This window comes from Pseudophryne corroboree, chromosome 10 (genome assembly GCF_028390025.1).
Source record: "Pseudophryne corroboree isolate aPseCor3 chromosome 10, aPseCor3.hap2, whole genome shotgun sequence".
Taxonomy (NCBI): domain Eukaryota; kingdom Metazoa; phylum Chordata; class Amphibia; order Anura; family Myobatrachidae; genus Pseudophryne; species Pseudophryne corroboree.
This window is the reverse complement of record NC_086453.1, coordinates 176,072,802-176,144,890: the sequence shown is the minus strand read 5'-3', so window position 1 is coordinate 176,144,890 and position 72,089 is coordinate 176,072,802. Positions and strand designations below refer to the sequence as shown.

The 72,089-nt window shown below is 48.6% G+C and overlaps 1 protein-coding gene across 1 annotated transcript; it reads right to left on the bottom strand.

Annotated features, from left to right (window-relative positions):
* Nucleotides 1-22,092: 22,092 nt before the first annotated feature.
* On the bottom strand, nucleotides 22,093-66,728 carry YBX1 (Y-box binding protein 1). Its single transcript, XM_063942952.1, has 8 exons — nucleotides 66,436-66,728; nucleotides 65,842-65,905; nucleotides 65,457-65,490; nucleotides 63,911-64,000; nucleotides 44,570-44,875; nucleotides 29,031-29,113; nucleotides 22,710-22,975; nucleotides 22,093-22,434 (listed from the first exon to the last, which is right to left on the bottom strand). Exons 1-7 carry the CDS (start codon nucleotides 66,530-66,532, stop codon nucleotides 22,741-22,743), a joined length of 909 nt encoding a protein of 302 aa, XP_063799022.1. The 5' UTR covers nucleotides 66,533-66,728; the 3' UTR covers nucleotides 22,093-22,434; nucleotides 22,710-22,740.
* Between the last annotated feature and the right edge of the window lie 5,361 nt (nucleotides 66,729-72,089).

Below are 72,089 nucleotides of genomic sequence, written 5' to 3'. Positions count from 1 at the left end.
GTCATATTTAACATAAGCTCTGGCTGCAGTTATTATGTATTAATATCTTATTATTAATAACTTATATAGATAATATAGATATATATAGACTCAACAGCCTATTACTTGTAGCATTTGGCAGCTGCAGCCACGCAGTAATCTGCCAGATCCCCCACTCCCTCCCCCTTCCCTGTACTCCCTGTAGCGCTGTGTCTCAGCGGGGAGCCGGGAAGCTTATTGCAGGGAGGCGAAGGACCCAGAGCAGCAGTGATCGGCTGGCCGGAGCGCGGCGTCGCTAGGCAAGCTGCGCGGCCTTTTTGTCCGTCTTACTGAACACACGGATTGAAGTTCTGTGCGGCGGGTCTCCCTGTGTGAGTACCGCTGGCGGCCGTGGCGGGCGGCGTGCGGGAGGAAGAAGCGCCTGTTGGGGGACGGAGCGTGGAGCGTCTGAGCGGCAGACAGGGCATTACAGCGTCGCTTTACTCACGTACCCCACACAGCGGGACGGCAGCCTGCGCTGACCGTCCCGTTCCCCAGCATACCTTTTGTAGAAAGGTCTGCGACACTTCCTTCATGCTGCGACGGGCTTCTGTCTGAAAGCTCTGTCCAGCTTTTCAGATCATGGCTGCGACGGGGCTTCTATGTGTAAGCTCCGTCCAGCTGTTCAGATGATGGCTGCGACGGGGCTTCTATTTGTAAGCTCCGTCCAGCTCTTCAGTCATCTCCAGTCATGGCTGCGACGGGGCTTCTATGTGTAAGCTCCGTCCAGCTCTTCAGTCATCTCCAGTCATGTCTATCTGCAAGCTCCGTCCAGCTTGCAGGAGACAGTGGGCTGCCTGTGGCTGTGAGGGTGCTCTTTGTGAGGACCGACACGCCATGCGCTGCCTTGCAGCGGCACCATCCCGGACCCATGTTTTTATAGAAACTGGGAAGGGAAGTGTAAAAATTAAAAATGAAAAAGTAAAAATGAAAAATTAATAAAAATCTTCCACAAGTGTGGGAACTCCCACAAGCCGTTGTTAGTGCTTTGAGCACGGAAAAAACACTGAGGTCGTACACTGAGGTACTCTGGGATATGGAGGGGTGGAGAGTTCTAAATTTAAATATTCAGTGCCTTTGTTTCTGCTAAGCCGTCTATATCCCAAGAGTACTCCAGTGACCCCTAGTGGATGAAAAAGAAAAGTGCCCCCCCTCTCTGTTTTACCCTGTTTCTGTAGTGCAGTGCAGGGGAGAGTCCGGGGAGCCTTCCTCACAGCGGAGCTGAGCAGGAAAATGGCGGTGTGCTGAGGAGAATAAGCCCCGCCCCCTATTTCGGCAGGCTCTTCTCCGGAGTTTGTGAGATCTGGCAGGGGTTAAATACATCCATATAGCCTCAAGGGCTATATGTGATGTATTTTTTAGCTATAAAAAGGTATTATACATTGCTGCCCAGGGCGCCCCCCCAGCGCCCTGCACCCTCCGTGACCGCTGTGTGAAGTGTGCTGACAACAATGGCGCACAGCTGCAGTGCTGTGCGCTACCTCAGGAAGACTGAAAAGTCTTCTGCCGCCTGCTTCTGGACCTCTTCCTTCTTCGGCATCTGCAAGGGGGGTCGGCGGCGCGGCTCCGGGACCGGACTCCATGGCTGGGCCTGTGTTCGATCCCTCTGGAGCTAATGGTGTCCAGTAGCCTAAGAAGCCAATCCATCCTGCACGCAGGTGAGTTGACTTCTCTCCCCTAAGTCCCTCGATGCAGTGAGCCTGTTGCCAGCAGGACTCACTGAAAATAAAAAGCCTAAAAACTTTTTCTAAGCAGCTCTTTAGGAGAGCCACCTAGATTGCACCCTGCTCGGACGGGCACAAAAACCTAACTGGGGCTTGGAGGAGGGTCATAGGGGGAGGAGCCAGTGCACACCACCTGATCCTAAAGCTTTATTTTTGTGCCCCGTCTCCTGCGGAGCCGCTAATCCCCATGGTCCTGACGGAGTCCCCAGCATCCACTAGGACGTTAGAGAAACTACAGGCAGTTTTTTCTCACCAAACATAATACCCTTTTTAGTGGTACTTGTATTATCAGAGATATGCAATACATTTTTCATTGCTTAAATCATGTAACGTGTGGCCCTAGTGGAAGTCACGTTTGTCTCCTCATCATCGACACTGGAGTCAGTATCCGTGTCTGTGTCTGCCATTTGAGGTAACGGGCGTTTTAAAGCCCCTGATGGCGTTTGAGACCCCTGGACAGGCACAAGCTGAGTAGCCGGCTGTCTCATGTCGTCAACTGTCAGTCGTAAAGAGCTGACACTGTCACGCAATTCCTTCCATAAGCTCATCCACTCAGGTGTCGACTCCCTAGGGGGTGACAACTCTATAATAGGCAATTGCTCCGCCTCCATCTCATTTTCCTCCTCAAACATGTCGACACAATCGTACCAACACACCGCACACACACAGGGAATGCTCTGATAGAGGACAGGACCCCACTAGCCCTTTGGGGAGACAGAGGGAGAGTATGCCAGCACACACCAGAGCGCTATATATAGACAGGAATACCACTATAAAATGTGCTTTTCCCTTTATAGCTGCTGTTAGTATTAAAACTGCGCCAAATTAGTGCCCCCCTCTCTTTTTTACCCTTTTCTGTAGTGCAGGACTGCAGGGGAGAGTCAGGGAGACGTCCTTCCAGCAGAGCTGTGATGGAAAATGGCGCCCGTGTGCTGAGGCGATAGGCTCCGCCCCCTTCTCGGCAGCCTTTTCTCCCGCTTTTTGGTGAGTTTTGGCAGGGGTTAAAATACATCCATATAGCCCTGGGGGTTATATGTGGTGTATTTATGCCAGCCAAGGTGTTTACATTGCTGCTCAGGGCGCCCCCCCCCTAGCGCCCTGCACCCTCAGTGACCGAAGTGTGAAGTGTGCCTGAGTAACAATGGCGCACAGCTGCAGTGCTGTGCGCTACCTTGTTGAAGACTGATGTCTTCTGCCGCCGATTTTTCCGGACCTCTTCTTGCTTCTGGCTCTGTAAGGGGGCCGGCGGCGCGGCTCTGGGACCGAGCTCCGAGGCTGGGCCTGTGTTCGGTCCCTCTGGAGCTAATGGTGTCCAGTAGCCTAAGAAGCCCAAGCTGGCTGCAAGCAGGCAGGTTCGCTTCTTCTCCCCTTAGTCCCTCGATGCAGTGAGCCTGTTGCCAGCAGGTCTCACTGAAAATAAAAAACCTAAAACTAAACTTTCACTAAGAAGCTCAGGAGAGCCCCTAGTGTGCACCCTTCTCGGCCGGGCACAAAAATCTAACTGAGGCTTGGAGGAGGGTCATAGGGGGAGGAGCCAGTGCACACCAGGTAGTCCTAAAGCTTTACTTTTGTGCCCAGTCTCCTGCGGAGCCGCTATTCCCCATGGTCCTTACGGAGTTCCCAGCATCCACTAGGACGTCAGAGAAAGTATGATTAAAATGGCCTCCAGCCATGTGCTTATAGTCAAAGAACATATAGCCTATTTCCTTACATGACCATATATACATACTGTATTTTACATACATTTTCTATGGTATAACATTGTCTATGGTATAACAAGTGCTACACGAATGCATATATAATAAGAATTTACTTACCGATAATTCTATTTCTCGTAGTCCGTAGTGGATGCTGGGGACTCAGTCAGGACCATGGGGAATAGCGGCTCCGCAGGAGCAGGGCACAAAAATAAAGCTTTAGGATTAGGTGGTGTGTACTGGCTCCTCCCCCTATGACCCTCCTCCAAGCCTCAGTTAGGATACTGTGCCCGGACGAGCGTACACAATAAGGAAGGATATAGAATCCCGGGTAAGATTCATACCAGCCACACCAATCACACCGTATAACTTGTGATCTGAACCCAGTTAACAGTATGACAAACGTAGGAGCCTCTGAACAGACGGCTCACAACAATAACAACCCGAATTTGTTTGTAACAATAACTATGTACAAGTATTGCAGACAATCCGCACTTGGGATGGGCGCCCAGCATCCACTACGGACTACGAGAAATAGAATTATCGGTAAGTAAATTCTTATTTTCTCTAACGTCCTAAGTGGATGCTGGGGACTCCGTCAGGACCATGGGGATTATACCAAAGCTCCCAAACGGGCGGGAGAGTGCGGATGACTCTGCGGCACCGAATGAGAGAACTCAAGGTCCTCCTCAGCCAGGGTATCAAATTTGTAGAATTTTGCAAACGTGTTTGCCCCTGACCAAGTAGCAGCTCGGCAGAGTTGTAATGCCGAGACCCCCCGGGCAGCCGCCCAGGATGAGCCCACTTTCCTTGTGGAATGGGCCTTGACAGATTTAGGTTGTGGCAAGCCTGCCACAGAATGTGCAAGTTGAATTGTGCTACAAATCCAACGAGCAATCGTCTGCTTAGAAGCAGGAGCACCCATCTTGTTGGGTGCATACAATATAAACAGTGAGTCAGACTTTCTGACTCCCGCCGTTCTTGAAATATATATTTTCAATGCCCGGACCACGTCCAACAACTTGGAATCCTGCAAATCGTTAGTAGCCGCAGGCACCACAATAGGCTGGTTCAGGTGAAACGCTGACACCACCTTAGGCAGAAAATGAGGACGCGTCCGCAGTTCTGCCCTGTCCGTATGGAAAATCAGATATTGTCTCTTATATGATAAAGCCGCCAATTCTGATACTCTCCTGGCTGAAGCCAGGGCCAGTAGCATGGTTACTTTCCATGTAAGATACTTCAACTCCACCGATTTGAGCGGCTCAAACCAATGGGATTTGAGAAAATCCAAGACTACATTAAGATCCCACGGTGCCACTGGGGGCACAACCGGGGGCTGTATATGTAGTACTCCTTTTACAAAAGTCTGGACTTCAGGAACTGAAGCCAATTCTTTCTGGAAGAAAATCGACAGGGCCGAAATTTGAACCTTAATGGACCCCAATTTGAGGCCCATAGACAATCCTGTTTGCAGGAAATGTAGGAATCGACCCAGTTGAAATTCCTCCGTGGGGGCCTTCCTGGCCTCACACCACGCAACATATTTCCTCCAAATGCGGTGATAATGTTGTGCAGTCACCTCCTTCCTGGCTTTTACCAGTGTAGGAATGACCTCTTCCGGAATGCCTTTTTCCCTTAGAATTCGGCGTTCAACCGCCATGCCGTCAAACGCAGCCGCGGTAAGTCTTGGAATAGACACGGTCCCTGCTGAAGCAGGTCCCGTCTTAGAGGTAGAGGCCACGGATCCTCCGTGAGCATCTCTTGAAGTTCCGGGTACCAAGTTCTTCTTGGCCAATCCGGAGCCACTAGTATCGTTCTTACTCCCTTTTGCCGTATAATTCTCAGTACTTTTGGTATGAGAGGCAGAGGAGGGAACACATACACTTACTGGAACACCCACAGTGTTACCAGAGCGTCCACAGCTATTGCCTGAGGGTCTCTTGACCTGGCGCAATACCTGTCCAGTTTTTTGTTGAGGCGGGACGCCATCATATCCACCATTGGTTTTTCCCAACGGTTCACAATCATGTGGAAGACTTCTGGATGAAGTCCCCACTCTCCCGGGTGTAGATCGTGTCTGCTGAGGAAGTCTGCTTCCCAGTTGTCCACTCCCGGAATGAATACTGCTGACAGTGCTATCACATGATCTTCCGCCCAGCGAAGAATCCTTGCAGCTTCTGCCATTGCTGTCCTGCTTCTTGTGCCGCCCTGTCTGTTTACGTGGGCGACTGCCGTGATGTTGTCCGACTGGATCAACACCGGCTGACCCTGAAGCAGGGGTTTTGCCAGACTTAGAGCATTGTAAATCGCTCTTAGCTCCAGTATATTTATGTGAAGAGACATCTCCAGGCTTGACCATACTCCCTGGAAGTTTCTTCCCTGTGTGACCGCTCCCCAGCCTCTCAGACTGGCATCCGTGGTCACCAGGACCCAGTCCTGTATGCCGAATCTGCGGCCCTCTAACAGATGAGCACTCTGCAACCACCACAGAAGAGACACCCTTGTCCGTGGCGATAAGGTTATCCGCTGATGCATCTGCAGATGTGATCCGGACCATTTGTCCAGCAGATCCCACTGAAAAGTTCGTGCGTGGAATCTGCCGAATGGAATCGCTTCGTAAGAAGCCACATCTTTCCCAGGACTCTTGTGCATTGATGCACAGACACTTTCCCTGGTTTTAGGAGGTTCCTGACAAGTTCGGATAACTCCCTGGCTTTCTCCTCCGGAAGAAACACCTTTTTCTGAACCGTGTCCAGAATCATTCCCAGGAACAGCAGACGTGTCGTCGGGGTCAACTGAGATTTTGGAAAATTCAGAATCCACCCGTGTTGTTGCAGCACTAGTCGGGTTAGTGCTACTCCGTCCTCCAGCTGTTCTCTGGACCTTGCCCTTATCAGGAGATCGTCCAAGTAAGGGATAATTAATACGCCTCTTCTTCGCAGAAGAATCATCATTTCGGCCATTACCTTGGTAAAGACCCGAGGTGCCGTGGACAATCCAAACGGCAGCGTCTGAAACTGATAATGACAGTTTTGCACCACGAACCTGAGGTACCCTTGATGTGAAGGGCAAATTGGGACATGCAGGTAAGCATCCTTTATGTCCAGGGACACCATAAAGTCCCCTTCTTCCAGATTCGCTATCACTGCTCTGAATGACTCCATCTTGAACTTGAATTTTTGTATGTACAGGTTCAAAGATTTCAGATTTAGAATAGGTCTTACCGAGCCGTCCGGCTTCGGTACCACAAATAGCGTGGAGTAATACCCCTTTCCCTGTTGTAGGAGGGGTACCTTGACTATCACCTGCTGAGAAAACAGCTTGTGAATGGCTTCCAATACCGTCGCCCTGTCTGAGGGAGACGTTGGCAAAGCAGACTTTAGGAACCTGCGAGGGGGAGACTTCTCGAATTCCAACCTGTAACCCTGAGATACTACCTGCAGGATCCAGGGGTCCACCTGTGAGCAAGCCCACTGTGCGCTGAAATTCTTGAGTCGACCCCCCACCGCTCCTGAGTCCGCTTGTAAGGCCCCAGCGTCATGCTGAGGGCTTTGCAGAACCCTGAGAGGGCTTCTGTTCCTGGGCAGGGGCTGCTTGCTGCCCTCTCTTACCCCTTCCTCTGCCCCGAGGCAGATATGACTGTCCTTTTGTCCGCTTGTTCTTATAGGACCGAAAGGACTGCGGCTGAAAAGACGGTGTCTTTTTCTGTTGGGAGGGGGTCTGAGGTAAAAAGGTGGATTTTCCGGCACTTGCCGTGGCCACCAGATCCGATAGACCGACGCCAAATAATTCCTCCCCTTTATACGGCAATACTTCCATATGTCGTTTGGAATCCGCATCACCTGACCACTGTCGCGTCCATAAACTCCTTCTGGCAGATATGGACATCGCATTTACTCTCGATGCCAGAGTGCAAATATCTCTCTGAGCATCTCGCATATAAAGGAAAGCATCCTTTAATTGCTCTATAGTCAATAAAATACTGTCCCTATCCAGGGTATCAATATTTTCAGTCAGGGAATCCAACCAGACGACCCCAGCACTGCACATCCAGGCTGAGGCGATGGCTGGTCGCAGTATAACACCAGTATGTGTGTATATACTTTTTAGGGTAGTTTCCAGTCTCCTATCAGCTGGATCCCTGAGGGCGGCCGTATCAGGAGACGGTAACGCCACTTGTTTTGATAAGCGTGTGAGCGCCTTATCCACCCTAGGGGGTGTTTCCCAGCGCGCCCTAACCTCTGGCGGGAAAGGGTATAATGCTAATAACTTTTTTGAAATTAGCACTTTTCTATCTGGGTTAACCCACGCTTCATCACATACATCATTTAATTCCTCTGATTCAGAAAAAAATAAGAATTTACTTACCGATAATTCTATTTCTCGTAGTCCGTAGTGGATGCTGGGGACTCCGTCAGGACCATGGGGTTTAGCGGCTCCGCAGGAGACAGGGCACAATAATAAACGCTTTAGGATCAGGTGGTGTGCACTGGCTCCTCCCCCCATGACCCTCCTCCAAGCCTCAGTTAGGATACTGTGCCCGGACGAGCGTGCATAATAAGGAAGGATATTGAATCCCGGGTAAGACTCATACCAGCCACACCAATCACACCGTACAACCTGTGATCTGAACCCAGTTAACAGTATGATAACAACGAAGGAGCCTCTGAAAAGATGGCTCACAACAAGAATAACCCGATTTTTGTAACAATAACTATGTACAAGTATTGCAGACAATCCGCACTTGGGATGGGCGCCCAGCATCCACTACGGACTACGAGAAATAGAATTATCGGTAAGTAAATTCTTATTTTCTCTAACGTCCTAAGTGGATGCTGGGGACTCCGTCAGGACCATGGGGATTATACCAAAGCTCCCAAACGGGCGGGAGAGTGCGGATGACTCTGCAGCACCGAATGAGAGAACTCCAGGTCCTCCTCAGTCAGGGTGTACCCCTGACCAAGTAGCAGCTCGGCAAAGTTGTAAAGCCGAGACCCCTCGGGCAGCCGCCCAAGATGAGCCCACTTCCTTGTGGAATGGGCTTTTACTGATTTTGGCTGTGGCAAGCCTGCCACAGAATGTGCAAGCTGAATTGTACTACAAATCCAGCGAGCAATCGTCTGCTTAGAAGCAGGAACACCCATCTTGTTGGGTGCATACAGGCTAAACAGCGAGTCAGATTTTCTGACTCCAGTCGTCCTGGAAACATATATTTTCAGGGCCCTGACAACATCAAGTAACTTGGAGTCCTCCAAGTCCCTAGTAGCCGCAGGTACCACAATAGGTTGGTTCATGTGAAAAACAGAAAACACCTTAAGGAGAAATTGAGGACGAGTCCTTAATTCTGCCCTGTCAGAATGAAAAATTAAGTAAGGGCTTTTATATGATAAAGCCGCCCATTCTGACACACGCCTGGCTGAAGCCAGGGCTAATAGAATCTTCACCTTCCATGTGAAATATTTTAATTCCACAGTGGTGAGTGGATCAAACCAATGTGACTTTAGGAAACTCAAAACAACATTGAGATCCCAAGGTGCCACTGGGGGCACAAAAGGAGGCTGTATATGCAGTACCCCTTTTACAAACGTCTGAACTTCAGGCACTGAAGCCAGTTCTTTCTGGAAGAAATTCGACAGGGTCGAAATTTGAACCTTAATGGACCCTAATTTTAGGCCCATAGACAGTCCTGTTTTCAGGAAATGTAGGAAACGACCCAGTTGGAATTCCTCTGTAGGGACCTTCTTGGCCTCACACCACGCAACCTATTTTCGCCAAATGCGGTGAAAATGTTTTGCGGTTACATCCTTCCTGGCTTCGACCAGGGTAGGGATGACTTCATCTGGAATGCCCTTTCAGGATCCGGCGTTTAACTGCCATGCCGTCAAACGCAGCCGCGGTAAGTCTTGGAACAGACAAGGCCCCTGCTGGAGCAGGTCCTCTCTTAAAGGTAGAGGCCACGGTTCTTCCGTGAGCATCTCTTGAAGTTCCGGGTACCAAGTCCTTCTTGACCCATCCGGAACCACGAGTATCGTTCTTACTCATCTCCTTCTTATGATTCTCAGTACTTTTGGTATGAGATGCATAGGAGGGAACACATACCCTGACTGGTACACCCACAGTGTTACCAGAGCGTCCACCGCTATTGCCTGAGGGTCCCTTGACCTGGCGCAATATCAGTCTAGTTTTTTGTTCAGGCGGGACGCCATCATGTCCACCTTTGGTTTTTCCCAACGGTTTACAATCATGTGGAAGACTTCCCGCTGAAGTCCCCACTCTCCCGGGTGGAGGTTATGCCTGCTGAGGAAGTCTGCTTCCCAGTTTTCCACTCCCGGAATTAACACTGCTGAGAGTGTTATCACATGATTTTTCGCCCAGCGAAGAATCCTTGCAGTTTCTGCCATTTCCCTCCTGCTTCATGTGCCGCCCTGTCTGTTTACGTGGGCGACTGCCGTGATGTTGTCCCACTGGATCAATACCGGCTGACCTTGAAGCAGAGGTCTTGCTAAGCTTAGAGCCTTGTAAATTGCCCTTAGCTCCAGTATATTTATGTGGAGAGAAGTCTCCAGACTTGATCACACTCCCTGGAAATTTTTTCCTTGTGTGACTGCTCCCCAGCCACTCAGGCTGGCATCCGTGGTCACCAGGACCCAGTCCTGAATGTCGAATCTGCGGCCCTTTCATAGATGAGCACTCTGCAGCCACCGCAGAAGAAAACACCCTTGTCCTTGGAGACAGGGTTATCCGCTGATGCATCTGAAGATGCGATCCGGACCATTTTCCCAGCAGATTCCACTGAAAGGTTCTTGCGTGAAATCTACCGAATGGGATCGCTTTGTAAGAAACCACCATTTTTCACAGGACCCTTGTGCAATGATGCACTGATACTTTTCCTGGTTTTAGGAGGTTCCTGACTAGCTCGGATAACTCCCTGGCCTTCTTCTCCGGGAGAAAACATCCTTTTCTGGACTGCGTCCAGAATCATTCCTAGGAACATTAGACGTGTCGTCGGAAAAAGCTGCGATTTTGGAATATTTAGAATCCACTCGTGCTGTCGTAGAACTACTTAAGATAGTGCTACTCCGACCGCCAACTGTTCTCTGGACCTTGCCCTTATCAGGAAAGCGTCCATATTTCTTTTAGGAAGATCATCATTTCGGCCATTACCATGGTAAAGACCCGGGGTGCCGTGGACAATCCAAACGGCAGCGTCTGAACTGATAGTGACAGTTCTGTACCACGAACCTGAGATACCCTTGGTGAGAAGGGCAAAATTTGGACATGTAGGTAAGCGTCCCTGATATCCAGTGACACCATATCGTCCTGGTTCGCTATCACTGCTCTGAGTGACTCCATCTTGATTTGAACCCTTGTATGTAATTGTTCAAATCTTTTAGATCTCACCGAGCCGTTTGGCTTCAGTACCACAATATAGTGTGGAATAATACCCCTTCCCTTGTTGTAGGAGGGGTACTTTGATTATCACCTGCTGGGAATACAGCCTGTGAATTTTTTCCCAATACTGCCTCCCTGTCGGAGGGAGACGTTGGTAAAGCAGACTTCAGGAACTTGTGAGGGGAAGACGTCTCGAATTTCCAATGTACACCTGGGATACTACGTGTAGGATCCAGGAGTCCACTTGCGAGTGAGCCCACTGCGTGCTGAAACTCTTGAGATGACCCCCCACCGCACCTGAGTCCGCTTGTATGGCCCCAGCGTCATGCTGCGGACTTGGCAGAAGCTGTGGAGGACTTCTGTTCCTGGGAATGGGCTGCCTGCTGCAGTCTTCTTCCCTTTCCTCTAACCCTGGGCAGATATGACTGGCCTTTTGCCCACCTGTCTTTATGGGTACGAAAGGACTGAGACTGAAAAGACTGTGTCCTTTTCTGCTGAGATGTGACTTGGGGTAACAAAAGTGGATTTTCCAGCTGTTGCCATGGCCACCAGGTCCGATGGACCGCCCCTTTATACGGCAATACTTCCATGTGCCGTCTGGAATCTGCATCACCTGACCACTGTCGTGTCTATAAACATCGTCTGGCAGATATGAACATCACATCTACTCTTGATGCCAGAATGCAAATATCCCTCTGCGCATCTCGCATATATAGAAATGCATCCTTAAAATGCTCTATAGTCAATAAAATATTGTTCCTGTCAAGGGTATCAATATTTTCAGTCAGGAAATCCGACCAAGCTCCCCCAGCGCTGCACATCCAGGCTGAGGCGATTGCTGGTCGTAGTATAACACCAGTATGTGTGTATATACTTTTTAGGATACTTTTCAGCTTCCTATCAGCTGGCTCCTTGAGGGCGGCCGTATCTGGAGACGGTAACGCCACTTGTTTTTATAAGCGTGTGAGCGCCTTATCCACCCTAAGGTGTGTTTCCCAACTCGCCCTCACTTCTGGCGGGAAAGGGTATACCTCCAATAATTTTCTATCGGAGGAAACCCACGTATCATCACACACTTTAATTTATCTGATTCAGGAAAAACTACAAGTAGATTATTCCCACCCTACATAATACCCTTATTTGTGGTACTTGTAGTATCAGAAATATGTAACACCTCCTTCATTGCCCTTAACATGTAACGTGTGGCCCTAAAGGAAAATACGTTTGTTTCTTCACCGTCGACACTGAAGTCAGTGTCCGTGTCTGTGTCGACCAACTGAGGTAAATGGGCGTTTTTACAAGCCCCTGACGGTGTCTGAGACGCCTGGACAGGTACTAATTTGTTTGCCGGCCGTCTCATGTCGTCAACCGACCTTGCATCGTGTTGACATTATCACGTAATTCCTAAATAAGCCATCCATTCCGGTGTCGACTCCCTAGAGAGTGACATCACCAATACAGGCAATTTGCTCCGCCTCCTCACCAACATCGTCCTCCTACATGTCGACACACACGTACCGACACAGCACACACACAGGGAATGCTCTGATAGAGGACAGGACCCCACTAGCCCTTTGGGGAGACAGAGGGAGAGTTTGCCAGCACACACCAAAAACGCTATAATTATACAGGGACAACCCCTTATACAAGTGTTTTCCCTTATAGCATTTTCACATATGTAATCATATCGCCAAATAAGTGCCCCCCCTCTCTGTTTTAACCCTGTTTCTGTAGTGCAGTGCAGGGGAGAGCCTGGGAGCCTTCCTCACAGCAGAGCTGAGCAGGAAAATGGCGCCGTGTGCTGAGGAGAATAGGCCCCGCCCCCTAAAACGGCGGGCTCTTCTCCCGGAGTTTGTGAGATCTGGCAGGGGTTAAATACATCCATATAGCCTCAAGGGCTATATGTGATGTATTTTAGCCATAAAAAAGGTATAATACATTGCTGCCCAGGGCGCCCCCCCCAGCGCCCTGCACCCTCAGTAACCGCTGGTATGAAGTGTGCTGACATCAATGGCGCACAGCTGCAGTGCTGTGCGCTACCTTATGAAGACTGAAAGTCTTCTGCCGCCTGTTTCTGGACCTCTTCAACTTCGGCATCTGCAAGGGGGGTCGGCGGCACGGCTCCGGGACGAACCCCAGGGTGAGACCTGTGTGCCGACTCCCTCTGGAGCTAATGGTGTCCAGTAGCCTAAGAAGCAAATCCATCCTGCACGCAGGTGAGTTTACTTCTCTCCCCTAAGTCCCTCGTAGCAGTGAGCCTGTTGCCAGCAGGACTCACTGAAAATAAAAAACCTAACTTAAACTTTTATTCTAAGCAGCTCAGGAGAGCCACCTAGATTGCACCCTTCTCGGCCGGGCACAAAAATCTAACTGAGGCTTGGAGGAGGGTCATGGGGGGAGGAGCCAGTGCACACCACCTGATCCTAAAGCTTTTATTATTGTGCCCTGTCTCCTGCGGAGCCGCTAAACCCCATGGTCCTGACGGAGTCCCCAGCATCCACTTAGGACGTTAGAGAAACTACAGGTAGTTTTTTCACCCCCCACATAATACCCCTTTTTGTGGTACTTGCAGTATCAGAGATATGCAAAGCCTCCTTCATTGCCGTGATCATATAACGTGTGGCCCTACTTGAAAATATACGTTTGTTTCATCACCGTCGACACTAGATTCAGTGTCTGTGTCTGGGTCTGTGTCGACCGACTGAGGTAAATGGCGCTTTACAGCCCCTGACGGTGTCTGAGACGCCTGGGCAGGTACTAACTGGTTTGCCGGCCGTCTCATGTCGTCAACTGATTTTTGTAATGTGCTGACATTATCACGTAATTCCATAAACAAAGCCATCCATTCCGGTGTCGACTCCCTGGGGGGTGACGTCACCATTATCGGCAATTGCTCTGCCTCCACACCAACATCGTCCTCCTACATGTCGACACACACGTACCGACACACAGCAGACACACAGGGAATGCTCTGATAGGACAGGACCCCACTAGCCCTTTGGGGAGAGAGGGAGAGTTTGCCAGCACACACCCAAGCGCTATAATATATATGGGAACAACCTTATATAAGTGTTGTTCCTTATAGCAGCTTAAATATATCAAAATATCGCCAAAAAATGCCCCCCCTCTCTGTTTTACCCTGTTTCTGTAGTGCAGTGCAGGGGAGAGTCCTGGGAGCCTTCCTCACAGCGGAGCTGAGCAGGAAAATGGCGCTGTGTGCTGAGGAGAATAAGCCCCGCCCCCTATTTCAGCGGGCTTTTCTCCTGGAGTTTTAGATATCTGGCATGGGTTAAATACATACATATAGCCTCAATGGCTATATGTGATGTATTCTTTTGCCATAAAGGTATTAAATATTGCTGCCCAGGGCGCCCCCAGCAGCGCCCTGCACCCTCCGTGACCGCTTGGTGTGAAGTGTGTGACAACAATGGTGCACAGCTGCAGTGCTGTGCGCTACCTTCATGAAGACTGAAGAGCCTTCTGCCGCCTGTTTCCGGACCTTCAATCTTCAGCATCTGTAAGGGGGGTCGGCGGCGCGGCTCCGGGACGAACCCCAGGGTGAGACCTGTGTTCCGACTCCCTCTGGAGCTAATGGTGTCCAGTAGCCTAAGAATCCAATCCATCCTGCACGCAAGTGAGTTGAAATTCTCTCCCCTAAGTCCCTCGATGCAGTGAGCCTGTTGCCAGCAGGACTCACTGAAAATAAAAAACCTAAAAACTTTTTCTAAGCAGCTCTTTAGGAGAGCCACCTAGATTGCACCCTGCTCGGACGGGCACAAAAACCTAACTGAGGCTTGGAGGAGGGTCATAGGGGGAGGAGCCAGTACACCACCTAATCCTAAAGCTTTATTTTTGTGCCCTGTCTCCTGCAGAGCCGCTATTCCCCATGGTCCTGACGGAGTCCCCAGCATCCACTTAGGACGTTAGAGAAAACACAATGCAGCCCTTCTTTAGCATAGGCTGTCTATTGCTGCTGCTGTGGCATAATCTCTCCCCCCTGCAGCTGCGCTACAAGTAATAGGGACAGGGAAACTCCTGACTGCCCAGCATGAGCCCACTAGTTAGTAGAGGCTGTTTTACAGGGACAGACCGCGGCAGCAGTGTGCACTGTCCGCGGTCTGAGTGATCAGAGGCGCCTGCATCCTCCCCCCCCTTGCTACCCTTAGTGTGTGCAGGGAGCGCTGGCAGTGCTGAGCTGCCGGCCGTTATTGAGACAGACCGCGGCAGCAGTGAACGCTGTCCGCGGTCTGAGGGAGCAGTTCCTAAGCGACGGAGCCTCCGGCCGTTACAGGGACAGATCGCGGCAGCACTGAACGCTGTCCGCGGTCTGATTGCATTACAGGCAGGGAGCGCTGAGAACGGCGCTTGCAGCGGCCGTCCAGCGCGTCCCTCTGAGCGGCGCCAGGACTAGGGGAGCTGATAACAGCGGGGACGGAGCAGCGGCTCGGGCGACGCACATAGCAGTACCCCCACACAGCGGGGCGGCAGCGTGAGCCGACCGCCCCCGTCATAAATACCTGGGTTCCTGTGCTCTGACGGGGCTTCTACAGCAAGCTCCGTTCTGCATTCTCAGCTGAAGGTAGCTGATGTACTTGGACTCTGACGGGGCTTCTTCCAGCAAGCGCCGTCCAGTCCTTTCTGCAGTCTCAGCTGTTAGCTGAGCTGCTTGTGGCTGTGAGGGGGCTCCTTTGTGAGGCCCGACACGCCAAGAGCTACACGCAGCAGCTTCTATAATTCCCGTACCCAGAGCTTTTGTGTAAGCTTGGAAGGGATTGTAATGTATAAAAAAAGAAAACAAAAATGTTTAAAAGTAAAAATAAGAATTTACTTACCGATAATTCTATTTCTCGTAGTCCGTAGTGGATGCTGGGGACTCCGTCAGGACCATGGGGATTAGCGGGCTCCGCAGGAGACAGGGCACATCTAAAAAAGCTTTTAGGTCACATGGTGTGTACTGGCTCCTCCCCCTATGACCCTCCTCCAAGCCTCAGTTAGGTACTGTGCCCGGACGAGCGTACACAATAAGGAAGGATCTTGAATCCCGGGTAAGACTCATACCAGCCACACCAATCACACCGTACAACTTGTGATCTGAACCCAGTTAACAGTATGATAACAAAACGAAGTAGCCTCTGAAAAGATGGCTCACAACAATAGTAATAACCCGATTTTTGTAACAATAACTATGTACAAGCATTGCAGACAATCCGCACTTGGGATGGGCGCCCAGCATCCACTACGGACTACAAGAAATAGAATTATCGGTAAGTAAATTCTTATTTTCTCTAACGTCCTAGTGGATGCTGGGGACTCCGTCAGGACCATGGGGATTATACCAAAGCTCCCAAACGGGCGGGAGAGTGCGGATGACTCTGCAGCACCGAATGAGAGAACTCCAGGTCCTCCTTAGCCAGAGTATCAAATTTGTAAAATTTTACAAACGTGTTCTCCCCTGACCACGTAGCTGCTCGGCAAAGTTGTAATGCCGAGACTCCTCGGGCAGCCGCCCAGGATGAGCCCACCTTCCTTGTGGAATGGGCATCTACATATTTCGGCTGTGGCAGGCCTGCCACAGAATGTGCAAGCTGAATTGTACTACAAATCCAGCGTGCAATAGACTGCTTAGAAGCAGGAGCACCCAGCTTGTTGGGTGCATACAATATAAACAGCAAGTCAGACCTTCTGACTCCAGCCGTCCTAAATATAAATATATATATATATATAAATATAAATATATATATATATATATATATATATATATATATTTTTAGGGCCCTGACAACGTCTAGTAACTTGGAGTCCTCCAAGTCCCTAGTAGCCGCAGGCACCACAACAGGTTGTTTCAGGTGAAAACGCTGACACCCCTTTAGGAAGAAACTGGAGACGAGTCCCAGTTCTGCCCTGTTCAAATGGAAAATTTTAATATGGGCTTTTGTAAGACAAAGCCGCCCATTCTGACAATCGCCTGGCCGAGGCCAGGGCTAACACATGGTCACTTCCCATGTGAGATATTGGTCAACAGCATGGTCACTTTCCATGTGAGATATTTCAAATCCACAGATTTGAGCGGTTCAAACCAATATGATTTTAAGGAATCCCAACACTATGTTGAAACCTCACGGTGCCCCTAGAGGCACAAAAAAGCTGTATATGCAATACACCCTTTACAATCTGGACTTCAGGAACTGAAGTCAATTCTTTCTGGAAGAAAATCTACAGGGCCGAAATTTAAATGTTAATGAACCCCAATTTGGAGGCCCAAAACACTCCAGTTTTCAGGAAGTGTAGAAATCGACCTAGTTGAATTTCCGTCGTGGAGCCTTCCTGGCCTCACCCACGCAACATATTTTCACCACATGTGGTGATGACGTTGTGCGGTCACCTCCTTCCTGGCTTTGACCAGGGTAGGTATGACCTCTTATGGAATGCCTTTTCCCTTCAGGATCCGGCATTCAACCGCCATGCCGTCAAACGCAGCCGCGGTAAGTCTTGGAATAGACAAGGTACTTGCTGAAGCAAGTCCCTTCTTAGCTCCCCAGGCCCTTAGTCCTCTGTGAGCATTTCTTGAAGTTCCGGGTACCAAGTCCCTCTTGGCCAATCCGGAGCCACTAGTATAGTTCATACTCCTCTATGTCTTATAATTCTCAATACCTTGGTTATGAGAAACAGAGGAGGGAACACATACACTGACTGGTACACCCACGGTGTTACCAGAACATCCACAGCTATCGCCTGAAGGTCTCATGACCTGGCGGAATACCTGTCCCGTTTTTTGTTCGGGCGGGACGCCATCATGTCCACCTTTGGTCTTTGCCAACGGTCCACAATCATGTTGAAAAACTTCCCTATGAAGTTTCCACTCTCCCGGGTGGAGGTCATGCCTGCTGAGGAAGTCTGCTTCCCAGTCGTCCACTCCCGGAAAGAACACTGCTGACAGTGCTATCACATGATTTTCCGCCTAGCGAAAAATCCTTGCAGTTTTGTCACTGCCCTCCTGCTTCTTGTGCCGCCCTTTCTGTTTACGTGGGCGACTGCCGTGATGTTATCCCACTGGATCAATACCGGCTGACCTTGAAGCAGAGGTCTAGCTAAGTTTAGAGCATTATAAATTTGCTCTAAGCTTATTTATGCGGAGAGAATTCTCCAGACTTAATCACACTTCCCTGGAAATTTTTTCCCTGTGTGACTGTTCCCCAGCCTCTCAGGCTGGCCTCCGTGGTCACCGGCATCCAATCCTGAATGCCGAATCTGCGGCCCTCTAGAAGATGAGCACTCTGTAATCACCACAGGAGAGACACCCTTGTCCTTGGATATAGGGTTATCCGCTGATGCATCTGAGGATGCGATCCGGACCATTTGTCCAGCAGATCCCACTGAAGAGTTCTTGCGGGAAATCTGCCGAATGGAATTGCTTCGTAATAAGCCACCATTTTTACCAGGACTCTTGTGCAATGATGCACTGACACTTTTCCTGGTTTTAGGAGGATCCCGATTAGCTCGGATAACTCCCTGGCTTTCTCCACTGGGAGAAACACGTTTTTCTGGACTGTGTCCAGAATCATCCCTAGGAACAGTAGACGTGTCGTCGGAAAAAGCTGCGATTTTGGAATATTTAGAATCCCCTCGTGCTGTCGTAGAACTACTTAAGATAGTGCTACTCCGACCTCCAACTGTTCTCTGGACCTTGCCCTTATCAGGAAAGCGTCCATGTTTCTTTTAAGAAAAATCATCATTCCGGTCATTACCTTGGTAAAGACCCGGGGCGCCGTGGACAATCCAAACGGCCGCGTCTGAACTGATAGTGACAGTTCTGTACCAGGAACCTGAAGTACCCTTGGTGAGAAGGGCAAATTTGGACCTGTAGGTAAGCGTCCCTGATATCCAGTGACACCATATCGTCCCCTACTTCCTGGTTCGCTATCACTGCTCCGAGTGACTCCATCTTGATTTGAACGCTTGTATGTAAGTGTTCAAATATTTCAGATCTCACCGAGCCGGTTGGCTTCAGTACCACAATATAGTGTGGAATACTACCCCCTTCCTTGTTGTAAGAAGGGTACTTTGATTATCACCTGCTGGGAATACAGCCTGTGAATTGTGTGAGGGGGAGACGTCTCGAATTTCCAATGTACACCTGGGATATTACATGTAGGATCCCGGAGTTCCCTTGCGAGTGTTGCTGAAACTCTTGAGATGACCCCCTACCGCACCTGAGTCCGCTTGTACGGCCCCAGCGTTATGCTGCGGACTTGGCAGAAGCCGTGAGGAGCTTCTGTTCCTGGGAATGAGCTGCTTGCTGCAGTCTTCTTCCCTTTCCTCTACCCCTGGGCAGATATGACTGGCCTTTGCCCGCCTGCCCGTATGAGGACGAAAGGACTGAGACTGAAAGACTGTGTCCTTTTCTGCCAATATGTGACTCGGGGTAACAAAAGGTGGATTTTTCAGCTGTTGCCATGGCCACCAGGTCCAATGGACCGCCCCTTTATACGGCAATACTTCCATATGCCGTCTGGAATCTGCCTCACCTGACCACTGTCGTGTCTTCGTCTGGCAGATATGTACATCACATTTACTCTTGATGCCAGAATGCAAATATGCCTCTGCGCATCACGCATATATAGAAATGCATCCTTAAAATGCTCTATAGACAATAAAATCCTGTCCCTGTCAAGGGTATCAAAATTTTCAGTCAGGAAATCCGACCAAGCCCCCTCAGCGCTGCACATCCAGGCTGAGGCGATTGCTGGTCGTAGTATAACACCAGTATGTGTGTATATACTGTTATGATATTTTCCAGCTTCCTATCAGCTGGCTCCTTGAGGGCGGCCGTATCTGGAAACGGTAGCGCCATGTTTTTTATAAGCGTGTGAGCGCCTTATCCACCCTAAGGTGTGTTTTCCAACTCGCCCTTACTTCTGGCGGGAAAAAGGTATACCGCCCATAACTTTCTATCGGAGGAACCCCACGTATCATCACACACTTCATTTAATTTATCCGATTCAGGCAAAACTACAAGTAGTTTATTCCCACCCTACAAAATACCCTTATTTGTGGTACTTGTGGTATCAGAAATATGTAACACCTCCTTCATTGCCCTTAACATGTAACTTGTGGCCCTAAAGGAAAAATACGTTTGTTTCTTCACCGTCGACACTGGGGTCAGTGTCCGTGTCAGTGTCTGTCGACCGACTGAGGTAAATGGGCGTTTTTACAAGCCCCTGACGGTGTCTGAGACGCCTGGACCGATACTAATTTGTCCGCCGGCTGTCTCATGTCGTCAACCGGCTTGCAGCGTGTTGACATTATCACGTAATTCCCTAAATAAGCCATCCATTCCGGTGTCGACTCCCTAGAGAGTGACATCACCATTACAGGCAATTTTCTCCGTCTCCTCACCAACATTTTCCTCATACATGTCGACACACACGTACCGACCTACTGCACACACCCAGGGAATGCTCTGATAGAGGACAGGACCCACTAGCCCTTTGGGGAGACAGAGGGAGAGTTTGCCAGCACACACCAAAAGCGCCATAATGTATATAACAACCCTAGAAGGTGTTGTATGTATATATATATATATATATATATATATATATATATATATATATATATATATATACTCTTAATATATAATTATATCGCCAATTTATGCCCCCCTTCTCTTTAACCCTGTTTCTGTAGTGCAGGGGAGAGTGGGAGCCTTCCTCACCAGCGGAGCTGGTCAGGAAAATGGCGCTGAGTGCTGAGGAGAATAAGCTCCGCCCCTTTCTCGGCGGGCTTTTCTCCCGGTTATTAGGAAAACTGGCCTGGGTTAAATACATACATATAGCCTTAATGGCTATATGTGATGTATTTATTTGCCTCTAAGGTAATCTATATTGCTGCCCAGGGCGCCCCCAGCAGCGCCCTGCACCCTCCGTGACCGAGATCAGTGAGCCGTGTAGCAACAATGGCGCACAGCTGCAGTGCTGTGCGCTACCTTCATGAAGACTGAGGAGTCTTCTGCCGCCTGTTTCCGGACCTCCGTTCTTCAGCGTCTGTAAGGGGGATCGGCGGCGCGGCTCCGGGACGAACCCCAGGCTGACCTGTGTTCCGACTCCCTCTGGAGCTCAGTGTCCAGTAGCCTAAGACTTCAATCCTCCTGCACGCAGGTGAGTTGCAAGTCTCTCCCCTAAGTCCCTCGTTGCAGTGATCCTGTCGCCAGCAGGAATCACTGATTAGTAACCTAAAAAAAAAACTTTTCTAAACAGCTCTTTAAGAGAGCCACCTAGATTGCACCCTCTCGGACGGGCACAAAAACCTAACTGAGGCTTGGAGGAGGGTCATAGGGGGAGGAGCCAGTACACACCATGTGACCTAAAAGCTTTTTTAGATGTGCCCTGTCTCCTGCGGAGCCCGCTAATCCCCATGGTCCTGACGGAGTCCCCAGCATCCACTAGGACGTTAGAGAAAAATGTATGTCCCCCTCTGGAGGTCCACACTTGTGCTTCCTGTCCATGTGAGCACCGAAAAAACACTGGTATTCTGGGAGTATGGAGGGGAGGAGAGTTACTGAAATTTGAATATTCAGTGCCCAGTCCTTGCTAACACCGTCCATATCCCAAGAGTACTCCAGTGACCCCTAGTGGATGAAAAAGAAAAGTAGAGCGCTGCGAATACTTTCTGGATGCACTGTACATTTTCTTTGAATAAATGTTTGCTCAGCCACCAACACACTTCGGACATCGGTGCGGCTAGGCCCTGCTTCTGACACCAATTCTGCACAGAGTAGAAAAAAAAAAAACCCAGAAATAAACCACACTAGTTTTATTTTTGACTGGACTCAAGTACCTTCCCTAACTGCTTTTTGTGGCTATACCTGTGCACAAACCACACATTTGCTAAACCAATTATTCTGCCCAAGTTATGAAACATTCAAAGTTACAAATAGACCATGCACCAGTTACAAAGCAATTCTTGGCAACTCTCCACTTTCAATAAGCACAGGTTTTGGACTTACGGGAAATAAGATAGCAGTAGACTGCCGTCTTCAGTATGTTTAAGTTATTACCGCCATTGACAAAAGCCACTTCTGCACAATATTGTAGCCAATATTACAAGACTGAACCAGTAGTTCAAATCTTAATGCTAGGAGTACCATCCCATGTGGATAGTGAATTTAACATTGTTTTGTAAAAGCACTTAGGTACAGTTGCCCAATCACGTTTGTCCCATTTTTAGATTTCTCTTCATAATTACAAGCCAGTCACGCAAGATATTTTGAGACCTTTATTAACAGATGCTTGCAGTTTGTTGACTTTGAAAAGAATCAGGTGTACTTTTATTACAAATTAAAAAGGAGGTTCTTAAAAATCTTGGTTTGACCAGATAAACAATTTAAAAACCTTTGTAGGTAGATTGCGAAAAAATATGTTTTTAAAAAATTGTCATTCCCAAAAGGAGACCATAGATAAAAAATAAAAATGTCGCTGCAAGAAACCATGCAGAACGACATCTGGTCAACAGCAAAAAGCAAGCACTTAAGGTCTTCAGTTCCAATTCTTTGTTCAATTTCTTATTGCTGGAATTTCAAATCTTGTTTTTATTTGATGACAAAACTGCAAGAAAAAACAAAAACAAAGTTGCTTGAAAAATCATTTCATACACTTGGTGTGGAGAAAGTTAGATTTAAAAGTCCATTTTGATTAAACACTTTCACAACTATCTGGATGCAAGAGCCTGTTATGAGAAGTTTCTCTTACAATGCTACAAACGCAAAGGATATTTTTTTTTTTTTTTTTAAATCTCTAAAGTCCCTATGAAACATTTTACAAATAAAAAAAAATCCTGTGTAAAGTTATGACACATGTGCTCATCAGGATCATACACTAACCCGGATGGTGGTAGAGGTGGTAAGCCGGTATTTACTCAGCCCCGCCCTGCTCAGCCTCGGGAGCGGACGTGTTTTCTGCTGATGTTTCGGCTGCCTTGGTCTCTTTACCATCTTGTGGTTTAGGGTTTTCTGGGCGTCTGCGTCTGTAGTTAAAGTTACGGCGGTATCGGCGTTGAGGTGGTTGTTGACTCTGGGTTCCATCCCCCTGATTTTCTTTATCTTCTTCATTCCCTTCTTCCCTGGGTTGCTGCTGACGAGGTGGTCCTCTGTAAGAGGGCAGTCATTCAAAACATTTTCTAAGTCATCAGATGTTAAAATAAAACTTTTTTGGAGGTTACTAAATGGGTCATTTAAGTCATTATCTATAGTGGGGGTGGGCATACACTGAAAATGGAGGGAGACAAAATAATAAGAATTTACTTACCGATAATTCTATTTCTCATAGTCCGTAGTGGATGCTGGGGACTCCGAAAGGACCATGGGGAATAGCGGCTCCGCAGGAGACTGGGCACAAAGTAAAAGCTTTAGGACTAGCTGGTGTGCACTGGCTCCTCCCCTTATGACCCTCCTCCAAGCCTCAGTTAGGATACTGTGCCCGGACGAGCGTACACAATAAGGAAGGATTTTGAATCCCGGGTAAGACTCATACCAGCCACACCAATCACACCGTACAACCTGTGATCTGAACCCAGTTAACAGCATGATAACAGAAGGAGCCTCTGAAAAGATGTCTCACAACAACAATAACCCGATTTTTGTAACAATAACTATGTACAAGTAATGCAGACAATCCGCACTTGGGATGGGCGCCCAGCATCCACTACGGACTATGAGAAATAGAATTATCGGTAAGTAAATTCTTATTTTCTCTAACGTCCTAGTGGATGCTGGGGACTCCGAAAGGACCATGGGGATTATACCAAAGCTCCCAAACGGGCGGGAGAGTGCGGATGACTCTGCAGCACCGAATGAGAGAACTCCAGGTCCTCCTCAGCCAGGGTATCAAATTTGTAGAATTTAGCAAACGTGTTTGCCCCTGACCAAGTAGCTGCTCGGCAAAGTTGTAAAGCCGAGACCCCTCGGGCAGCCGCCCAAGATGAGCCCACTTTCCGTGTGGAATGGGCTTTTACAGATTTTGGCTGTGGCAGGCCTGCCACAGAATGTGCAAGCTGAATTGTACTACAAATCCAACGAGCAATCGTCTGCTTAGAAACAGGAGCACCCAGCTTGCTGGGTGCATACAGGATAAACAGCGAATCAGATTTTCTGACTCCAGCCGTCCCGGAAACATATTTTCAGGGCCCTGACTACGTCCAGCAACTTGGAATCCTCCAAGTCCCTAGTAGCCGCAGGCACCACAATAGGCTGGTTTAAGTGAAACGCTGAAACCACCTTAGGAAGAAATTGAGGACGAGTCCTCAATTCTGCCCTGTCCGTATGAAAAATTAGGTAAGGGCTTTTATAGGATAAAGCCGCCAATTCTGAGACACGCCTGGCTGAAGCCAGGGCTAACAGCATTACCACTTTCCATGCGAGATATTTTAAGTACACAGTGGTGAGTGGTTCAAACCAATGTGATTTTAGGAATCCCAAAACTACATTGAGATCCCAAGGTGCCACTGGAGGCACAAAAGGAGGCTGTATATGCAGTACTCCCTTGACAAACGTCTGAACTTCAGGAACAGAAGCCAGTTCTTTTTGGAAGAATATTGACAGGGCCGAAATTTGAACCTTAATGGACCCTAATTTGAGGCCCATAGACAGTCCTGTTTGCAGGAAATGCAGGAAACGACCCAGTTGAAATTCCTCTGTAGGGGCCTTCCTGGCCTCGCACCACGCAACATATTTACGCCAAATACGGTGATAATGTTGTATGGTTACATCCTTCCTGGCTTTGATCAGGGTAGGGATGACTTCATCCGGAATGCCTTTTTCCTTCAGGATCCGGCGTTCAACCGCCATGCCGTCAAACGCAGCCGCGGTAAGTCTTGGAAAAGACATGGTCCCTGCTGGAGCAGGTCCTTTCTTAGAGGTAGAGGCCACGGGTCTTTCGTGAGCATCTCTTGAATTTCCGGGTACCAAGTCCTTCTTGGCCAATCCGGAGCCACGAGTATAGTCTTTACTCCTCTCCTTCTTATGATTCTCAGTACTTTTGGTATGAGAGGAAGAGGAGGGAACACATACACTGACTGGTACACCCACGGTGTTACCAGAGCGTCCACAGCTATTGCCTGAGGGTCCCTTGACCTGGCGCAATATCTGTCCAGTTTTTTGTTGAGGCGGGACGCCATCATGTCCACCTTTGGTTTTTCCCAACGGTTCACAATCATGTGGAAGACTTCTGGGTGAAGTCCCCACTCCCCCGGGTGAAGATCGTGTCTGCTGAGGAAGTCTGCTTCCCAGTTGTCCACTCCCGGAATGAACACTGCTGACAGTGCTATCACATGATTCTCCGCCCGGCGAAGAATCCTTGCCACTTCCATCATTGCCCTCCTGCTTCTTGTGCCGCCCTGTCTGTTTACGTGGGCGACTGCCGTGATGTTGTCCGACTGGATCAACACCGGCTGACCCTGAAGCAGAGGTCTTGCCTGACTTAGGGCATTGTAAATGGCCCTTAGTTCCAGGATATTTATGTGAAGTGACGTTTCCATGCTTGACCACAAGCCCTGGAAATTTCTTCGCTGTGTGACTGCTCCCCAGCCTCTCAGGCTGGCATCCGTGGTCACCAGGACCCAATCCTGAATGCCGAATCTGCGGCCCTCTAGGAGATGAGCACTCTGTAACCACCACAGAAGAGACACCCTTGTCCTTGGAGACAGGGTTATCCGCTGATGCATTTGAAGATGCGATCCGGACCATTTGTCCAGCAGATCCCACCGAAAAGTTCTTGCGTGGAATCTGTCGAATGGAATCGCTTCGTAAGAAGCCACCATCTTTCCCAGGACCCTTGTGCATTGATGTACTGACACTTGGCCTGGTCTTAAGAGGTTCCTGACTAGGTCGGATAACTCCTTGGCTTTCTCCTCCGGGAGAAACACCTTTTTGTCCAGAATCATCCCTAGGAACAGCAGACGTGTCGTCAGAATCAGCTGCGATTTTGGAATATTTAGAATCCATCCGTGCTGTCGTAGTACTACTTGAGATAGTGCTACTCCAACCTCTAACTGTTCTCTGGACCTTGCCCTTATCAGGAGATCATCCAAGTAAGGGATAATTAAGACGCCTTTTCTTCGAAGAAGAATCATCATTTCGGCCATTACCTTGGTAAAGACCCGGGGTGCCGTGGACAATCCAAACGGCAGCGTCTGAAACTGATAGTGACAGTTCTGTACCACAAACCTGAGGTACCCTTGGTGAGAAGGGCAAATTGGGACATGGAGGTAAGCATCCTTGATGTCCAGAGACACCATATAGTCCCCTTCTTCCAGGTTCGCTATCACTGCTCTGAGTGACTCCATCTTGAACCTTTTTATGTAAGTGTTCAAGGATTTCAGATTTAAAATGGGTCTCACCGAGCCGTCCGGCTTCAGTACCACAAACAGCGTGGAATAATACCCCTTTCCCTGTTGTAGGAGGGGTACCTTGATTATCACCTGCTGGGAATACAGCTTGTGAATGGCTTCCAATACCGCCTCCCTGTCGGGGGGAGACGTTGGTAAAGCAGACTTCAGGAACCGGCGAGGGGGAGACGTCTCGAATTCCAATTTGTACCCCTGAGATACTACCTGCAGGATCCAGGGGTCCACTTGCGAGTGTGCCCAATGCGCGCTGAAATTCTTGAGACGGGCCCCCACCGTGCCTGAGTCCGCTTGTAAGGCCCCAGCGTCATGCTGAGGACTTGGCAGAAGCGGGGGAGGGCTTCTGTTCGTGGGAAGAGGCTGTTTGCTGCAGTCTTTCCCCTTCCTCTGCCCCGGGGCAGATATGAGTGGCCTTTTGCCCGCTTGCCCTTATGGGGACGAAAGGACTGAGCCTGAAAAGACGGTATCTTTTTCTGCTGCGAGGTGACTTGGGGTAAAAAGGTGGATTTTCCAGCCGTTGCCACCAGGTCCGATAGACCGACCCCAAATAACTCCTCCCCTTTATACGGCAATACTTCCATATGCCGTTTGGAATCCGCATCCCCTGACCACTGTCGCGTCCATAATCCTCTTCTGGCAGAAATGGACATCGCACTTACTCTTGATGCCAGAGTGCAAATATCCCTCTGTGCATCTCGCATATATAGAAATGCATCCTTTAAATGCTCTATAGTCAATAATATATTGTCCCTGTCCAGGGTATCAATATTTTCAGTCAGGGAATCCGACCAAGCCACCCCAGCACTGCACATCCAGGCTGAGGCGATTGCTGGTCGCAGTATAATACCAGTATGTGTGTATATACTTTTAAGGATATTTTCCAGCTTCCTATCAGCTGGTTCCTTGAGGGCGGCCGTATCAGGGGACGGTAACGCCACTTGTTTTGATAAGCGTGTGAGCGCCTTATCTACGCTAGGGGGTGTTTCCCAACGCACCCTAACCTCTGGCAAGAAAGGGTATAATGCCAATAATTTTTTAGAAATTAGCAGTTTATCGGGGGAAACCCACGCTTCATCACACACCTCATTTAATTCATCTGATTCAGGAAAAACTACGGGTAGTTTTTTCACACCCCACATAATACCCTTTTTTGTGGTACTTGTAGGATCAGAAATGTTCAAACCCTCCTTCATTGCCGTGATCATGTAACGTGTGGACCTACTGGAAAATACGTTTGTTTCCTCACCGTCGACACTGGAGTCAGTGTCCGTGTCTGTATCGACCTGAGGTAACGGGCGTTTTATAGCCCCTGACGGTGTTTGAGACGCCTGTACAGGTATTAACTGATTTGCCGGCTGTCTCATGTCGTCAGTCTTTTGTAAAGTGCCGACACTATCACGTAATTCTTTCCATAAGACCATCCAGTCAGGTGTCGACTCCCTAGGGGGTGACATCACTAACACAGGCAACTGCTCTGCCTCCACACCATTTTCCTCCTCATACATGTCGACACAGCGTACCGACACCCAGCACACGCACAGGGAATGCTCTGATAGAGGACTGGACCCCACTAGCCCTTTGGGGAGACAGAGGGAGAGTTTGCCAGCACACACCAGAGCGCTATATATATATATATATATATATATATATATATATATATATATATATATATATATATATATATATACATATATACACACACACACACACACACACACACACACAGGGATAACCTTATATAAGTGTTTTTCCCTAATATAGCTGCTGTATATATTAATATGCCAATTTAGTGCCCCCCCTCTCTTGTTTTACCCTGTTTCTGTTGTGCAGGACGCAGGGGAGAGTCAGGAAGCCTTCCTCCAACGGAGCTGTGAGGAAAAAATGGCGCTTGTGTGCTGAGGAGATAGGCTCCGCCCCTTTTTCGGCAGCCTTTCTCCCGCTTTTTTGTGGAAAACTGGCAGGGGTTAAATACATCCATATAGCCCAGGAGCTATATGTGATGTATTTTTAGCCATTTAAGGTATTTTCATTGCGTCCCAGGGCGCCCCCCCCCCCCAGCGCCCTGCACCCTCAGTGACCGGAGTGTGAAGTGTGCTGAGAGCAATGGCGCACAGCTGCGGTGCTGTGCGCTACCTTATTGAAGACAGGACGTCTTCTGCCGCCGATTTTCCGGACCTCTTCACTCTTCTGGCTCTGTAAGGGGGCCGGCGGCGCGGCTCCGGGACCCATCCATGGCTGGGCCTGTGATCGTCCCTCTGGAGCTAATGTCCAGTAGCCTAAGCCCAATCCACTCTGCACGCAGGTGAGTTCGCTTCTTCTCCCCTTAGTCCCTCGATGCAGTGAGCCTGTTGCCAGCAGGTCTCACTGAAAATAAAAAAACCTATTTAAAAACTTTTACTCTAAGCAGCTCAGGAGAGCCACCTAGATTGCACCCTTCTCGTTCGGGCACAAAATCTTAACTGAGGCTTGGAGGAGGGTCATAGGGGGAGGAGCCAGTGCACACCAGCTAGTCCTAAAGCTTTTACTTTGTGCCCAGTCTCCTGCGGAGCCGCTATTCCCCATGGTCCTTTCGGAGTCCCCAGCATCCACTAGGACGTTAGAGAAAATAATAATAAAGTACTTGAAATTAAGATACTGGTCATTGAAGTTGTCCAACTGTAATTAAGCTAATCAGATTCCAATTACCAGTTGAAAGCAGTCCACAAGAGCGATTTTCAAATAGGAGTTGCAGTACTTTACTAGAAAGTGTTTGGGACTTCCCACTTACAGAACCATGTGAGCAATAAACTAATTTGCAACATACCTGCGGAATCGTGGTCTAAACCCCCTGTACATGTTCTGTCGTACTGGTCTGCCTTGTTCTCCTACTCCTTGGTTATCCGCTCCCTATGAAAAAAAAAAAAAAAAAAAAAATACATGTCATTGACCATGCTCTTCTGACCAACCTGCAGTACATGTTCTATGCCATTTTTCTTATGAAAGAAAGCTTTCTGGTCTGATAATGTCAATTAAGAACTTAGAAAATATGCACTATAAATATTCCTACATTCAGGTACAGTATCCCATAGCCAAAGTGCTTTGGACCATAAGTATTTTGGCTATCAGATTTTTCCGTATTTTGGAATAATTGCATACCATGAGATATCATGGTGATGGGAGCCAAGTCTAAGCACATAAAGCATTTGCGTTTCATACACACACAGACTGAAGGTAAATTTTAGTCAGTGTTTAATAACTGCATTAAACAAAGTTTGTGTACATGCACACAAATCATTTAGGTTTCATATACACAGCCTGAAGGTCATTTAATACAATATTTGGAATAAGTGTATTACAAAGTTTGTGTACACTGAGCAATTAGAAGACAAAGGATTCACCATCTCAGTCTCACTCAAAAAATTCTGTATTTCGGAATATTTGGATATGGGATACTCAACCTGTAACAACTTTATTCTGGTTGCGAGTTTGGTATTTGAAAGAACTGCTGCGTTAAACAGAAAAAAAGCCTACTAGAAAGGTGTTATTACTGTTGCGTACTGGCATGGTTATAGACAAAAAAAAATAAGAATTTACTTACCGATAATTCTATTTCTCGTAGTCCGTAGTGGATGCTGGGAACTCCGTAAGGACCATGGGGAATAGCGGCTCCGCAGGAGACAGGGCACATCTAAAGAAAGCTTTAGGATCACCTGGTGTGCACTGGCTCCTCCCCCTATGACCCTCCTCCAAGCCTCAGTTAGGATACTGTGCCCGGACGAGCGTACACAATAAGGAAGGATTTTGAATCCCGGGTAAGACTCATACCAGCCACACCAATCACACTGTACAACTTGTGATCTGAACCCAGTTAACAGCATGATAATAGAGAAGCCTCTATAAAAGATGGCTCACTACAACAATAACCCGAATTTTTTGGTAACAATAATTATGTACCAGTATTGCAGACAATCCGCACTTGGGATGGGCGCCCAGCATCCACTACGGACTACGAGAAATAGAATTATCGGTAAGTAAATTCTTATTTTCTCTGACGTCCTAGTGGATGCTGGGAACTCCGTAAGGACCATGGGGATTATACCAAAGCTCCCAAACGGGCGGGAGAGTGCGGATGACTCTGCAGCACCGAATGAGAGAACTCCAGGTCCTCCTCAGCCAGGGTATCAAATTTGTAGAATTTTACAAACGTATTTGCTCCTGACCAAGTAACTGCTCGGCAAAGTTGTAAAGCCGAGACCCCTCGGGCAGCTGCCCAAGATGAGCCCACCTTCCTTGTGGAGTGGGCATTTTAAGATTTTTGGCTGTGGCAGGCCTGCCACAGAATGTGCAAGCTGAATTGTACTACAAATCCAACGCGCAATCGTCTGCTTAGAAGCAGGAGCACCCAGTTTGTTGGGTGCATACAGGATAAACAGCGAGTCAGATTTTCTGACTCCAGCCGTCCTGGAAACATATATTTTCAGGGCCCTGACCACGTCAAGCAACTTGGAATCCTCCAAGTCCTTAGTAGCCGCAGGTACCACAATAGGTTGCTTCATGTGAAATGCAGAAACCACCTTAGGTAGAAATTGAGGACAAGTCCTCAATTCTGCCCTGTCAGAATGAAATATTAAATAAGGGCTTTTATATGATAAAGCCGCCAATTCTGACACACGCCTGGCTGAAGCCAGGGCTAACAGCATCGTCACCTTCCATGTGAGATATTTTAAGTCCACAGTGGTGAGTGGTTCAAACCAATGTGACTTTAGGAAACTCAACACAACATTGAGATCCCAAGGTGCCACTGGAGGCACAAAAGGAGGCTGTATATGCAGTACCCCTTTTACAAATGTCTGAACTTCAGGCACTGAAGCCAGTTCCTTTTGGAAGAAAATCGACAGGGCCGAAAATTGAACCTTAATGGACCCTAATTTTAGGCCCATAGACAGTCCTGTTTGCAGGAAATGGAGGAAACGACCCAGTTGAAATTCCTCTGTAGGGGCCTTCTTGGCCTCCCACCACGCAACATATTTTCGCCAAATGCGGTGATAATGTTTTGCGGTTACGTCCTTCCTGGCCTTGACCAGGGTAGGGATGACTTCATCTGGAATGCCTTTTTCCTTCAGGATCCGGCGTTCAACCACCAAGCCGTCAAACGCAGCCGCGGTAAGTCTTGGAACAAACAAGGCTCCTGCTGGAGCAGGTCCTTTCGTAGAGGTAGAGGCCACGGTTCGTCCGTGAGCATCTCTTGAAGTTCCGGATACCAAGTTCTTCTTGGCCAATCCGGAGCCACGAGTATCGTTCTTACTCCCCTTTGCCGTATAATTCTCAGTACTTTTGGTATGAGAGGCAGAGGAGGGAACACATACACTGACTGGAACACCCACGGTGTTACCAGAGCGTCCACAGCTATTGCCTGAGGGTCTCTTGACCTGGCGCAATACCTGTCCAGTTTTTTGTTGAGGCGGGACGCCATCATATCCACCTTTGGTTTTTCCCAACGGTTCACAATCATGTGGAAGACTTCTGGATGAAGTCCCCACTCTCCCGGGTGTAGATCGTGTCTGCTGAGGAAGTCTGCTTCCCAGTTGTCCACTCCCGGAATGAACACTGCTGACAGTGCTATCACATGATCTTCCGCCCAGCGAAGAATCCTTGCAGCTTCTGCCATTGCCCCCCTGCTTCCCGTGCCGCCCTGTCTGTTTACGTGGGCGACTGACGTGATGTTGTCCGATTGGATCAATACCGCCTGACCCTGAAGCAGGGGTTTCGCTTGACTTAGGGCATTGTAAATGGCCCTTAGTTCCAGAATGTTTATATGAAGAGATGTCTCCAGGCTTGACCATAAGCCCTGGAAATTCCTTCCCTGTGTGACTGCTCCCCAGCCTCGCAGGCTGGCATCCGTGGCCACCAGGACCCAGTCCCGAATGCCGAATCTGCGGCCCTCTAGAAGATGAGCACTCTGCAACCACCACAGGAGGGATACCCTTGTCCCCGGTGACAGGGTTATCCGCTGAAGCATCTGAAGATGCGACCCGGACCATTTGTCCAGTAGGTTCCACTGGAAAGTCTTGCGTGGAATCTGCCGAATGGGATTGCTTCGTAGGAAGCCACCATTTTTACCCAGAACCCTTGTGCATTGATGCACTGAGACTTGGTTCGGTTTTAGGAGTTTCCTGACTAGCTCGGATAACTCCCTGGCTTTCTCCTCCGGGAGAAACACCTTCTTTCTGGACTGTGTCCAGGATCATCCCTAGGAACAGAAGACAAGTCGTCGGAACCAGCTGCAATTTTGGAATATTGAGAATCCAATCGTGCTGCCGCAACACTACCTGAGATAGTGCTACACCGACTTCAAAGTGTTCCCTGGATCTTACCCTTATCAGGGAATCGTCCAAGTAAGGGATAACTAAAATTTCCTTCCTTCGAAGGGATATCATTTCGGCCATTACCTTGGTAAAGACCCGGGGTGCCGTGGACCATCCCTACGGCAGCGTCCAAACTGATAGTGACAGTTCTGTACCATAACCTGAAATACCCTTGGTGAGAAGGGTAAATTTTGACATGAAGGTAAGCATCCTTGATGTCCCGAGACATCATGTAGTCCCCTTCTTCCAGGTTTGCAATCACTGCTCTGAGTGACTCAATTTTGAATTTGAACCTCTGTATGCTAGTGTTCAAAGATTTTAGATTTTAGATTTTAAAATCGGTCTCACCGAGCCGTCTGGCTTCGGTACCACAATAGTGTGGAATAATACCCCGTTCCTTGTTGCAGGAGGGGTATCTTGATTATCACCTAAACTAAAACTTTCACAAAGAGCTCAGGAGAGCCCCTAGTGTGCACCCTTCTCGTCGGGCACAGAAAATCTAACTGAGGCTTGGAGGAGGGTCATAGGGGGAGGAGCCAGTGCACACCAGGTGATCCTAAAGCTCTCTTTAGATGTGCCCTGTCTCCTGCGGAGCCGCTATTCCCCATGGTCCTTACGGAGTTCCCAGCATCCACTAGGACGTCAGAGAAAAAAAATTTGCTCGTACACAGATATCTTTGTGCTGCAGGGCCGAACAGATATGTTGGTCAACTATGCTCAAACATGTGTATACACATGCCAATGAAATACAGATAATAGGATTAATTACCTACCAGTAAAGCCTTTTCTCGTAGTCCATAAGTGATATTGGGGAGACTTTGTACGATGGGGGTATAGATGGGGTGCAGCACCACCTGCTCAAACTGGATATCCTCTTTGGCCAGGGTATCAAACTTTTAGAACTTCACAGAAGTGTTCTTCCTCGATCAGGTAGCAGCTCAGCACAGTTGTAAGGCTGAGACTCCACGGGCAGCCGCCCAGGAAGAGCCCAATCTTGTAGAATGGGCCTTCAGATACTTAGGAACAGGTAAGGCTGCCGACAAATAGGCATTATGGATAGTAAGCCTAAGCCAACGAGCTATGTACCGCTTTGAAGCAGGACAACCTTTTTTCTGTGCATCAGAGCACAAACAAGGAATTGGTCTTTCTGATCAGAGCAGTTCGCTTGACAGATCTTCAAGGCTCGCACAGCATCCAATGCATCCGGAGGAGCAGAAGTCAGTACTGCACGGAACCACAATATGTTGATTCAGGTGAAACGCAGAGACAACCTTCGGCAAAAACTGCTGCCTAGCCCCGAGCTCTGCTCGGTCCTCGTAAAAGACCAAGTATGGGTTCTTACACTATAAGGACCCTCAATTCTGAGACACGTCTAGCAGAAGCCAGGGCCAGTAACATCACTGTCCTTCCACGTGAGGTATTTGTCTACAGTCAGAGGCACAAACCAGGACTGTAGAAATTCCAACACCAAATTCAAATCCCAGGCCGCCGTACACAAGAGGAGGGGTATGTGGAGTACCCCTTGCAAAAAGGTCTGAACTTCAGACATCTGGAAGAAAATGGAGAGCTGAAATCTGGACCTTAATGGAACCCAGACGCAAAGCCCTTATCCACAACAGCCTGCAGGAAATGTAAGAAACATCCCAAGTAGAACTCTGCAGGTGGATACGTGCATTCCTCACACCAGGAGACCCATCTTTTCCAGATGGGATAGTGTTTTGATGTCACAGGCTTCCTGGCCTGAACCATGGTAGCAATAGCTTTTGGAAAAGCCCTTGTGAGCTAGGATGTTCCGCTCAACGCCCCTGCCATCAAACGAAGTTGCCGTAAGTACGGGTAGACAAACTGTCCTTGTTAAAGAAGATCTCTTCTTAGTGGTAGAGGCCAAGGGTCTTTGATGGACATGTCCAGAAGATGATCAGTGTACCCACGCCCTCCAAGACCAAATCAGAATTGCCTGGACTCCTTGATTTGATTCGCTTGAGCACCCTTCGGAGCAACGGAATCGGAGCCAAGGCAACATCAGTGCATCTACCGTCCTCACCTGAGGGTCCCTGGTACGTGAACAATACCAGTGAAGCTTCTTGTTAAGATGAGAAGCCATCATGTCCATCTGCGGGCAGCCCCACGGGTGGATGATCTGTTAGAACACCAGATAGTGGAGCCCCCACTCCCACAGGTGGAGATCGTGACTACTTAGGAAGTCTGCCTCCCAGCTGTCCACACCCGGAATGAAGAAAGCAGACATGGCTCTTGCATTTCTTTCTGCCCAGAGGAGTATCCTTGACACCTCTTGCATGCAGGCTCTGCTTTTTGTCACTTCTTGCTGATTGATGTAAGCCACTGCTGTGGCATTGTCATACTGAACTTGAATCGCACCATCTGTGAGGAGAGGCCTGAAGCAGAGCACTGTAGATCGCCCGAAGTTCCAGAACGTTGATCGGAAGGAGGGCTTCGTGGGCTGACCACCTGCCCTGGAACTGTGCACCTTAGGTGACCGCACACCATCCTCGCATCCGTCGTGAGGGTCCAATCCTGAATCCCAAAACGCCAACCTACCAGTAGGTTGGAGGACTGCAGCCACCACAGGAGGGAAATCCGGGCAAGAGGTGACAGCCGAATCATCCGATGCATCTGTAGATGTGATCCGAACCACTTGCTCAGGAGATCCATTATAAAATGTTCTGGCATGGAACCCCCAGTATTGGATTGCCTGAGGCGACCACCTTCCCCAACAATCTTATGCAAAGATGGATGGAAACTTGAGTAGGTCGAAGCACCATGTGGACCATCTCCTGAAGTTGTCTTGCTTTGTCCTCTGGGAGGAACACCTTCTGGGCCACATCCCCAGGAACAAGAGCCATTGAGTCAGCTCCAGGTGGGACTTCTGTAGATTGAGAATCCACCCATGGCGTGACAGAAGCTGGATAGTGTAGTCGATATGGAGCAATAAAAGCTCCCTAGCTCCCTGGATTGTGCTTTTATCAGAAGATCATCCAGGTAAGGGACAACATTGACCCCCTGGAGTTGGAGCATCATCTCCGCCACCACCTTTGTGAATACCCTCGGGGTCGTGGATAAGCCAAAGGGTAGTGCCTGGAACCGGTATTGATCGTCCAAGTAGGGCAATCCTCAGATAAGCCTGATGAGGTGGCCAAATTGGAATAGGAGGTAGGCATCCTTGATATCCAAGGAAACCATGAATTCCTGTTCTTCCAGGTCCACAATCACTGCCCTCAGGGATTCCATTTTGAACTTGAAAACCTTTAGGTAAGGGTTCAAGGACTTTAGATTCAAAAATGGGCTGTACCGAGCAGTCTGGCTTTGGTACCACAAACAGGTTGGAGTAATAACCCCTGCCTCGTTGTGGTATCGGTACTGGAACAATGACGTGGGACTGGACCAACTTTCGGATGGCATGTTGCAACATAACTTGCATATTCTCGAAAGGAATGGCGGTAATTCGGTCGACATGCATTGGTTCGACCACTGAAGGTCAACATCGTCATTAGGTTGACATGCGTTTCACATTTTGAGCTTTCATACTTAACGATCCACATGGACTACAACTGGGAATGGTAACTTGTGCCGAGCACAGCGAGGCCCCTTGCCCGAAGCATGGCAAGCGAAGAGCCATGCGAGTGGATGCGGTGCACTAATTGGGGTTCCCTGGCACTTTTCAAACAACACCAGTCAAAAAAAAAAAAAACCCTCACGTTGACCCAATGCACCACACCCCTCCAAAGCTGGAAAGCTCGATTTGAAAAATAGTTGGGGAGAAGCACCGTCGAAATCAACCTTGTAGCCCTGAGAAAGGAGTTCCCTTACTAAGGTATCCCCTGGCAGGAGCATTCCCAGATGAGGCGGAAGTGACGCAGTCGAGCTCCCACCTAGAGATCTCCTCGGGGTGGGTGGGCACAGTCATGCTGATGGCTTAGTGGAAGCAGAATTGGTTCTGTTCCTGAAAACCGGTGGTGGCAGGTCTTTTTTACTTGCCTCTGGTGCCTCTATTCACATTGGCCCTAGATCGAAATCTGTTAGACCGAAAGGACTGACCAGACGGCCCCAGGTAGGTATGCCTAACCGACGGGGCCCCAGAGGGGAGAAAAGAATTTACTCACCGGTAATTCTATTTCTCGTAGTCCGTAGTGGATGCTGGGGACTCCGTAAGGACCATGGGGAATAGCGGGCTCCGCAGGAGACTGGGCACTCTAAAGAAAGATTTAGTACTATCTGGTGTGCACTGGCTCCTCCCTCTATGCCCCTCCTCCAGATCTCAGTTAAGGAAACTGTGCCCGGAAGAGCCGACATTACAAGGAAAGGATTTTGGAATCCAGGGTAAGACTCATACCAGCCACACCAATAACACCGTATAACTTGTGATAAACTTACCCAGTTAACAGTATGAACAAACAGAGCATCAACCAAACGATGCCAACATAACATAACCCTTTATTAAGCAATAACTATATACACGTATTGCAGAAAGTCTGCACTAGGGACGGGCGCCCAGCATCCACTACGGACTACGAGAAATAGAATTACCGGTGAGTAAATTCTTATTTTCTCTAACGTCCTAGTGGATGCTGGGGACTCATTAAGGACCATGGGGATTATACCAAAGCTCCCAAACAGGCGGGAGAGTGCGGATGACTCTGCAGCACAGAATGGGCAAACACCAGGTCCTCCTCAGCCAGGGTATCAAACTTGTAGAACTTTGCAAATGTGTTTGAACCCGACCAAGTAGCAGCTGTAATGCCGAGACCCCTCGGGCAGCCGCCCAAGAAGAGCCCACCTTCCTTGTGGAATGGGCTTTTACTGATTTTGGATGCGGCAATCCAGCCGCAGAATGAGCCTGCTGAATCGTGTTACAGATCCAGCGAGCAATGGTTTGCTTTGAAGCAGGAGCACCCAGCTTGTTGGATGCATACAGAATAAACAGCGAGTCCGTCTTCCTGACTCCAGCTGTCCTGGCAACATAGATCTTCAAAGCCCTGACTACATCAAGCACCTTAGAATCCTCCAAGTCCTTAGTAGCCGCAGGCACCACAATAGGTTGGTTCAGATGAAAAGCTGACACTACCTTTGGCAGAAACTGCGGACGAGTTCGCAATTCTGCCCTGTCCATATGGAAAACCAGATAGGGGCTTTTACATGACAATGCCGCCAATTCTGACACACGCCTAGCTGAGGCTAGGGCCAACAGCATGACCACTTTCCACGTGAGATACTTTAGTTCCACCGTCTTAAGTGGCTCAAACCAGTGGGATTTCAGGAAAGCCAATACCACGTTAAGATCCCAAGGTGCCACTGGTGGCACAAAAGGAGGCTGAATATGCAGCACTCCCTTAACAAACGTCTGAACCTCAGGCAGTGAAGCCAGTTCTTTTTGAAAGAAAATGGATAGGGCCGCAATCTGGACTTTTATGGACCCTAAATTTCAGGCCCAAAATCACACCCGACTGTAGGTAGTGCAGGAATCGACCCAGTTGGAATTCCTCTGTAGGGGCCTTCCTGGCCTCACACCAAGCAACATATTTTCGCCATATATGGTGATAATGTTTTGCAGTCACGTCCTTCCTAGCCTTTATCAGCGTAGGAATAACTGCTTCCGGAATGCCCTTTTCTGCTAGGATCCGGTGTTCAACCACCATGCCGTCAAACGCAGCCGCGGTAAGTCTTGGAACCGACAGGGCCCTTGTTGTAACAGGTCCTGTCTGAGAGGCAGAGGCCACGGGTCCTCTGTGAGCATTTCTTGCAATTCCGGGTACCAAGTCCTTCTTGGCCAATCCGGAACAATGAGTATTGTTCTCACTCCTCTTTTTCTTACAATTCTCAGCACCTTTGGTATGACAGGAAGAGGAGGAAACACATAGACCGACTGGAACACCCACGGTGTTACTAGTGCGTCCACAGCTATCGCCTGAGGGTCCCTTGACCTGGCGCAATATCTTTTTAGCTTTTTGTTGAGACGGGACGCCATCATGTCCACCTGTGGCAGTTCCCATCGATTTGCAATCTGCGTGAAGACTTCCTGATGAAGTCCCCACTCTCCCGGGTGGAGGTCGTGTCTGCTGAGGAAGTCTGCTTCCCAGTTGTCCACTCCCGGAATGAACACTGCTGACAGTGCTAGTACGTGATTCTCCGCCCACCAAAGAATCCTGGTGGCTTCTGCCATTGCCACCCTGCTTCTTGTGCCGCCCTGGCGGTTCACATGGGCCACTGCCGTGATGTTGTCTGACTGAATCAGCACTGGTTGGTTTCGAAGCAGAGGCTCCGCTTGACTCAGGGCGTTGTATATGGCCCTTAGTTCCAGGATATTGATGTGCAGACAAGTCTCCTGACTTGACCACAACCCTTGGAAGTTTCTTCCTTGAGTGACTGCCCCCCACCCTCGGAGGCTTGCATCCGTGGTCACCAGGACCCAGTCCTGTATGCCGAATCTGCGGCCCTCGAGGAGGTGAGCACCTTGTAGCCACCACAGAAGAGACACCCTGGCCCTGGGGGACAGGGTGATCATCTGATGCATCTGAAGATGCGATCCGGACCACTTGTCCAGCAGATCCCACTGAAAGATCCTCGCATGGAACCTGTCGAAGGGAATGGCTTCGTATGACGCCACCATCTTTCCCAGGACTCGCGTGCAGCGATGCACAGACACCTGTTTTGGCTTTAGGAGGTCTCTGACCAGAGTCACGAGCTCCTGAGCCTTCTCCTCCGGGAGAAACACCTTCTTCTGGTGTGTGTCCAGAATCATGCCCAGGAAGGGCAGACGCGTCGCAGGAATCAGCTGCGACTTTGGAATGTTCAGAATCCAGCCGTGCTGACGCAACACTTCCTGAGAGTGTGCTACACTGATCAGCAACTGCTCTCCCTGGACCTCGCCTTTATGAGGAGATCGTCCAAGTATGGGATAATTGTAACCCCCTGCTTCCGAAGGAGCACCATCATCTCCGCCATCACCTTGGTAAACACTCTCGGAGCCGTGGACAGGGCAAACGGCAACGTCTGAAATTGGTAATGACAGTCCTGTACCACAAACCTGAGGTACTCCTGATGAGGTGGATAAATGGGGACATGCAAGTAAGCATCCTTGATGTCCAGAGACCCCATAAAATCCCCTTCCTCCAGGCTTGCAATGACCGCTCTGAGCGATTCCATTTTGAACTTGAATTTCTTCAGATAAATGTTCAGGGATTTTAAATTTAAAATGGGTCTGACCGAACCTTCCGGTTTCGGTACCACAAACATAGTGGAATAGTAGCCCCTTCCCCGTTGAAGGGGGGGGGGGGGGACCTCTACCGCCACTTTCTGGAGAAAAAGTTTGTGAATTGCCTCCACCACTATCTCCCTTTCCATGGGGGAAGTTGGTAAGGCCGATTTTAGGTAACGGTGAAGGGGCATCACCTCAAATTCCAGCTTGTATCCCTGAGACAATTTGTATAGCCCAAGGATCCACCTGTGAGCGAACCCACTGGTGGCTGAAAGGTCGGAGACGCGCCCCCACAGCTCCTGGCTCCGCCTGTGGAGCCCCAGAGTCATGCGGTGGATTTAGTGGAAGCCGGGGAAGACTTTTGTTCCTGGGAACTAGCTGCGTGGTGCAGCTTTTTTCCCTCTACCCCTGCCTCTGGCAAGAAAGGACGCACCTCTGACCTTCTTGCTCCTCTGAGAACGAAAGGACTGCATTTGGTAATACGGTGCTTTCTTTGGTTGTGGAGGGACATAAGGCAAGAAATTTGACTTCCCAGCCGTAGCTGTGGAAACTAGGTCCGAGAGACCGTCCCCAAACAATTCCTCTTAGACAAGCGTGTCAACGCCTTGTCTACCCTAGGGGAGGATTCCCAGCGTAACCTGTCCGTTGGCGGGAAAGGATACGCCATGAGTAATCTCTTGGAAACTATCACCTTCCTGTCAGGGGAATCCCACGCTTTTTCACATAATTCATTTAATTCATGGGAAGGGGGAAAAGTCACTTCATGCTTTTTCTCCCCATACATATAAATCCTCTTGTCAGGGACAGGATTTTCCTCAGAAATGTGTAATACATCCTTCATTGCTACAATCATGTAGCGGATGGCTTTAGTCATTTTAGGCTGCAACTTTGCCTCATCGTCATTGACACTGGAGTCAGATTCTGTGTCGACATCTGTGTCAACTATCTGGGATAGTGTATGCTTTTGGGACCCCGACGGCCTCTGCGCTGCAGGAGCAGGCATGGGTTGAGACCCTGCCTGTCCCCTGGTTACAGTTTTATCCAATCTGTTATGCAAGGAGTTTACATCATCATTTAATACCTTCCCCATATCCATCCAATTAGGTGTCGGCACCGTCGGCGGCGACACCACACTCAGCTGCACTTGTTCTGCCTCCACGTATCCTTCCTCAAACATGTCGACTGCCTGTCCCCTGGTTACAGTTTTATCCAATCTGTTATGCAAGGAGTTTACATCATCATTTAATACCTTCCCCATATCCATCCAATTAGGTGTCGGCACCGTCGGCGACACCACACTCAGCTGCACTTGTTCTGCCTCCACGTATCCTTCCTCAAACATGTCGACACAGGCGTACCGACACAGCGGGAATGCTGATTGAGGACAGGACCCCACAAAAGGCTTTTGAGGAGACAGAGAGAGGATGCCAGCACACACCACAGCGCTATATAACCCAGGGATTACACAGTACCTTAGCGTTTACCCTGTAGCTGCTGATATACATACATACATACACACACACACCCCTTGATGAAGTCTCTATGACGAAACGCGTTGGGCATTCAATTGACCTCTGACTCAGATAAGCACTTTATACTATATTGCACCTTATTGCTTTTATATGTTTGGGTATATGCTTTTTATCCCATTTTTAGAAAAAGTTTTGTTAAAAGATTTTAATAAATGTTTATATTTTACATATTTTCAAATATCTTGTAATTATTCATAGACACCATTGGTCGCTACCCCCATTCTATCTATATCTATATCTATATCTATATATATATCTATCTATCTATCTATCTATCTCTAGCGCCTAAATTTATGTGCCCCCCCCCCCTCTTTTTAACCCTCTAATGCACCTGTATACTGCAGGGGAGAGCCTGGGGAGCGTCCTTCCAGCGGAGTTGTGAAGAGAAAATGGCGCTGGTGTGCTGAGGAAGAAGGCCCCGCCCCCTCAGCGGCGGGCTTCTGTCCCGCTTTAATGTATATAAAATGGCGGGGGCTCTGGCATATATACAGTCCCAGACTGTATATATGTCTTTTTGCCAAAAAAGGTACTTCATTGCTGCCCAGGGCGCCCCCCCCCCCCCCCTGCACCCTACAGTGACCGGAGTGTGCGGTGTGCTGTGGGAGCAATGGCGCACAGCTGCAGTGCTGTGCGCTACCTTAAGTGAAGACAGGAGTCTTCAGCCGCCGATTTCGATGTCTTCATGCTTCTGCTGCTTCTTTTCTTCTGGCTCTGCGAGGGGAACGGCGGCGCGGCTCCGGGAACGGATGATCAAGGTTAGGTACCCGTGTTCGATCCCTCTGGAGCTAATGGTGTCCAGTAGCCTAAGAAGTGCTACCTAGCTGCCGTGAGTAGGTTTGCTTCTCTCCCCTCAGTCCCTCGTAGCAGAGAGTCTGTTGCCAGCAGAAGCTCTCTGAAAACAAAAAACCTAACAAAATACTTTCTTTTCTAGCAAGCTCAGGAGAGCCCACTAGGAGCACCCAGCTCGGCCGGGCACAGATTCTAACTGAAGTCTGGAGGAGGGGCATAGAGGGAGGAGCCAGTGCACACCAGATAGTACTAAATCTTTCTTTAGAGTGCCCAGTCTCCTGCAGAGCCCACTATTCCCCATGGTCCTTAGAGGCCCCAGCATCCACTAGGACGTTCGAGAAACGTGATCTCAGTGATTTTGGAAATCCACATATCCAACTCAACCCCAAAGAGCCATTCCACAGAAAAGGGGAGGGATTCCACATTGCGCTTTGATTCTGCATCCGCTATCCACTGCTGCAGCCACAAAGCCCTGCGCACCAACACTGCCATGGCAGAAGTCCTAGCATTAATATTCCCATCTCCTTGAGTCACACAGGACACATCGAGTGCCCTGAATGTGCTTGAGGAGCCCCTGAATTTGAGTAGCCCACATCGTATGGATGGCAAGGGTCATTCAGCAACCCATGGCAGTCCTCTGCTGCCATGTAAATAGATTTGAGAGTAGTCTCCATCTTTCTGTCCCCAGGATCCTTCATGGTAAAGGAGCCCGGGGCAGGAAGCACCGCCTTTTTGGTCAAGAGACTGATATGTCAACCTCCTGGGGTTCTTCCCAGAACTTCCTACCTTCAGGAGCAAATGGGAAAGTACGCAAAAACTTTTGACACTTGAATTTTTTGTCTGGATTTTTCCAGGCCAACTTGAAAAGGTCATCTAACTCTGCAGAATCAGGGTAAGTTACATTAGGCTTGTTTTGTGTAAATAACTGTTGTGACACAGTGTCCTCTAGAGGGAGCTTTAACATGTTCCATATAGTCAGAATGAGAGGTTCAATACCCTGAGCAGAATCAGAATCCCCACTAATGGGATCTAAGTCCTCCCCATCCTCCTGTATATCCTCATCTGAATCAGAGAGCAGGGCAGGTAAACAACGCTTGTGTGGACCTGCATGAGAGATGGAGGGCTGTGTATTATCTGCCCTAGCAGCTACGTCTGCAACAGTCTGTTGTATTAGCCGAGTTTTCTGAACATTAGACAGTTGTGCTGAAATATCAGACATCATAGTTTTAAGAGCCCGTAGCCAAGATGGCTCTGGACCCTCTCCCCCAGCCACCTTCACCGATTTGCGAAGATTGTCTGCATTGTTCACATGAAACAGAATCAGTAGATAAGGGAGAGAATCTAGTGTAGCACACACTACAGAGTGTTTACCCTTGTTTATAGTAATCACAATAAGACAGGAAGAGCTGTGTGCAGTTTGCTGCTGCATTAAGCAGAAGAAAGTGCCAAAATGCCTCTGCCGCCCCCCCCCCCCCCCCCCAACCCAACGGCAGCACTCTAGGAGGGTTCGCTTGCCGCGCCCAGCCGCACTTTGAACCAGGGGACCCTCTAGCGGGGCCCCCAGTTTGTTCTCACCAGACGTCACATTCAGGCATGTTAGGGGTGTGCAGCGATTGCGACAGCCAAGGCGCAGTGCCCCACTGAACAAACAACCTCTCACAGTGCAGGTATGCTTGTTGCCCAAACAGCATATCGAAAATAACAAGATTTTAAAAATAAATTGAAAAAAACCCTGCAGCTGCAGAGATGTGCATCCTATCCTGAGGGAACTTTTTTCTAAACTACCTGTGGGAGGGGACAAAGAGGGGAGGAACCAGCACAATCAGTGAAGAAATTTAAAGTGCACCAGCTCCTTTGGACCCCATCTACATCCCATCGTACGAAGTCTCCCCAATATCCCTTACGGATGCAAGAGAACAGGTCACTTTTCATACATTCCAGCTTTAACTCCTGGGAAATGCTCACTGAAATGCCAGCGTCTGCAGCTGATTGTGCCCGACAGGAGCAATAATTGAATTCCTCCTTGAGGTGCCAGCACGTAAAAATTTATTTCACCCCTAGTGTTTCTTGGACAAGACATTACTCTTAAACCCAGTTTATAGGATTGTGATAATGGGGGGGGAAAGGCACATCAAATCATACCCTACTTGAGACTATTATGCTGGGTATACACTAGAAAGCTATATAGTTAGTGCTAGCAATAAACAATATTTTGGGCAACCAAACTGCACTTTCTGCAGTCACACCCATTAGTTTAGTCGGGTTGAGCTGCTTTACGCAGCTTAAGCAGACACTAACAGGCATCAATTGATTATCACCCCTGTGATTTCCCATCACTTTAGAAGGGAGATAGGGCAACAACTGAATTCCCCCCTTAAATTTTACTCAGAACCAAGTTTCAACTTTTGGGATTAAGTAGCCTTTAAAGCTTGTGAACTACATTTAATGTAGATAATTGTATTACCTCCACTACTTCACCCTGTACTGGGGCATTGGGATATTGTTGTCTGCGTCCATATGGTCTTCTTAGATAGTATGGTGGATAGCGACGCCTCCGGTAAGGCCTTTGTTGATTAGCACCCTCTCCCTCTGCTGCACTTTCAACTTCTTCTGGCTTCTCTCCACCTTCACTGTTTTGGTAGTTTTGCTGGTAGTTACGTGGAGGACCTCTGCGACGTGGATATCGCCGATAATGATTGCGATCTGCTGCATATTTGCTCCCTTGGACTGGAACACCACCAGGACCAGTTACATTAGCTGCCTCTGCACCCTGAGGGAATAAAGACAGTTACAATTCCATTTTAATTGGGTTTGTAAATATTTGCATTATACAGACCCAAATCCACTGTGCAGCTATAATGCTCGGCTATATACAGATATTTTCCTCTGCACATCCGGAGAGAGTGGAAGTGCAATGGACATTGACCATTTTTGCGTTTAGGAGAACAAGACTTTAAATTTCAAAGGATTCTTTGCCTATGTAGCCCCTCAATTTACTTACATTATACCCTATGTAAACACTACAAAGAAACAGAGACCCAGTTAATATACTTGAGAACATATATGGAAGTTAAGCGTTTTTGCTCGACATGGTCTAGCGCCAACTGCTTTTCCTCTATCACTCTATCTGGAAGACACTGCTACCATGAGGGTGAAGTCATCTTAGAAGCAGCACACATCTAAATACGAACATGTTGGATACTCCCTTCTACATCACTCCTGCTAGGAAGGTTCCAGCAACTGTCAGTTTTTATTTTGCGTCCAGAGGACCAACCTCTTCAGCAGTGTTGCTCTTATAGTTACATTCATACACGAGATTGGTTTCATGCTTTCTGTGCAGAAGTTTGTCATAAAACGCAGCACTATTTAGTGCACTGTACACTGCAATTAGCCAGGCCCAGCAAGTATGGGATTCCAGTTGTCAGGGAAGCAAACTAAAGAAACCCTGGTAGTGTCAAGTCTTCCCATCAGCCATAACAGTCAAGGGCAGGGCATTAAAAACACAGCATGTTTTGATGCTGGGCACTTTTCACTACTGAGGCCTTTGTCACCATCTAAAACTGAATGTAGTTTAGTATAAAAAGGTGTGGGGAATAGTCATTACACATTTGGATCTCATCAGCTCCAACTCAAGCACTTTGTTTCAGGGTCGAGTCTTCAATTTCAACTAAACATGAAGTTTAAAAAAAAAAAAAAAAAATAAGATTTTACTTACCGATAAATCTATTTCTCGTAGTCCGTAGTGGATGCTGGGGACTCCGTCAGGACCATGGGGATTAGCGGCTCCGCAGGAGACAGGGCACAAAAATAAAGCTTTAGGATCAGGTGGTGTGCACTGGCTCCTCCCCCTATGACCCTCCTCCAAGCCTCAGTTAGGATACTGTGCCCGGACGAGCGTACACAATAAGGAAGGATATTGAATCCCGGGTAAGACTCATACCAGCCACACCAATCACACCGTACAACTTGTAATCTGAACCCAGTTAACAGTATGACAACGTAGGAGCCTCTGAACAGACGGCTCACAACAAGAACAACCCGATTTTTTTGTAACAATAACTATGTACAGACAATCCGCACTTGGGATGGGCGCCCAGCATCCACTACGGACTACGAGAAATAGAATTATCGGTAAGTAAATTCTTATTTTCTCTAACGTCCTAGTGGATGCTGGGGACTCCGTCAGGACCATGGGGATTATACCAAATCTCCCAAACGGGCGGGAGAGTGCGGATGACTCTGCAGCACCGAATGAGAGAACTCCAGGTCCTCTTTAGCCAGGGTATCAAATTTGTAGAATTTTACAAACGTGTTCTCCCCCGACCACGTAGCTGCTCGGCAGAGTTGTAATGCAGAGACCCCTCGGGCAGCCGCCCAGGATGAGCCCACCTTCCTTGTGGAATGGGCCTTGACAGATTTAGGCTGTGGCAGGCCTGCCACAGAATGTGCAAGTTGAATTGTGCTACAAATCCAACGAGCAATCGTCTGCTTAGAGGCAGGAGCACCCAGCTTGTTGGGTGCATACAGTATAAACAGCGAGTCAGATTTTCTGACTCCAGCCGTCCTTGAAATATATATTTTCAATGCCCTGACAACGTCCAGCAACTTGGAATCCTCCAAATCGCTAGTAGCCACAGGCACTACAATAGGCTGGTTCAGGTGAAACGCTGACACCACCTTAGGCAGAAAATGAGGACGCGTCCGCAGTTCTGCCCTGTCTGAATGGAAAATCAGATATGGGCTTTTATACAATAAAGCCGCCAATTCTGACACTCTCCTGGCTGAAGCCAGGGCCAGTAGCATGGTTTGTAAGATATTTCAAATCCGCCGATTTGAGTGGCTCAAACCAATGGGATTTGAGAAAATCCAAAACTACATTAAGGTCCCACGGAGCCACTGGGGGCACAACCGGGGGCTGTATATGTAGTACTCCTTTTACAAAAGTCTGGACTTCAGGAACTGAAGCCAATTCTTTTTGGAAGAAAATCGACAGGGCCGAAATTTGAACCTTAATGGACACCAACTTGAGGCCCATAGACAATCCTGTTTGCAGGAAATGTAGGAATCGACCCAATTGAAATTCCTCCCTGGGGGCCTTCCTGGCCTCACACCACGCAACATATTTTCTCCAAATGCGGTGATAATGTTGTGCAGTCACCTCCTTCCTGGCTTTTACCAGTGTAGGAATGACCTCTTCCGGAATGCCTTTTTCCCTTAGAATTTGGCGTTCAACCGCCATGCCGTCAAACGCAGCCGCGGTAAGTCTTGGAATAGACACAGTCCCTGCTGAAGCAGGTCCCGTCTTAGAGGTAGAGGCCACGGATCTTCCGTGAGCATCTCCTGATGTTCCGGGTACCAAGTTCTTCTTGGCCAATCCGGAGCCACGAGTATCGTTCTTACTCCCCTTTGCCGTATGATTCTCAGTACTTTTGGTATGAGAGGCAGAGGAGGAAACACATACACTGACTGGAACACCCACGGCGTTACCAGAGCGTCCACAGCTATTGCCTGAGGGTCTCTTGACCTGGCGCAATACCTGTCCAGTTTTTTGTTGAGGCGAGACGCCATCATGTCCACCTTTGGTTTTTCCCAACGGTTCACAATCATGTGGAAGACTTCTGGATGAAGTCCCCACTCTCCCGGGTGTAGATCGTGTCTGCTGAGGAAGTCTGCTTCCCAGTTGTCCACTCCCGGAATGAACACTGCTGACAGTGCTATCACATGATCTTCCGCCCAGCGAAGAATCCTTGCAGCTTCTGCCATTGCTCTCCTGCTTCTTGTGCCGCCCTGTCCGTTTACGTGGGCGACTGCCGTGATGTTGTCCAACTGGATCAACACCGGCTGACCCTGAAGCAGGGGTTTTGCCAGGCTTAGAGCATTGTAAATTGCTCTTAGCTCCAGTATATTTATATGAAGAGACATCTCCAGGCTTGACCATACTCCCTGGAAGTTTCTTCCCTGTGTGACCGCTCCCCAGCCTCTCAGACTGGCATCCGTGGTCACCAGGACCCAGTCCTGTATGCCGAATCTGCGGCCCTCTAACAGATGAGCACTCTGCAACCACCACAGAAGAGACACCCTTGTCCGTGGCGATAAGGTTATCCGCTGATGCATCTGCAGATGCGATCCGGACCATTTGTCCAGCAGATCCCACTGAAAAGTTTGTGCGTGGAATCTGCCGAATGGAATTGCTTCGTAAGAAGCCACCATCTTTCCCAGGACTCTTGTGCATTGATGCACAGACACTTTTCCTGGTTTTAGGAGGTTCCTGACAAGTTCGGATAACTCCTTGGCTTTCTCCTCCGGAAGAAACACCTTTTTCTGAACCGTGTCCAGAATCATTCCCAGGAACAGCAGACGTGTTGTCGGGGTCAACTGAGATTTTGGAAAATTCAGAATCCACCCGTGTTGTTGCAGCACTACTTGGGTTAGTGCTACTCCGTCCTCCAGCTGTTCTCTGGACCTTGCCCTTATCAGGAGATCGTCCAAGTAAGGGATAATTAATACGCCTCTTCTTCGCAGAAGAATCATCATTTCGGCCATTACCTTGGTAAAGACCCGAGGTGCCGTGGACAATCCAAACGGCAGCGTCTGAAACTGATAATGACAGTTTTGCACCACGAACCTGAGGTACCCTTGATGTGAAGGGCATTTGGGACATGCAGGTAAGCATCCTTTATGTCCAGGGACACCATAAAGTCCCCTTCTTCCAGATTCGCTATCACTGCTCTGAGTGATTCCATCTTGAACTTGAATTTTTGTATGTACAGGTTCAAAGATTTCAGATTTAGAATAGGTCTTACCGAGCCGTGCGGCTTCGGTACCACAAATAGCGTGGAGTAATACCCCTTTCCCTGTTGTAGGAGGGGTACCTTGACTATCACCTGCTGAGAAAACAGCTTGTGAATGGCTTCCAATACCGTCGCCCTGTCTGAGGGAGACGTTGGCAAAGCAGACTTTAGGAACCGGCGAAGGGGAGACTTCTCGAATTCCAACCTGTAACCCTGAGATACTACCTGCAGGATCCAAGGGTCCACCTGTGAGCAAGCCCACTGTGCGCTGAAATTCCTGAGTCGACCCCCCACCGCTCCTGAGTCCGCTTGTACAGCCCCAGCGTCATGCTGAGGGCTTTGCAGAACCCTGAGAGGGCTTCTGTTCCTGGGCAGGGGCTGCTTGCTGCCCTCTCTTACCCCTTCCTCTGCCCCGGGGCAGATATGACTGTCCTTTTGCCCTCTTGTTCTTATAGGACCGAAAGGACTGCGGCTGAAAAGACGGTGTCTTTTTCTGTTGGGAGGGGGTCCGAGGTAAAAAGGTGGATTTTCCGGCAGTTGCCGTGGCCACCAGATCCGATAGACCTACGCCAAATAATTCTTCCCTTTTATACGGCAATACTTCCATATGTCGTTTGGAATCCGCATCACCTGACCACTGTCGCGTCCATAAACTTCTTCTGGCAGATATGGACATCGCACTTACTCTCGATGCCAGAGTGCAAATATCCCTCTGAGCATCTCGCATATAAAGAAAAGCATCCTTTAATTGCTCTATAGTCAATAAAATACTGTCCCTATCCAGGGTATCAATATTTTCAGTCAGGGAATCCGACCAGACCACCCCAGCACTGCACATCCAGGCTGAGGCGATGGCTGGTCGCAGTATAACACCAGTATGTGTGTATATACTCTTTAGGGTAGTTTCCAGCCTCCTATCAGCTGGATCCTTGAGGGCGGCCGTATCAGGAGACGGTAACGCCACTTGTTTTGATAAGCGTGTGAGCGCCTTATCCACCCTAGGGGGTGTTTCCCAGCGCGCCCTAACCTCTGGCGGGAAAGGGTATAATGCCAATAACTTTTTTGAAATTAGCACTTTTCTATCTGGGTTAACCCACGCTTCATCACATACATCATTCAATTCCTCTGATTCAGGAAAAAATAAGAATTTACTTACCGATAATTCTATTTCTCGTAGTCCGTAGTGGATGCTGGGGACTCCGTCAGGACCATGGGGAATAGCGGGCTCCGCAGGAGACAGGGCACATCTAAAAAGCTTTTTAGGTCACATGGTGTGTACTGGCTCCTCCCCCTATGACCCTCCTCCAAGCCTCAGTTAGGTACTGTGCCCGGACGAGCGTACACAATAAGGAAGGATCTTGAATCCCGGGTAAGACTCATACCAGCCACACCAATCACACCGTACAACTTGTGATCTGAACCCAGTTAACAGTATGATAACAAAACGAAGTAGCCTCTGAAAGATGGCTCACAACAATAGTAATAACCCGATTTTTGTAACAATAACTATGTACAAGCATTGCAGACAATCCGCACTTGGGATGGGCGCCCAGCATCCACTACGAGAAATAGAATTATCGGTAAGTAAATTCTTATTTTCTCTAACGTCCTAGTGGATGCTGGGGACTCCGTCAGGACCATGGGGATTATACCAAAGCTCCCAAACGGGCGGGAGAGTGCGGATGACTCTGCAGCACCGAATGAGAGAACTCCAGGTCCTCCTTAGCCAGAGTATCAAATTTGTAAACTTTTACAAACGTGTTCTCCCCTGACCACGTAGTTGCTCGGCAAAGTTGTAATGCCGAGACACCTCGGGCAGCCGCCCAAGATGCGCCCACTTTCCTAGTGGAGTGGGCCTTTACAGATTTAGGCTGTGGCAGGCCTGCCACAGAATGTGCAAGTTGGATTGTGCTACAGATCCAACGTGCAATCGTCTGTTTAGACGCAGGAGCACCCATCTTGTTGGATGCATACAATATAAACAGCAAGTCAGACTTTCTGACTCCAGCCGTCCTAAACTATATATATATAAATATATTTTTAGGGTCCTGACAACGTCTAGTAACTTGGAGTCCTCCAAGTCCCTAGTAGCCGCAGGCACCATAATAGGTTGTTTCAGGTGAAAACCTGACACCCCCTTAGGAAGAAAACTGGAGACGAGTCCCAGTTCTGCCCTGTCCGAATGGAAAATTAAATATGGCTTTTATAAGACAAAGCCGCCCATTCTGACAATCGCCTGGCCGAGGCCAGGACCAACAGCATGGTCACTGTCCATGTGAGATATTGGTCAACAGCATGTTCACTTTCCATGTGAGATATTTCAAATCCACAGATTTGAGCGGTTCAAACCAATATGATTTTAAGGAATCCCAACACTATGTTGAGATCACACGGTGCCACTAAAGGCACAAAAAAGGGGTGTATATGCAATACTCCCTTGACAATCTGGACTTCAGGAACTGAAGTCAATTCTTTCCGGAAGAAATTCTACAGGGCCGAAACTTAAAACCTTAAAGAACCCCAATTTTAGGCTCAAAACACTCCTGTTTTCAGGAAGTGTAGAAATCGACCTAGTTGAATTTTCTTCGTGGGGCCTTCCTGGCCTCACCCACGCAACATATTTTCACCACATGTGGTGATGACGTTGTGCGGTCACCTCCTTCCTGGCTTTGACCAGGGTAGGTATGACCTCTTATGGAATGCCTTTTTCCTTCAGGATCCGGCATTCAACCGCCATGCCGTCAAACGCAGCCGCGGTAAGTCTTGGAATAGACATGGTACCTGCTGAAGCAAGTCCCTTCTTAGCTCCCCAGGCCCTTAGTCCTCTGTGAGCATCTCTTGAAGTTCCGGGTACCAAGTCCCTCTTGGCCAATCCGGAGTCACGAGTATAGTTCATACTCCTCTATGTCTTATAATTCTCAATACCTTGGTTATGAGAAGCAGAGGAGGGAACACATACACCGACTGTTACACCCACGGTGTTACCAGGACATCCACAGCTATCGCCTGAAGGTCTCATGACCTGGCGCAATACCTGTCCCGTTTTTTGTTCGGGCGGGACGCCATCATTTCCACCTTTGGTCTTTGCCAATGGTTCACAATCATGCGGAAAAACTTCCCTATGAAGTTCCCACTCTCCCGGGTGGAGGTCATGCCTGCTGAGGAAGTCTGCTTCCCAGTCGTCCACTCCCGGAGAGAACACTGCTGACAGTGCTATCACATGATTTTCCGCCTAGCGAAAAATCCTTGCAGTTTTTTCACTGCCCTCCAGCTTCTTGTGCCGCCCTTTCTGTTTACGTGGGCGACTGCCGTGATGTTATCCCACTGGATCAATACCGGCTGACCTTGAAGCAGAGGTCTTGCTAAGTTTAGAGCATTATAATTTTGCTCTTAACTCCATCTATGTGGAGAGAATTCTCCAGACTTGATCACACTTTCCTGGAAATTTTTTTTTTTTTTTTTTTTCCCTGTGTGACTGCTCCCCAGCCTCTCAGGCTGGCCTCCGTGGTCACCAGCATCCAATCCTGAATGCTGAATCTGTGGCCCTCTAGAAGATGAGCACTCTGTAATCACCACAGGAGAGACACCCTTGTCCTTAGATATAGGGTTATCCGCTGATGCATCTGAAGATGCGATCCGGACCATTTGTCCAGCAGATCCCACTGAAGAGTTCTTGCGTGAAATCTGCCGAATGGAATTGCTTCGTAATAAGCCACCATTTTTACCAGGACTCTTGTGCAATGATGCACTGACACTTTTCCTGGTTTTAGGAGGATCCCGATTAGCTCGGATAACTCCCTGGCTTTCTCCTCTGGGAGAAACACCTTTTTCTGGACTGTGTCCAGAATCATCCCTAGGAACAGTAGACGTGTCCTCGGAAAAGCTGCGATTTTGGAATATTTAGAATCCACTCGTGCTGTCGTAGAACTATTAAAGATAGTGCTACTCCGACCTCCAACTGTTCTCTGGACCTTGCCCTTATCAGGGAAGCGTACCAGTTTCTTTTAAGAAGAATCATCATTTCGGCCATTACCTTGGTAAAGACCCGTGGCGCCGTGGACAATCCAAACGGCAGCGTCTGAACTGATAGTGACAGTTCTGTACCACGAACCTGAGGTACCCTTGGTGAGAAGGGCAATTTTGGACATGTAGGTAAGTGTCCCTGATATCCAGTGACACCATATCGTCCCCTTCCTGGTTCGCTATCACTGCTCTGAGTGACTCCATCTTGATTTGAACGCTTGTATGTAAGTGTTCAAATATTTCAGATCTCACCGAGCCGTTTGGCTTCAGTACCACAATATAGTGTGGAATAATACCCCCTCCCTTGTTGTAGGAGGGGTACTTTGATTATCCCCTGCTGGGAATACAGCCTGTGAATTGTTTCCAATACTACCTCCCTGTCGGAGGTAGACGTTGGTAAAACAGACTTCCGGAACTTGTGAGGAGGAGACATCTCGAATTTCCAATGTACACCTGGGATACTACATGTAGGATCCAGGAGTCCCCTTGCAAGTGAGCCCACTGCGTGCTGAAACTCTTGAGATGACCCCCTACCGCACCTGAGTCCGCTTGTACTGCCCCAGCGTCATGCTGCGGACTTGGCAGAAGCTGTGAAGGGCTTCTGTTCCTGGGAATGGGCTGCTTGCTGCAGTCTTCTTCCCTTTCCTCTACCCCTGAGCAGATATGACTGGCCTTTGCCCGCCTGCCCGTATGGAGACGAAAGGACTGAGACTGAAAAGACTGTGTCCTTTTCTGTTGAGATGTGACTCGGGGTAACAAAAGGTGGATTTTTCAGCTGTTGCCATGGCCACCAGGTCCGATGGACCGCCCCTTTATACGGCAATACTTCCATGTGCCGTCTGGAATCTGCCTCACCTGACCACTGTCGTGTCTTCGTCTGGCAGATATGGACATCACATTTACTCTTGATGCCAGAATGCAAATATCCCTCTGCGCATCACGCATATATAGAAATGCATCCTTAAAATGCTCTATAGACAATAAAATCTTGTCCCTGTCAAGGGTATCAAAATTTTCAGTCAGGAAATCCGACCAAGCCCCCTCAGCGCTGCACATCCAGTCTGAGGCGATTGCTGGTCGTAGTATAACACCAGTATGTGTGTATATACTTCTTAGGCTATTTTTCAGCTTCTTATCAGCTGGCTCCTTGAGGGCGGCCGTATCTGGAGACGGTAACGCCACTTGTTTTTATAAGCGTGTGAGCGCCTTATCCACCCTAAGGTGTGTTTCCCAACTCGCCCTTACTTCTGGCGGGAAAGGGTATACCGCCCATAACTTTCTATCGGAGGAACCCCACGTATCACCACACACTTCATTTAATTTATCTGATTCAGGCAAAACTACAAGTAGTTTATTCACACCCTACAAAATACCCTTATTTGTGGTACTTGTAGTATCAGAAATATGTAACACCTCCTTCATGCCCTTAACATGTAACGTGTGGCCCTAAAGGAAAATACGTTTGTTTCTTCACCGTCGACACTGGAGTCAGTGTCCGTGAGGTAAATGGGCGTTTTTACAAGCCCCTGACGGTGTCTGAGACGCCTGGACAGGTACTAATTTGTTTGCCGGTCGTCTCATGTCGTCAACCGGCTTGCAGCGTGTTGACATGATCACGTACTTCCACAAGTAAGCCATCCATTCTGGTGTCGACTCCCTAGAGAGTGACATCACCATTACAGGCAATTTGCTCCGCCTCCTCACCAACATTTTCCTCATACATGTCGACACACACGTACCGACTTACAGCACACACACAGGGAATGCTCTGATAGAGGACAGGACCCACTAGCCCTTTGGGGAGACAGAGGGAGAGTTTGCCAGCACACACCAAAATGCTATAATTATACAGGGACAACCTTTATATAAGTGTTCCTCACTTATAGCATTTAATATATATTTATATCGCCAAATCAGTGCCCCCCCTCTCTGTTTTAACCCTGTTTCTGCAGTGCAGTGCAGGGGAGAGCATGGGAGCCTTCCCCTCAGCCTTTCTGTGAGGGAAAATGGCGCTGTGTGCTGAGGAGAATAAGCTCCGCCCCTTTATCGGCGGGCTTTTCCTCCCGGTTTTTTAAGAACTGGCCTGGGTTAAAATACATACATATAGCCTTAATGGCTATATGTGATGTATTTATTTTGCCAAATAGGTATTTATATTGCTGCCCAGGGCGCCCCCAGCAGCGCCCTGCACCCTCCGTGACCATGTCAGTGAGCCGTGTGACAACAATGGCGCACAGCTGCAGTGCTGTGCGCTACCTCTCTGAAGACTGTGAAGTCTTCTGCCGCCTGTTTCCGGACCTCCGTCTCTGCCGTCTTCAGCGTCTGTAAGGGGGATCGGCGGCGCGGCTCCGGGACGAACCCCAGGCTGACCTGTGTTCCGACTCCCTCTGGAGCTCAGTGTCCAGTAGCCTAAGATCCCAATCCATCCTGCACGCAGGTGAGTTGGAGATCTCTCCCCTAAGTCCCTCGTTGCAGTGATCCTGTTGCCAGCAGGAATCACTGAGTGAAAACCTAAAAAAAACTTTTCCAAACAGCTCTTTAAGAGAGCCATCCAGATTGCACCCTTCTCGGACGGGCACAAAAACCTAACTGAGGCTTGGAGGAGGGTCATAGGGGGAGGAGCCAGTACACACCATGTGACCTAAAAAGCTTTTTAGATGTGCCCTGTCTCCTGCGGAGCCCGCTATTCCCCATGGTCCTGACGGAGTCCCCAGCATCCACTAGGACGTTAGAGAAACTACAGGTAGTTTTCACCCCCCACATAATACCCCTTTTTGTGGTACTTGCAGTATCAGAGATATGCAAAGCCTCCTTCATTGCCGTGATCATATAACGTGTGGCTCTACTTGAAAATACGTTTGTTTCTTCACCGTCGACACTAGATTCAGTGTCCGGGTCTGTGTCGACCGACTGAGGTAGAGGGCATTTTACAGCCCCTGACGGTGTCTGAGACGCCTGGGCAGGTACCAACTGGTTTTCCGGCCGTCTCATGTCGTCAACTGATTTTTGTAATGTGCTGACATTATCACGTAATTCCATAAACAAAGCCATCCATTCCGGTGTCGACTCCCTGGGGGGTGACATCACCATTACCGGCAATTGCTCTGCCTCCACACCAACATCGTCCTCATACATGTCGACACACACGTACCGACACACAGCAGACACACAGGGAATGCTCTTATCGAAGACAGGACCCCACTAGCCCTTTGGGGAGACAGAGGGAGAGTTTGCCAGCACACACCCAAGCGCTATAATATATATGGGAACAACCTTATATAAGTGTTGTATCCTTATAGCAGCTTAAATATATAAAATATCGCCATAAAAAGTGCCCCCCCTCTCTGTTTTACCCTGTTTCTGTAGTGCAGTGCAGGGGAGAGTCTGGGAGCCTTCCTCACAGCGGAGCTGAGCAGGAAAATGGCGCTGTGTGCTGAGGAGAATAAGCCCCGCCCCCTATTCCGGCGGGCTTTTCTCCCGTAGTTTGTAATATCTGGCAGGGGTTAAATACATCCATATAGCCTCAAGGGCTATATGTGATGTATTTTTTAGCCATAAAAGGTATTTACATTGCTGCCCAGGGCGCCCCCAGCAGCGCCCTGCACCCTCCGTGACCGTTGGTGAGAAGTGTGTGACAAACAATGGCGCACAGCTGCAGTGCTGTGCGCTACCTTCAAGAAGACTGAAGAGCCTTCTGCCGCCGGTTTCTGGACCTTCAATCTTCAGCATCTGCAAGGGGGGTCGGCGGCGCGGCTCCGGGACGAACCCCAGGGTGAGACCTGTGTTCCGACTCCCTCTGGAGCTAATGGTGTCCAGTAGCCTAAGAAGCCAATCCATCCTGCACGCAGGTGAGTTGAACTTCTCTCCCCTAAGTCCCTCGATGCAGTGAGCCTGTTGCCAGCAGGACTCACTGAAAATAATAAACCGAAAAACTTTTTCTAAGCAGCTCCTTAAGAGAGCCACCTAGATTGCACCCTGCTCGGACGGGCACAAAAACCTAACTGAGGCTTGGAGGAGGGTCATAGGGGGAGGAGCCAGTACACACCACCTGATCCTAAAGCTTTAGTTTTGTGCCCTGTCTCCTGCGGAGCCGCTGTTCCCCATGGTCCTGACGGAGTCCCCAGCATCCACTTAGGACGTCAGAGAAAATAAGATTTTACTTACCGATAAATCTATTTCTCGTAGTCCGTAGTGGATGCTGGGGACTCCGTCAGGACCATGGGAATAGCGGGCTCCGCAGGAGACAGGGCACATCTAAAAAGCCTTTTAGGTCACATGGTGTGTACTGGCTCCTCCCCCTATGACCCTCCTCCAAGCCTCAGTTAGGTACTGTGCCCGGACGAGCGTACACAATAAGGAAGGATCTTGAATCCCGGGTAAGCCTCATACCAGCCACACCAATCACACCGTACAACTTGTGATCTGAACCCAGTTAACAGTATGATAACAAAACGAAGTAGCCTCTAAAAAGATGGCTCACAACAATAGTAATAACCCGATTTTTGTAACAATAACTATGTACAAACATTGCAGACAATCCGCACTTGGGATGGGCGCCCAGCATCCACTACGGACTACGAGAAATAGATTTATCGGTAAGTAAAATCTTATTTTCTCTAACGTCCTAGTGGATGCTGGGGACTCCGTCAGGACCATGGGGATTATACCAAAGCTCCCAAACGGGCGGGAGAGTGCGGATGACTCTGCAGCACCGAATGAGAGAACTCCAGGTCCTCCTTAGCCAGAGTATCAAATTTGTAAAATTTTACAAACGTGTTCTCCCCTGACCACGTAGCTGCTCGGCAAAGTTGTAATGCCGAGACCCCTCGGGCAGCCGCCCAGGATGAGCCCACTTTCCTTGTGGAGTGGGCCTTTACAGATTTAGGCTGTGGCAGGCCTGCCACAGAATGTGCAAGTTGGATTGTGCTACATATCCAACGTGCAATCGTCTGTTTAGACGCAGGAGCACCCATCTTGTTGGGTGCATACAATATAAACAACGAGTCAGATTTTCTGACTCCAGCTGTCCTTGAAATATATATTTTCAATGCTCTGACAACGTCCAGTAACTTGGAGTCCTCCAAGTCGCTAGTCGCCGCAGGCACCACAATAGGCTGATTCAAGTGAAAAGCCGAAACCACCTTAGGGAGAAATTGAGGACGTGTCCGCAATTCTGCCCTGTCCGAATGGAAAATCAGATATGGGCTTTTGTACGACAAAGCCGCCAATTCTGAAACTCTCCTGGCTGAAGCCAGGGCCAATAGCATGGTTACCTTCCATGTAAGGTATTTTAAATCTACCGATTTTAAAGGCTCAAACCAATGAGATTTGAGAAAATTTAGAACCACGTTCAAATCCCACGGTGCCACTGGAGGCACTATTGGGGGTTGTATATGTAGTACACCTTTTACAAAAGTCTGTACTTCAGGCACTGACGCCAATTCTTTCTGGAAGAAAATTGATAAGGCCGAAATTTGAACTTTAATGGACCCCAATTTTAGGCCCATAGACAATCCTGCTTGCAGGAAATGTAAGAATCGACCCAATTGAAATTCTTCCGTTGGAGCCTTCTTGGCCTCACACCACGCAACATATTTTCTCCAAATACGGTGATAATGTTGTGCGGTCACATCTTTCCTGGCTTTAATTAAAGTCGGAATAACTTCCTCAGGAATGCCCTTTTCTTTTAGAATCCGGCGTTCAACCGCCATGCCGTCAAACGCAGTCGCGGTAAGTCTTGGAACATACAAGGTCCCTGTTGAAGCAGGTCCCTTCTTAGAGGTAGAGGCCACGGATCCTCCGTGAGCATCTCTTGAAGTTCTGGATACCAAGTTCTTCTTGGCCAGTCCGGAGCTACCAGTATTGTTCTTACTCCTCTTTTCCGTATAATTCTCAGTACCTTTGGTATGAGAGGCAGAGGAGGGAACACATATACTGACTGGTACACCCATGGTGTTACCAGAGCGTCCACAGCTATTGCCTGTGGGTCTCTTGACCTGGCGCAATACCTGTCCAACTTTTTGTTGAGGCGAGACGCCATCATGTCCACCTTTGGTTTTTCCCAACGGTTCACCATCATGTTGAAAACTTCTGGATGAAGTCCCCACTCTCCCGGGTGAAGGTCGTGTCTGCTGAGGAAGTCTGCTTCCCAGTTGTCCACTCCCGGGATGAACACTGCTGACAGTGCTACGACATGATTCTCCGCCCAGCGCAGAATCCGTGCAGTTTCCGTCATTGCACTTCTGCTTCTCGTGCCGCCTTGTCGGTTGACGTGGGCGACTGCCGTGATGTTGTCGGACTGGATCAGCACCGGCTGATCCTGAAGCAGAGGTCTTGCTTGGCTTAGGGCATTGTATATCGCTCTTAGCTCCAGTATATTTATGTGAAGAGACTTTTCCAGGTTTGACCACACACCCTGGAAGTTTCTTCCCTTTGTGACTGCTCCCCAACCTCGTAGGCTGGCATCCGTAGTCACCAGGACCCAGTCCTGTATGCCGAATCTGCGGCCCACTAACAGATGGGCCGTCTGTAACCACCACAGGAGAGACAATCTTGTTCTTGGTGACAATGTTATCCTCTGATGCATGTGCAGATGCGATCCGGACCATTTGTCCAGTAGATCCCACTGGAATGTCCGTGCATGGAATCTGCCGCAAGGAATCGCTTCGTACGAAGCCACCATTTTTCCCAGGACTCTCGTGCATTGATGTACTGACACAGTTCCTGGTTTTAGGAGGTTCCTGACAAGTTCGGATAGCTCCTTTGCCTTCTCCTCTGGGAGAAATACCTTTTTCTGAACCGTGTCCAGAATCATGCCCAAAAACAACAGATGTGTTGTCGGAGTCAATTGAGATTTTGGAAGATTTAGAATCCACCCATGTTGCCGAAGCACTACTTGTGATAGTGCCACACTGGCTTCCAGCTGTTCTCTTGACTTTGCCCTTATTAGGAGATCGTCCAAGTACGGGATAATTAATACGCCTTTTCTTCGTAGAAGAACCATCATTTCGGTCATTACCTTGGTAAAGACCCGAGGAGCCGTGGACAAACCAAACGGCAGCGTTTGAAACTGATAATGACAGTCTTGTATCACGAACCTGAGATACCCTTGGTGTGAAGGGTAAATTGGGACATGTAGATAAGCATCTTTTATGTCCAAGGACACCATGAAGTCCCCCTCTTCCAGGTTTGCTATCACTGCTCTGAGTGACTCCATCTTGAACTTGAATTTCTGTATATACAGGTTCAAGGATTTCAGATTTAGAATAGGTCTTACCGAACCGTCCGGTTTCGGTACCACAAATAGTGTGGAATAATACCCCTTTCCCTGTTGTAGGAGGGGTACCTTGACTATCACCTGCTGAGAATACAGCTTGTGAATGGCTTCCAAAACCAACGTCCTTTCTGAGGGAGACGTTGGTAAAGCAGACTTTAGGAACCGGCGAGGAGGAGACCTTTCGAACTCCAGCATGTACCCCTGAGATATTATCTGCAGGACCCACGGGTCTACTTGTGAGTGATCCCATTGATTGCTGAAATTTTTGAGCCGACCCCCCACCGTTCCTAAGTCCACTTGTACAGCCCCAGCGTCATGCTGATGGCTTTGTAGAAACCGGGGCGGGCTTCTGTTCCTGGGTAGGGGCTGCTTGCTGCCCTTTCTTACCCTTTCCTCTGCCTCGCGGCAGATAAGACTGTCCTTTTGGTCGCTTTTTATAGGAGCGAAAGGACTGCGGCTGAAAAGACGGTGTCTTTTTCTGTTGGGAAGGAGTCTGAGGTAAAAAAGTGGATTTGCCGGCAGTTGCCGTGGCCACCAAGTCCGAAAGACCGACCCCAAACAATTCCTCTCCCTTGTATGGCAATACTTCCATATGCCTCTTGGAATCCGCATCACCTGACCACTGTCGCGTCCATAAACTTCTTCTGGCAGATATGGACATTGCGCTTACTCTTGATGCTAGAGTACAAACATCTCTCTGAGCATCTCGCATATAAAGAAAAGCATCCTTTAATTGCTCTAGAGTCAATAAAATACTGTCCCTATCCAGGGTATCAATATTTTCAGTCAGAGAATCCAACCACACTACCCCAGCACTGCACATCCAGGCTGAGGCTATTGCCGGTCGCAGTATAACACCAGTATGCGTGTATATACTCTTCAGTGTAGTTTCCAGCCTCCTATCTGCTGGATCCTTGAGGGCGGCCGTATCAGGAGACGGCAACGCCACTTGCTTTGATAAACGTGTGAGCGCCTTATCCACCCTAGGGGGTGTTTCCCAGCGCGCCCTAACCTCTGGTGGGAAAGGGTATAATGCCAATAACTTCTTTGAAATTGGCAATTTTCTATCGGGGGTAACCCACGCTTCATCACACACACATCATTCAATTCCTCTGATTCTGGGAAAAATACAGGCAGTTTTTTAACCCCCCACATAATACCCCTTTTTGGAGGTACCAGTAGTATCAGAGAGCTGCAAAGCCTCCTTCATTGCCGTGATCATATAACGTGTGGCCCTATTGGAAAATACGTTTACTTCCTCACCGTCGACACTAGATTCATCTGTGTCGGTACCCGTGTCGACTGACTGAGGTAAGGGACGTTTTACAGCCCCTGACGGTGTCTGAGATGCCTGAACCGGTACTAACTGGTTTGCCGGGCGTCTCATTTCGTCAACTGACTTTTGTAATGTGCTGACATTATCACGTAATTCCATAACCAAAGCCATCCATTCCGGTGTCGACTCCCTAGGGGGTGACATTAGCATCATCGGCAATTGCTCTGCCTCCACACCAACTTCGTCCTCATACATGTCGACACACACGTACCGACACAGCAGCCACACAGTGAATGCTCTATTGAAGACAGGACCCTCCTAGCCCTTTGGGGAGACAGAGGGAGAGTTTGCCAGCACACACCAAAAGCGCTATACTGTATATAACAACCCTAGAAGGTGTTGTTTCTATATATGCGCTCTCAATATATAATTATATCGCCAATTTATGCCCCCCCTCTCTTTGTTACCCTGTTTCTGTAGTGCAGTGCAGGGGAGAGTCGTGGGAGCCTTCCTCACCAGCGGAGCCGTGCAGGAAAATGGCGCCGAGTGCTGAGGAGAATAAGCTCCGCCCCTTTTTCGGCGGGCTTTTCTCCCGGTTTTTCTAATAAACTGGCCTGGGTTAAATACATACATATAGCCTTAATGGCTATATGTGATGTATTTATTTGCCTCTAAGGTACTCTGTATTGCTGCCCAGGGCGCCCCCAGCAGCGCCCTGCACCCTCCGTGACCGAGATCCGTGAGCCGTGTAGCAACAATGGCGCACAGCTGCAGTGCTGTGCGCTACCTCTATGAAGACTGAAGTCTTCTGCCGCCTGTTTCCGGACCTCCGTTCTGCCGTTCTTCAGCGTCTGTAAGGGGGATCGGCGGCGCGGCTCCGGGACGAACCCCAGGCTGACCTGTGTTCCGACTCCCTCTGGAGCTCAGTGTCCAGTAGCCTAAGACTTCAATCCTCCTGCAGGCAGGTGAGTTGCAAGTCTCTCCCCTAAGTCCCTCGTTGCAGTGCTCCCGTCGCCAGCAGGAGACACTGATTAGAAACCTAAAAAAAAAACTTTTCTAACTAGCTCTTTAAGAGAGCCACCTAGATTGCACCCTCTCGGACGGGCACAAAAACCTAACTGAGGCTTGGAGGAGGGTCATAGGGGGAGGAGCCAGTACACACCATGTGACCTAAAAGGCTTTTTAGATGTGCCCTGTCTCCTGCGGAGCCCGCTATTCCCATGGTCCTGACGGAGTCCCCAGCATCCACTAGGACGTTAGAGAAAAGGTATTATACATTGCTGCCCAGGGCTCCCCCCCCCAGCGCCCTGCACCCTCAGTGACCGCTGTGTGAAATGTGCTGACAACAATGGCGCACAGCTGCAGTGCTGTGCGCTACCTCATGAAGACTGAAGTCTTCTGCCGCCTGTTTCTGGACCTCTTCAATCTTCGGCATCTGCAAGGGGGGGGTCGGCGGCGCGGCTCCGGGACCGGACTCCATGGCTGGGCCTGTGTTCGATCCCTCTGGAGCTAATGGTGTCCAGTAGCCTAAGAAGCCAATCCATCCTGCACGCAGGTGAGTTCACTTCTCTCCCCTAAGTCCCTCGATGCAGTGAGCCTGTTGCCAGCAGGACTCACTGAAAATAAAAAACCTAAAAACTTTTTCTAAGCAGCTCTTTAGGAGAGCCACCTAGATTGCACCCTGCTCGGACGGGCACAAAAACCTAACTGAGGCTTGGAGGAGGGTCATAGGGGGAGGAGCCAGTGCACACCACCTGATCCTAAAGCTTTATTTTTGTGCCCTGTCTCCTGCGGAGCCGCTAATCCCCATGGTCCTGACGGAGTCCCCAGCATCCACTAGGACGTTAGAGAAAATAATTTAAATACAGGTTGAGTATCCCATATCCAAATATTCCGAAATACGGAATATTCCGAAATACAGACTTTTTTGACTGAGAGTGAGATAGTGAAACCTTTGTTTTCTGATGGCTCAATGTACACAAACTTTGTTTGATACACAAAGTTATTAAAAATATTGTATTAAATGGCCTTCAGGCTGTGTGTATAAGGTGTATATGTAACAAATGCATTCTGTGCTTAGATTTAGGTCCCATCACCATGATATCTCATTATGGTATGCAATTACTCCAAAATACAGAAAAATCCGATATCCGAAATACCTCTGGTCCCAAGCAGTTTGGATAAGGGATACTCAACCTGTACATAATTTAACCGCATGATAGGGAGTTATGGGACTTTAGATAGTGTGGTGGAAGGGGTACACACAAACAGCAGTAATCTAGTTAAACACTCGAGATCTTTTGCTCTTTTTCACCATGCACTCCAAAGCTTAAGAAATACCTACAAACTGCCAGTTTGAAGTCAGTATTTAGAAGCATACAGATTAATACCAATAGATAAGAATAGGAAACAAACTGTAGTTATTTGCCAAAACCTCACCTTCTCTCCTTCAACTACATCAAATTCTACAGTCTCTCCATCTCCCACACTGCGAAGATACTTCCTTGGGTTGTTCTTCTTGATGGCAGTCTGAAATAGCATTGAGAAAGTGCTTCATGAAAAATTCTGAAGTACAACACTGAATAAATTTGGGATTTTATGAACAATGAAACACTAGATTACAAGGATAGGCAATTTTCAAAAACCAAAGTGATTAAGGTGCATACACAGTGTGATGTATGTTTAAGAATCTGATGCATGGGAGCCCCATGTGGGGTTGGTATCGCAAGAGAAAAAAATAAAAAATTAAATAAGGACTGCAGGCAAGGCATTTTTGACTGTCTAGTACAAAAGTATAGTACAGTCAAAGTCACACACAGTCAAAATTGGACATAGTCAATATCTTAGTGTATGCACCTTAAAACTTCCAGACTCTGCAGTTTAAATTTATTGACTTTAAGACAGTGTTGACTTGATATTTGCACACCCCATTTCAGAAAAGTGTAGCAATGTCACCTAAAACCAGACCATATTACCACACATTTAGCCAGTTACATTGGCTTTAAGCAGAGTGGTTAGAAATATATTTTGTAATGCATATAACATTTTCATTTATTACTCTGTTCCATGTTGTGAGATAATAGCCTGAGGTGGCTGGCTACAGAAATACTCCCTACAGCTAACAAGGTTAGCACAAGTCCACTAGAAAAGTTTCTTGTTTGAACCACAAGTCATGCAAAAGGAGGGGGTACATCTCAAAAACTTTAATGATCATCTTTAAGATGGCTGTTGTGGGAAGTACTATTTGCCACAACAGAACACATCACTTGAAACCGTGATTCCTTCACAAACTTTTAGCAAAACCACTGTATAATGTGGCAACCTGCTCGAGCCAGGGCCACAAGTGCCAGTTTTGCTTTTAGTGAATGTTAACTGTGGCAGGGCAAGCAGGGACATGTAGTTTCACAACAGCTGGAAATCCAAAGAATAGCCTAGCCAGGCCTCCACTGAAACTTTGCAATGTTTTCAACAGTGCAGAAAATAGGACATGCAATGTATTATCTGTGGCCTACTAGTAGTTTGTATAGACAGAGTGTGGTAAAAATAACTAAATGTGAAAAGTGTCAGTTGCAAATGTGACTACCTCTTAAGGGCCCTACACACTGGGCGATAACAGTATTAATTAAGTCATTAATGAACAAGAACGGTCACATCGTTCAGTGTGTAGGCACCAACATGCACGGCCCCACGCTCGTTCATCGTTGGTGCCGGGTCATTTATTCATGCAGGCCAATCTCATCCATATTAGCATGCACTTATATGGAGCAAGGCGACGGGGGGAGTGAAGAAACGCCACCCCCACCCCATCGCCCGTCTGCCATATCGACCAGCTCGCCTAATGTGTCGCTTAAGGATGTCAGGAGGGTTACTTAAAAATATAAAACATGCACAAACTAGCCACAGCCATTAGGGCAAAACAAAATTAAGTAGAACTGTAAGAGCTCAGTCAGTGGTGAGGGGAAAGGGATGCATACAAACACCTCACCTGGTGTACAAACACATCTTCCTTGGTGTCATTCCTAAATCGAAGGAAAAATAAATATTAAAAAATATAATATAATATATATACACACACACATGGAAAACCCACAACAGATTAAATAAACAAGATTTGAGATAGATACATAAACATACTAAAATAGGGATTTCAATTTTAGCCAAACAATTTGCAAAATAATACAAATCCAAATATGACAATGTTTATGGGACATGAGAATTGAACTTTGCAGCATACATTCACGCAGATCACAAGGTTCTTCAATCAGTCATGACTAAAATATTTATTTTTATTTATTTAAGTAAGGGGAAAGTCAGCAGCAGTTGTGAATCTAATAATTCGTGAATGCATTTACAAGTCAGGAGAGACTCACCTGTTTATAAAGCCATATCCATTACGCACATTAAACCATTTGACAGTGCCCAAAACCTTGGTTGCTGGAAGAGAGAGTAGAGGAAGTCAGTGATCACACATCTGGAGACAACTGGGAACCTAACAAGGGTCAGACCAGGCCACAAATCTGCAGCATGGCCGTAGGCACACATGGGTGTACTACACAAACACGCAGCCGGGAGGGGAACCGGGCCTGCAGCAGGAGCCTCCTGAGCACCACGTGGCTGGAACCGGGCCAAGAGCCGACTCAAGTCCCTCCAAGGCCCCCACACCCATGACAGCAGTACCGGCCCCGCATTGAGACGTGCACCCCCCAGGCTCCACGTGTGGGTGGGCTGGAGTAGACGAGGCGGGGTCTGACACAATGGCGTGGCCGGCTAGGCCGCAGGCGGGCGGACATTTTGAGGCGAGGACACAGGAAGCGGTGACGTCACGGCAGCGGGCGGGCGAGGGGGGAGCGCAGCGCGTGGCGAGCGTTGCAACCGTCACAGCCCAACCGACTTTAACCCCCTCATCCCCGCACCGGACTGTGGGGGGAAAACAACCCTCTCACCACCACATAAGACACACATACCGATGACCTTCTTCTCCCCCACGGTAGCCGCCGGTTCCGGGTCGGACTTGCTCTCCAGGGCGGCTGGCTGCTGCTGCGTTTCGACGTCGCTGCTCATGGTGATAATGGCTGCGTGGTGGTAATGACGACTCTGGTTGCCTTCAGAGGTGGTGACTCGGGCCGGCGGTGGCACGTTTGTTTCCTTCCCCGGGTGTTGATGGTAACTCAGGCCGGCGGTGGGGGGCTGCTGCCTTCGAGCTCCCTGCTGTCCGCTCTCCGCTCCCGCTACCGATCGAACTGCCTAGAATGACGTTACAGACTGGTTAATCATCGCAGACGGCCCTCCCCGTGCGTCCGCTGATTGGCAGAGTGACGCGTCAATCTGCTGCGACCCCGAATGATTGCTTGCTGTCGCCGTCAATCTACAAGAAGCGTTCATGGATTTGCTGAAGGTTTTCGCGGATGAGCGCCATTGGCTGGGCAGCATGTCAATAACAGGATTGGCGGGATTAGTGTAGAGTAGACCATGGCCTCAGACGGCACCATGTAACTGCTGCCCTGAATATTAAGTGTTGGGAAAAAGAGATAACCTGCTACATCCATTCCAAGCTCAGGCTCCATCCATGTTTTATCCATGAGTGTCATTTATCGCTGCAGTTTATCTGGCAAAAGCTGCACTCACTTCAGATTAGACATTAGTGCTTTGTAATGTTTATTATTTATATTCCAGAAATTAATTATGAATAAATTGTTGAATTCTTCAGATCCATTGTGCCAAACATGAAGAGGAAATATGTTGTATTATTGTTATCTACATGCCAAACTGTTTTGAATAGCCAAGTACAATACGTAAAATAAACATAAGTATATAAAATGTAACGCCAATTTACAGACACGTTCATTGTCAGTAAAATGGCTGTGATGTGAGGGAATATGTGCATAAATACAATCATTGACACTATTTCTCTGGAGGTGTTGCACCATACAGTGTTTTCTACGTTCTTCCGATGTGCTTTAATTGTAATGTCTATGGGCTTAATTTAGACCTGATCGCAGCAGCAAATTTGTTAGCAAATGGATAAAACCATTTGCACTGCATGGGGGGGGGGGGGGGGGGGCAGATATAATATGTGCAGAGAGTATTGGATTTGGGTGAGTTACATTGTCTCTGTGCAGGGTAAATACTGGCTGCTGTAGTTTTACACTGCAATTTAGATTTCAATTTGAACACACCCCACCCAAATCTAAGTCTCTCTGCAGATGTTACATTTCCCCCCCCCCCCACCCCCCTGTAGTGCACATGGTTTTGTCCATTTGCTAACAAATTTGCTGCTGCGATCAGGTCTGAATTAGGCCCTATGTGCCAAAGCCAATAAGTATTTTCTCGTTTTTATCAATAGTTGGCTGAATGATTATGCTCATTAGTATACTTAAAATAGAGTGCGCTAAATTCTCACATCCTAGACACAATATTAAATAGCCAAGCTCGGGTCTTGGAGAAAGTCACCCATGCCAATGCATGCATACTTACCGATATTCTAGCTGCTCTCTGCGGGAGAGAGCAGCCAGGTCGGCTCAGAGGACGGGCAGGGGAGGCTGTGCTGTAAAGGAGGGGGTGGCCGGAGGCGGGACAGAGGTGGAGCAAGGTCGGAATGGGGCGGAGCAAGGGCGGTATTACAGTGGCACCTCCTTTAAGCCACGCCCCCTGCTCTGTAATGCCGCGATCACCGGCGTTACACTGCAGGGGGCGTGGCTATGATGACGCGATTCAGCAAGAATCGCGTCATCGACTGCCCGAACCGCCCACTTTACACACTAAGTGGGCGAACGGGCAGGGGGGACCCCGCAAATCGGGAGACTTGCCTGCTCTTCCGGGGGACAGGGAGGGTCACCCAATTTTCGGGAGCCTCCCGGCCATTCCGGGAGAGTAGGCAAGTATGAATGCATGTAGTGCCACAATGCCACAGGTCTCATATCCTGTATGTACTGCTGCAGTCAGAGATTGGAAGCAGACAGAAATGTGCCTTTGCAGGAGTTTCCCTTCAAACTTTGAAGGCATTCATTCTTTGAAGGCTCTGGTATAAGTACTGGTATTTATTTACTGGAAAATAGGATTTTGGTACTTACCAGGTAAATCCTTTTCTTTGAATCCATAGGGGGCACTGGAGTACTCTTGGGATATGGACGGCTTCCACCGGAAGAAGGCACTGAATAAATTAATTTTTGAGACTACTCCTCCCCTCCATATCCTCGAGCACCTCAGTGTTTTTTACTGAGCCGAACAGGACCGATAGAGAGATTGACAAAGGAGAATTACATATAACCTCACGGACAACAATAAAGTTGACACAAAACGTAACCGACAACTAAAACAGTTGACACCATAACTGATTAACATTTATTAAATTTAAACCAGTCGTGAAAGTGTGTTACCATAAGAACCACTGAACTTACTCTAAAAACAGGTAAACTGCTCTGGGTGGGCGTCCAGTGCCCCCTATGGATTCAAAGAAAAGGATTTACCTGGTAAGTACCAAAATCCTATTTTCTTTTTCATCCACTAGGGGTCACTGGAGTACTCTTGGGATGTACCAAAGTTTCCCCCGTGGGCGGGAGAGCTGTTTGGCACCTGTAACACCAGGCGGCCAAAGCTAGATGCTGGTGCCGCAAACGTATCAAACTTGTAAAAGCGCACAAACGTGTGCACTGAAGACCAAGTAGCCGCACGGCAAAGCTGTGTCGTAGAAGCCCCACGACTCGCTGCCCATGATGTTCCCACAGAACGTGTGGAATGAGCTGTTACTGATGTAGGTGGCTGTAACCTAGCATGAAGGTAAGCCTGACGTATGGTCAGTCTAATCCATCTGGATAAGGTCTGCTTAGAGGCTGGCCAACCCCTCTTGGCCGCATCATAGAGAACAAACAACGTATCCGTCTTACGAACTGTAGACGTTCGGGATACATAAACGCGTAATGCGCGAACCACATCCAACGTTCCGGAATTTTCTGTTAATACCGGAACTACTATTGGTTGATTGATGTGAAAAGACGACACTACCTTTGGTAGGAAAGCGGGATTCGTCCGAAGTTCCGCTCTGTCATCATGAAAAACTAAATACGGTGACTTGCACGACAAGGCACCCAAATCTGAAACACGCCTTGCCGAAGCTAAGGCTCAAAGAAAAATCGTTTTCCAAGTGAGAAATTTAATATCCACTTGTTGTAAGGGTTCAAAGTAAAAGGACTGTAAGAAATCTAAAACCAGATTCAAGTCCCATGGCGCTGTAGGTGGAATGAATGGAGGCTGTACCCTCAGTACACCCTGCAGAAACGTGTGTACCGACGGCAACAAAGCCAATTTCCTTTGAAAGTAAATTGACAATGCCGATACCTGCACCTTTAGTGTGGATAGACGTAGTCCTCCATCTAACCCCCTCTGTAAAAATAACAAAAAACGGGATAATTTAAAGGATGATGTCGGAAACCTCCGAGCTTCACACCAACCTATATAAGTACGCCAGATTCTGTAATAATGAGCTGCCGTAACCGGCTTCCTAGCTCGTATCATGGTTGGAATAACAGACTCAGGAATGCCCTCTCTTCTCAAGATGGCTTTTTCAACAGCCACCCCGTCAAACGCAGCCGCGCTAAATCGGGGTAAAGGAACGGACCCTGTTGTAACAGGTCCGGACGTAGTGGGAGTGGCCAAGGATCGTCTGCGAGTAGTCCGAGGAGATCCGAGAACCAAGTTCTCCGAGGCCAATGAGGCGCTATTAGTATGACTGTGACGGACGCTCTCTTGATCCGTTTTAGCAACAGCGGGAGCAGCGGAAACGGTGGAAACAGATACACGAGGCTGTACGGCCACGCGGCTGTGAGAGCATCCACCGCCACTGCCTTTGGATCTCTCGTTCTGGACACATATCGTGACACCTGATGATTGTGGCGGGATGCCATCAGATCCACCTGAGGGTAACCCCACCTCTGGATCAACATCTGAAACACTTCTGGATTTAATGCCCACTCTCCTGGATGAAAATCCCGACGACTGAGAAAATCTGCCTCCCAGTTGTCCACTCCCGGAATGAACACTGCCGACAATATCACCTGGTGATATTCGGCCCATCTGAGGATCCGAGCTACTTCCCGCATTGCCATGCGGCTTCTCGTTCCTCCCTGTTTGTTTATGTATGCGACCGCCGTCGCATTGTCTGACTGCACCTGAACAGTCTGAAAACGAAACATGTGCACTGCTTGTCTTAGTGCATTGTAAATCGCCCGGAGTTCCAGGACATTTATAGATAGCAATTTCTCGTGATCTGCCCAGAGGCCCTGGAGCCGATAACTCTGAACTACAGCTCCCCAACCTCTGAGACTCGCGTCTGTTGAAAGAATTATCCAATTCCCGACGCCGAACCGTCTCCCTGCAGATAGATTGTGTATCTTTAGCCACCAGAGAAGAGACACCCTGACCTGTGGCGACAATCTCACCCTGTGGTGAATCTGCAGATGTGAGCCCGACCACTGTGCTAGCACCTCCAGTTGAAACGGACGTGAGTGAAATCTTCCGAACTGAAGTGCTTCGAAAGCCGCCACCATTGTGCCTAAAAGGCGAATGCACAAATGTACTGAGACTGTGCGTGGCTTGAGCACTAATTGTACCAGATGACGAATGACCTGTACTTTTTGTTGTGGTAGGTAAATTTTTTGATTTACTGTATCGAAAATCATCCCTAGGAATTGAAGTCGTTGAGACGGAATTAGCTGTGATTTCTTGAAACTGACTATCCAACCGTGCTGAACTAGTACATTGTACGTTAGCAACGCATGCTGGAGAAGCATCTGTTGAGACGGAGCCTTGATGAGTAGATCGTCCAAATACGGAACAATTATTACTCCTAGGGACCTGAGATGAGCTATCATCACGGACATCACCTTGGTGAATACCCGAGGCGCTGATGAGAGGCCAAACGGCAGAGCCTGAAACTGGTAGTGGTCTCGCCTTATTGCAAACCTTAAGAAACTCTGATGAGGTGGCCAAATCGGAATGTGTAAGTACGCATCTTTGAGATCCAGCGCAATCATGAATTCCTGTGGCTCTAAACCTGCAATTACTGATCTGAGAGATTCCATCTTGAATCTGTAGTAAGTGACGTATTGATTGAGACCCTTTAGGTTCAATATTGGCCTGACTGAGCCATCTGGTTTTGGTACCACAAACAGACTGGAATAATAACCCTGCCCCTGTTCCTGCACAGGGACCGGAATCACGACTGCAGCATTCAGCAGAGACTGAATGGCCCCCTGCAGAACTGCTTTCTTGTCGTCCGACACAGGCAGTCCTGTCGTGAAAAATCTCCCTGACGGAAGACAATCGAACTCTATTTTGTAACCCTCTAACACTAAATTGCGGATCCACCCATCTGTGGACGTCTGAAGCCACGCCTCCTGAAAGCTCTGAAGGCGTGCTCCCACAATTGGAGATCCGAGATGGGCTGGGAGCCCGTCATGCCACTGGCTTGTTAGTGGTCTTAGCGTCTTGACGACGTGCATTGGATTGTCGGGCACCACGTCCCCGACCTCTTCTACCAAGCGTGACCGCTCCTGTGCCCCGCCCACGAAAGGGCTGAGTTCTAAAGGATTTGAACGCCGGACCAGAATATTTCCGTTTAGGT

Excerpts from the sequence above, each read along its gene's own strand:
- YBX1 (XM_063942952.1), bottom strand. The coding sequence starts at position 66,532 with ATGAGCAGCGACGTCGAAACGCAGCAGCAGCCAGCCGCCCTGGAGAGC. Across the intron at positions 65,906-66,435 it reads GGGGGAGAAGAAGGTCATCG|CAACCAAGGTTTTGGGCACT; the intron begins GTATGTGTGTCT and ends TCTCTCTTCCAG. Across the intron at positions 64,001-65,456 it reads AAGATGTGTTTGTACACCAG|ACTGCCATCAAGAAGAACAA; the intron begins GTGAGGTGTTTG and ends ATGCTATTTCAG.